At 41.8% G+C, this 72089-nt stretch overlaps 2 protein-coding genes and 1 pseudogene across 6 annotated transcripts in view; 1 reads left to right on the top strand and 2 right to left on the bottom strand.

Moving 5' to 3' along the window:
- The window catches only part of LOC118660983 (guanylate-binding protein 4-like), a 20048-nt gene extending 19021 nt beyond the window's left edge, over nt 1–1027 (bottom strand). Inside the window, 1 exon segment of the mRNA XM_036318529.1 lies at nt 895–1027. Within this exon segment, the coding sequence (XP_036174422.1) occupies nt 895–975 (81 nt within the window). The 5' untranslated portion in view covers nt 976–1027.
- Nucleotides 1028–11953: 10926 nt separating this feature from the next.
- On the top strand, nt 11954–13094 carry LOC118660979 (annotated as a pseudogene).
- A 12815-nt stretch (nt 13095–25909) lies between these two features.
- LOC118660981 (guanylate-binding protein 7-like) lies at nt 25910–65585 on the bottom strand. 5 transcript variants are annotated; one of them, XM_036318527.1, is made up of 13 exons: nt 59044–59126; nt 54779–54978; nt 49796–49923; nt 44351–44460; nt 43946–44142; nt 41750–41995; nt 40586–40866; nt 38644–38856; nt 30667–30769; nt 30144–30340; nt 29242–29296; nt 27769–27947; nt 25910–26689 (listed from the first exon to the last, which is right to left on the bottom strand). In XM_036318527.1, the coding sequence occupies exons 2-13, from the start codon at nt 54966–54968 to the stop codon at nt 26600–26602; spliced, it is 1989 nt and encodes a 662-aa protein (XP_036174420.1). In that variant the 5' UTR covers nt 54969–54978; nt 59044–59126; the 3' UTR covers nt 25910–26599. The 5 variants fall into 5 exon arrangements, with proteins under 5 accessions (XP_036174420.1, XP_036174419.1, XP_036174418.1 ...); XM_036318526.1 differs by lacking the exons at nt 25910–26689; nt 59044–59126 and adding an exon at nt 65493–65585 and having other exon boundaries at nt 26777–27947; nt 54779–54974; XM_036318525.1 differs by lacking the exon at nt 25910–26689 and having other exon boundaries at nt 26777–27947; nt 54779–54974; nt 59041–59133.
- Between the last annotated feature and the right edge of the window lie 6504 nt (nt 65586–72089).

The raw sequence follows: 72089 nt of genomic DNA, 5'->3' as shown, positions 1-72089 counted from the left end.
TTTTAAATGCAAGTAAACTGGAATACCCAATCAAAAAGCTGGTAAGTTCAAATAAAGAAGTAAAATGAAATAGGTCTCCTGTGTGGCATTAGTTGGTTTCCAAAGTTTATTCCTCAGGAGAGTCAGTCACCTGAGTGATGGTGAAATCTACCCCAAGCCTTGACTTCTCAGCAAGTGTGACAGGATATTCTGAGATGGTTATTGTGTGGACCACATGTTAGAAACAGTGCCTGGTAAACAAGCACTATTAGATCTTATAGGTATTTCTAACAGTTGATCAGTGAGCATGACATTGAATTAGTCTATATAACAGAGCTTTGTGCTACCTTTGGGATATTAAGTATTGCTAATACAAAAAGAATCTGTGTCAATCTCTTAAGATTTAAATTGTCTGTAAATTAAGGACCACCATTTCTCTCAGTTTCTCCAATACCTGGAGGTGGGGAATGAGCGGAGGAGGGGGGAGGGGGTCAGGGACAGTCTGAGCAGCGACAGGGAGATGGATGGAGAGAGACTCCACTAGGAGCCTCTGCAAGTGGACGTGATTTACTCCATCCATCCCAGGAAGGATTCAACCCCTTTTCACATTTGAGGGAGGATGCTTTCCTGCCCCTCTTTTTCCCCCATGGATGACTGTTTGTGTAGCTCTGGGAGGGTGCCAGTGGGGCAGCTCACCCTGGAGACAAGGTGGATGGGGGCTGGTCTCTTCACAGAGAGGCCTCTGATCCAAACAGAGACCCTGAGGTGCTGGTAGCCAGGCCCAGTACTAGCTTCCCACTGTCCCCTGCCCTTCAGTGCCAAGCCCGGGATGCCTGTGTGGGGTGTGCATCTAGGCACCTGTTGTTGATATTAAGGAATATAGGCCTGGAAGAGCAAGTCTAGGGGTGAACTTACTTGTCTCCGTGACTCCTGTGCAGCAGACAGGGGACAAGTTCTCAGCTGTCCTAGCTCTTTCCTTGCGTGTTCCTCCTGCATCTGGCTCCTCCAGATACTGACTGTTCTCTTTAAAAGCTGAAAGTCATGCCAGATACTACAGCCAAGAAGCTATGGGTTGGGTTGACAAGAACCCAAATCTAAAGGCCATGTGCTTCTTTGAGAACTGAATCATTGGGTCTCCCCCGGCCCTCCCTGCCCTCACCCTCTTTTTTTTTTTTTTTTCTTTTTTTTTTTAAACTGAGGCAGGAGAGCAGGTGACCTGAGAAGAAAGTTGAAGTTCCTCCACACCTGTCCTCAGAATTCCAGGTTGGTCTCACCTCAGGTGGCTTGTGTTTCCTGAACCCACAAGCAATACAGAACAGCAGGCTGAATGTGAGCCATGGGACAGCAGGGGTAGTTTTGTGAGGAAAGAGGCTTGTTTTTTAATCTCTTTTTCTTAAAATATTTCACTTGTTCAATTATTTTTGTTCAACATAATTTTGTTTCATTAGCAAGACAACAACAACAACAAGCAAAAACATAAAAAACACTGTGTACAAAATTCTTGATTTTATAACCCAGTCGAGCTCACTATTCTTCTGTTACATATAGTTGGTTTCTTGCTTATACAAGGGTGGATCCAGATTTGGTGGGGGAGGGAGTGAGGACAGTATAATTTGAGAGTCTGTTTCAAATAAAGCAACAGAAAAACACAAATGAAAAGGAAATATTCAGTCTGGCCAGCAACCCAGTGTTTGGACCCAAGCACCTAGAAGTCACTTGTTAGATTCCAGGTCAGGGCACATACTTGGATTGCCCGTCAGTATGGGGCATGCAGGAGGCAGCCAATAATGTTTTTCTCTCATTCATGTTTCTCTCGCTCCCTTCGTCTCTCTCTAAAAAACAATAAAAACATATTTAAAAAACAACAACAAAATCCAAAAAACGACCAGAAGGATGTATTAATATTTTTATAAAGCTGACAAATGTTACAAACATTTAGTCTCATCAGGTTGTTCCTTTCGGTTAAGGTACTCTTGTCATATTTGAAATTCTGTGTGAGCTAGAATGCTGGCTTATATATTTTAGTTGTATATCAGGGAAATTTTCATTTACCTTTTAAAAAAAAGCATTCCATTGTACTGAACTATAGAACAAAAATTGTATCAATTCTTTGAGTGTCAATTTCATTTTAGCCAATATGTTTCTATGAAATGGTCTCTTTGATAAAAACAGTGATAAATAAAAAAAAAAACAGATTATGGAGACTTAATTTTTACAACACTAACAAAAATAGATTTATATTATGTTGCATAAAGAAGATTGTTAAATAAAATAACATCAGAGAGAGAGGAGAAGATGGCAGCGATATAGGCAGACGCATCCCAGGTCGTGTCCCGGAACAAATGGAGTGAGCAGCCGAAACTAATAACACCCACCCCGAATTGGCGAAATGCTCAGCTGGTGAGACAGTTTGCAGCCGGGAAGGGCAGAACTCCCCTGGAAAGGTAAAAAAAACAACAACCAGGGATTTGGGCAGGAAAGTTTGCCAGACCTCTGAGCCCAGAGGGTCAGGGGGAGACCGTGTGTCAGACAGCCGAGTCCCTTGGGACAGGCATAGCCCCTGACTGGGGAAAGGAGATCTGCGGGATTCCTGGCACCGCTGGGGGGATTTGAGAGCTGGGTTCTGTGATCACGGAGGACTGAGCCTAAAGGGGGCAGCCTGAAGAGCTGACCAGACCATGCAGTGCCGGTAAGAGAAGAGCTTACAGGAACCAAGCCTTCCCCGTCTCCGTGGCCGGCGTTTGTTTGTTTGTTCTCACTGAATCCTGTTCATGGGTCATTTTGGATATAGACATTCACCTGTGCTGAAGAGAGGGAGAGGGTGCGGAGGAGTGGAATCTGGGGAGAGACTGAGGAGAGAAGGGTGGCCAGAAGAGGTGGCAGCGAATTGAGTGCTGAGACACCCCTGAGCCCAGGACTGGGGCAGCCATTCTCTCCAGAGAGTGAGACTCCTGCCCCCAGCCCCCAAGCAAGGAGCACAGCCACACCCAGATTCCACCCTGAACAAGATCAAGGATTAAAATAATCTGATCAGTCCCTGGGAGATAACAGGATCTGGCCTATAGAGGGATTTTCAATCCCAGCAACAACACAGAGCAGGTAACTATTAAGGAACCAGCTCTGCATAGTTGACCTCTCCAAATCACTTTTAAGTGCGATAAAGATGCCGTATAGCCTCAGAGGCCAACCCCAGAACACTGCCACCCAGAGGCTAAGCCACAAACTGACTCTTTGCTAAACACACGATAAGGCAGTCTGGGAAACAAATACGGCCTGCTTTAAAATAAGGACTGTGGTTTACAACACAGAGGAACAGTGTATCGCAGGGAAACTCAACACTCTCCTGAATACCTGGCAGGAATAAAGGCGAGCCAGACTGAAGAATAGAAGAACCGAAGGACCTTCACTACTGCAATTTTTTTTTTCTGTTTTCACCTTTTAACTAAGAAACCAATTTTTTTTCTTCTTTTTTTTTCTTTTTTCTTTTTTTTTCTTTCTTTCTTCTTCTTTTTCCATCAACTGATTTTACCCTTTTAATTACTACCTTCTTATTTTTAACCAGTATTATTACTGCTACCATTTTACCATTTTTTAAAGTGCCATTTTATTTTCTCTTTATATTATTTTGGGATTAGTGTTCTCCATTCTATTTTCATCGTTATATTATTGGTTGTTTCTAGTTTGCATTCATCTCCAGAGAGCTGTTGCTGGAATTTGTTGGGATTAGTGGCTGTTCTATAGGAGTATTCTCCTCATATAAAAAGTCTCTTCCCCTCTTCCACTTCATTCCTCTTTTCACTCTTTTTTTTCTTTTCTTTTCTCGCTTTTATTTTCCCCCCTCCTGTTTCCCAATTTCATTTTTGCACTCCTCTTTTTGGTCCCGACTTTTCTTTTCTTTTTTCTCTTTTATCTTCCTTCTTCCTTATCCCCTAATTGTCTTAATTTGGGCGGTCACCTTTATTTGGGGTTATTAATTTCGTGAATATATTTGTGTTTAGTGCCTGGTACGTGGTGCCTTGTTGTGTTGTATTTTGTGCCTTTAAATCAACGCAGCAGATCCAAGCAACAGCAACCTCCTGAGCACCACACCCTCTGCTGAGGAACAGCAGCTGTACATGAAACCTCCTCCCACCAGCCAGAAGAGCCACTGCAGCTGTGAACAGCACCCACCAGAGGAGCTGCTGCCAACTGAAGAGCAGCTGCTACCGCAACCGTCCGAAGAGCAACCACAGACCAAGGAGTCACTGCCACCCAGGGAGCAGCCACTGAACGACTCTAGATATGTCAGTGAGATCAAAGATGGGTAGACAAAGAAACCCCCAAAGGAAAGAGAAAAAGGACTCTCCAGAAAAGCAGCTAAGTAATACAGAGGCATGCAACATGACAGAAAAAGAATTCAGAATAAGGGTCCTAGATTGTATAAACTGGATGGAGGAAAAAATCGACAACCTCTTCAAGAAGCAAGAAGAAACATGAAAAAATCAATAACATATGGAAGAAGCTAGAAGAAACAGATTAAAAAATCAACAACTTAAGTAAGACCCAAGAAGAAATGAAGAGTGATATAGCTGCAATGAAAAACACCATTGAAAGTATCAACAGTAGACTAGAAGAGGCGGAGGACCGAATTAGTGAATTAGAAGACAAGGAAGCAAAACACACCCAAAATGTACTGCAATTGGAGAAAAAAATTAAAAGACAGGAGGAGAGCCTAAGGGAGCTTTGGGACAACATGAAACGAAACAACATACGAATAATAGGGGTACCAGAACAACAGAAAGATGAACAAGGATTAGAAAACCTATTTGAAGAAATAATATCAGAAAACTTCTCTGAGGTGGGGAAGAAAAAAGTCACACAAGCCCAGAGAGTCCCAAACAAGGTGAACCCGAAAAGACCCACACCAAGACACATCATAATTACCATGGCAAATGTTCAGGACAAAGAGAGAATCTTACAGGCTGCAAGAGAGAGACAGAAAGTTACATACAAGGGATCTCCCATTATATTATCAAATGATTTCTCAACAGAAACACATCAGGCCAGAAAAGAATGGACGGAAATTTACAAAGTGATGCAAAGCAAAGGACTGAATCCAAGAATACTCTATCCAGCAAGGCTATCATTCAAGCTTGAAGGGGAAATAAGAAGCTTCACAGACAAAAAAAGGCTAAGGGAGTTTATCACCACCAAGCCAGCAATGCAAGGAATGCTAAAGGGTCTGGTATAAAAAGAAGAAATAAAAAGCTCAGAAAGAAAACAGCCACACAAAAAAAGAAATGGCTACAAACAAGTACCTTTCAATAATAACTTTAAACGTAAACGGACTAAATGCTCCAACCAAAAGACATCGAGTGGCTGAATGGATAAAAAGACATGACCCATACATCTGCTGTCTACAAGAGACCCACCGCATTAGAAGGGACTCACACAGACTGAAAGTGAAAGGATGGAAAAATATCTTTCAGGCAAATAGAAAGGAAAAGAAAGCTGGGGTAGCAATACTTATATTGGACAAAATAGACCTCAAAGTGAAGGCCATAACAAGAGATAAGGGAGGCAACTTCATAATACTAAAGGGATCAATACAACAAGAAGATATAACCCTGGTAAACATATATGCACCCAATGCAGGAGCACCCAAATTCATATAAAAACTCCTGGAAGATATCAAAGGAGAGATCGACAACAATAAAATCATAGTAGGGGACTTTAATACACCACTGACAGCACTGGATAAGCCCTCTTGACAAGCAATCAGCAAAGATACAGCAATCCTAAATGACTCACTAGATCAGATGGACTTAATAGACATCTTCAGAACACTTCACCCCAAAGCCAGGGAATATACATTCTACTCAAGTGCTCATAAGACATATTCAAAAATAGACCATATATTGGGTCACAAGCAAAGTATCCCCAAATTCAAGATGATTGAAATTATAAAAAGCATCTTCTCAGACCACGATGGCATAATATTAGAAATAAAATACAATAAAAACAACCCAAAATACTCAAACACCTGGAAGCTGAATAGCATGCTATTAAATATTGATTGGGTTACCAATGAGATCAAAGAAGAAATTAAAAACATCCTGGAAACTAATGACAATGAAAACACAACAATCCAAAACCTATGGGACACACTGAAAGCAGTCCTGAGAGGGAAGTTTATAGCTCTACAGGCCTATCTCAAAAAACAAGAAAAAATGGTAGTAAATCATCTAACTCTACAACTCAAAGAATTAGAAAGAGAGCAACAAGAAACCCCAGAGTGAACAGAAGGAAGGAGACAATAAAGATTAGAGCAGAAATAAATGACATAGAGACCAAAAAAACAACACAGAAAATCAATGAAACCAAGAGCTGGTTCTTTGAAAGGATAAACAAGATTGACAAACCTCTAGCCAGACTCACCAAGAATCAAAGAGAGAGGACCCAAATAAACAAAATCAGAAACGATAGAGGCGAAATAACAACAGACCCCACAGAAATACAAATGACTGTTAAAAAATACTATGGACAGCTCTACTCCAACAAACTAGACAACCTGGAGGAAATGGACAAATTCCTAGAAAAATACAACATTCCAAAACTCAATCAGGAAGAATCTAAAAATCTCAACAGGCCAATAACTATGGAAGAAATTGAAGCAGTCATCAAAAAGCTTCCATCAAACAAAAGCCCAGGACCAGACGGCTTTACAGGGGAGTTTTACCAAACATTCAAGGAAGAACTAAAACCTATCCTCCTCAGACTACTACAAAAAATTCAAGAGTAAGGAACACCTCCAAGCTCATTCTATGAAGCCAGCATCACCCTAATACCAAAACCAGATAAAGACAACACAATGAAAGAGAATTACAGGCCAATATCCCTCATGAGCATAGATGCCAAACTCCTCAACAAAATCTTAGCAAATCGAATCCAGCAGTACATCAGAAAGATCATACACCATGACCAAGTAGGATTTATCCCAGGGATGCAAGGATGGTACAATATCCGCAAATCAATAAACGTTATACATCACATAAACAAATTGAAAGAAACAAACCACATGGTCATATCAATTGATGCAGAAAAAGCATTTGACAAAATTCAACACCCATTTTTGATAAAAACTCTCAGTAAGGCGGGAGTAGAAGGATCATACCTCAACATAATAAAAGCCATATATTACAGGCCTACAGCCAGCATCATACTCAATGGACAAAAACTAACACCATTTCCCCTAAGAACAGGAACAAGACAGGGATGCCCCCTCTCACCACTCCTGTTCAACATAGTACTGGAAGTGTTAGCCATTGCAATTAGTCAAGAAGAAGAAATAAAAGGCATCCAAATTGGAAAAGAAGAAGTAAAACTGTCCTTATTTGCAGACGACATGATATTATACATACAAAACCCTAGAGACCCCATCAAAAAGCTACTAGACTTAATACATGAATTTGGCAATGTAGCAGGATACAAAATTAACCCCAAGAAATCTGAGGCATTTCTATACACCAATAGTGAACTTTCAGAAAGAGAGATTATAAAAACTATCCCGTTTACCATCGCACCAAAAAAATTAAGCTACCTAGGAATAAACTTAACTAAAGAGGTAAAAGACCTCTACTCAGAAAACTACAGGACGTTGAAAAAAGATGTAGAGGAAGACATAAACAGATAGAAGAATATACCGTGTTCATGGATTGTTAGAATCAACAACATTAAAATGTCCATACTACCCAAAGCAATCTAAAAATTCAATGCACTTCCCATTAAAATACCAATGGAATACTTCATAGATCTAGGACGAACTCTCCAAAAATTCATCTGGAATAAAAAAAGACCCCGAATACCTACAGCAATCTTGAAAAAGAACAAAGTAGGTAGGATCTCAATACCAGATATCAAGTTGTATTACAAAGCCACTGTTCTCAAAACTGCCTGGTACTGGCACAAGAATAGGCATATAGATCAATGGAATAGAATAGAGAGCCCAGAACTCGGCCCAAACCAATATGCTCAATTAATATTTGACAAAGGAGGCAAGAACATACAGTGGAGTCAAGATAGTCTCTTCAATAAATGGTGTTGGGAAAATTGGACAGATATATGCAAGAAAATGAAACTAGACCACCAACTTACACCATACACAAAAATAAACTCAAAATGGATAAAGGACCTAAATGTACGACAGGAAACCATAAAAATTCTCGAAGAATCCAAGGGCAACAAAATCTCAGACATATGCCGAAGCAATTTCTTCACTGATACAGCTCCTAGGGCACTTGAAACTAAAGAGAAAATGAACAAATGGGACTACTTCAAAATAAAAAGCTTCTGCACAGCAAAAGAAACCATCAACAAAACAATGAGAAAACCCACTGTTTGGGAAAATATATTTGCCAATGTCATATCTGATAAGGGCCTAATATCCAAAATTTATAGGGAACTCATACAACTTAACAAAAGGAAGATAAACAATCCAATCAAAAAATGGGCAAAGGACCTAAATAGACACCTTTCAAAAGAGGACATTCAGAAAGCCAAGAGACATATGAAAACATGCTCAAAGTCACTAATCCTCCGAGAGATGCAAATCAAAACAACAATGAGGTACCACCTCACAACTGTCAGACTGGCTATCATCAACAAATCAACAAACGACAAGTGCTGGAGAGGATGTGGAGAAAAAGGAACACTTTTGCACTGCTGGTGGGAATGCAGACTGGTGCAGCCACTATGGAAGACAGTATGGAGTTTCCTCAAAAAACTGAAAATGGAACTCCCATTTGACCCTGTGATCCCACTTCTAGGAATATATCCCAAGAAACCAGAAACACCAATCAGAGAGGATATATGCACCTCTATGTTCATAGCAGCACAATTCACCATAGCTAAGATCTGGAAACAGCCTAAGTGCCCATCAGTAGATGAATGGATTAGAAAAATGTGGTACATCTACACGATGGAATACTATGCTGCTCTAAAAAGGAAGGAACTCTTACCATTTGCAACAGCATGGATGGAACTGGAGAGCATTATGCTAAGTGAAATTAGCCAGTCAATGAAGGAAAAATACCACATGATCTCACTCATTCATGAATAATAGAGACCATTATAAACTTATGAACAATAATAGATACAGAGGCAGAGCTGCCTCAAACAGATTGTCAAACTGCAGCGGGAAGGCCGGGGAGGGTTGGGGGGCAGGACGTAGGGGGGTAAGAGATCAACCAAAGGACTTGTATGCATGCATATATGCATAACCAATGGACATAAGACACTGGGGGATAGGGGAGGCTAGGGGACTGTCTAGGGCGGGGAGGAAAACATGGACACATATGTAATACCCTTTGTAATACTTTAAGCAATAAAATTAAAAAAAAAGAGGCTTCTTTCCATATAGTGACATCAATCATTTGGGTTAGAGAAGGGCATGTTTGCCCAGTGCATAGATTTCTGCACCCTTGCTCCTACATATAGCATCTTAGCCTTGAACATTCTGATTAAGATTTCCATGCTCAGAGTGGCCTTGGACATCTGGTGTACTCTAAACAAGGCCTCTGTACTCTAACTGGCCTTGACCATCCGACATGCTCTAGACAGGGTCCCACACTATCTTAAGGTGGGACTGAGGATTCTCTTATGTGGGTCTGTGAAGAAGCCCCACATGGCCCATGTACATTGAAAGCAGCAGGTCAGGTACCGCTACAGACCTGTATGGCCCTCACATGGGTGTTTCTCTTTCTCATTTCTGGGATGTATTTGTGCTAGCGTGTGTGTGCATATGCTCTGTGTGTGTGCTTTTAGTCACATGAGGGTGCATCAATATTCCCTTGCAGAAATGTGTGCCCACCTGTGTGAGAGTATGCCCTCCTAGAGATCAAAGTTGAGTAATCCAGAGGTTGGTTTTCTGCCCTCTCTGAGTTCACAGGGTCAGTTGGTGTATCTTCTACGTGACTCTCCCTCTGTTTTCACTTCAAGTGCCCTCGGATCTAGAATCTGGGGCAGGGCTCCTTCTGAGGGCATGCTAACCCTCCCCATCTCTTGGATGATCTAGGGCCCTTTGGTACCTCTTCCCTCAGCAACTAGACAGCTGAGTCAGTTCCTTGCAGGTCCTCTGAGGGAAGGTGATTCAGGATGATGGGGTCAGGGAGCAGCTCTCCTGGGGGCAAAGGGCTGAACCTCTTGCCTGGACCATGGACATGGTTATTTGTCTGAGGGATACAGAACTGCAGGAATGGCCCTAATTTCACCTCTGTTTATCCTGTAAACTACAACCTGTAAATAGCAGTTAGCATTCCTATTGTAACAAAATTAACTTTTATGAAGTAAATTATGTTTCCTAGCCTAACAAAAACTCCACATTATAAAACAAACACACACACACACACACAAGCAATAGAAAGCACTCAATTTATTTGTTAAAGAAATTTTGTTTGATTTTAAAAGCAAAGTTGTCACAAAATAAATAAAATAGAATACTAGAGAAGAGAGAGGGTATCCAACAAGGTAGAAATAGGCTGGACTGGGTTACTGTGGAGTTAATGACTTGTGGTTCACCTCAAAGATGCACTAACAATGGTATCTTCTGCTTTCTATATCTTCAGTAAAATCTACTACACTCGCAAGTGCTTTTTGGATTGTCTTGCATTGGCACATGGGTGTTATAGGAGGTTTTATATCCAGCTCTATCTCAAATTGGATTGTCTTCACAAGTCATGGCTGGGAGGAATCAGTCAATGACCCAGCATGGTCTCAGCTAGCCCTTGAAAACCACTCAAATGTAACAGAAAAACCATGAGAATCATTCCTGCATTTCTGTTTGGGGAGAACAAGTAGTTTAGATGTCATGTTTCAGTTAGAGAAATGTTTTTCTTTGAATATGAGATTCCAGCAAAGTATATCCATCATGAACTAGCACATGAGAGAGAGAGAGTTGTGAATATTAATTACCAGTTAAGAGAATGGAAGCCTATGGCAATATATGTAGAAAATCCTAAAAACGCAACATAAAATTGTTAGAACTAATAAATGAATTCCATAATTTTTCAGGATACAAAATCAACTTACAAAAAACACAGTTGCATATCTGTACACTAACAACAAATTATGCAAAAGAGAAATTAAGCAAAGAATCCCATTTACAGTGGCATCATAAAGAATAAAATACTTAGAATTAAATTTAACCAAGGAGATATAAGATTTGTACAATAAAAACTAAAACACTGATGAAAGAAATTAAAGCAGACACAAATAAATGAAAGAACATTTTGTGTTTAAGAATGACAATTGTTGCCAAAACCGGTTTGGCTCAGTGGATAGAGCGTCGGCCTGCGGACTGAAAGGTCCCAGGTTCGATTCCGGTCAAGGGCATGTACCTGGGTTGCGGGCACATCCCCAGTGGGAGATGTGCAGGAGGCAGCTGATCGATGTTTCTCTCTCATCGATGTTTCTGACTCTCTATCTCTCTCCTTTCCTCTCTGTAAAAAATCAATAAAATATATTTAAAAAAAAAAAAAAAAAAAAAAGAATGACAATTGTTAAGTCATACTACACAAAGCAACCTAAAGATTTGCTGTAGTTCTTGTCAGAATCCTAATGATATTTTTTTACAGCCATAAAAAGAAATTCTACAATTCATATAGATCCACAAAAGACCCTAAATAGCCAATGATATTTCCAGCAAGCAGAACAAAGCTTGAGGCATCACACTTACTGATTTCAAAATATATTACAAAATGATGGTAATCAAAACAGTATGATGCTTGCATGAAAATTGACAACTAGACCAACGGAGCAGAATAGAGAGCCCAGAAATGCATCCATACATATATGGTCTACTGATCTTTGACTAGGGTGTCAAAAGTACACAATGGGGAAAAGTATACTCTTCAGCAAATAGTGTTAGGAAAACTGGATATCTGCATGTCACAGAATAAATTGGACCCTTATCTTGCACCATACCCGAAAGCTACTCAAAATGGAGAAGCGGCGCAAAAGGAGCGGCCAGGGGGCGGCGGCGGCGCTCGCGGCGCCGGACCTGGTGGCCTCGCTGGGCGGCAGCGGCGAGGGCGCCAGTGGCGCCCGCTGGCTTCCCTGGGAGCCGCACCAGCGGAGCCAGTGGCCCGAGCGCAGCGAGCACCGGAAGCAGCGACGTGGTCTAGGCCTCTGGGGTGTCGGGCTTGGCGCCGCAGGAAGCCAAATATCTGTTACCAACTTTGGAAAAAGAATTATTCTTGGCAGAGCACAGTGATCTTGAAGAAGGTGGTCTGGACCTGTGTCATTAAAACCAGTTAGTTTCTACATATCAAACAAAAAAGAAATGCTTCAGCAGTGCTTCTGTGTCATCGGAGAGAAGAAGTTACAGAAAATGCTGCCTGACTTGTTAAAGAACTGTTCAGTAGAAGAAATTAAAAAATTATGCCAAGAACAGTTAGAACTCCTATCTGAAAAAAAAATATTGAAGATTCTTGAGGGTGACAATGGTATGGACTCTGATTTGGAAGAGGAGGCAGATGGCTCGAAAAAGGGATCTGATTTAGTCAGTCAACAAGACATCTGTATAGATTCTTCTTCATCCCTGAAAGAGAACAAGCAACCTGAAGGTCTGGAATTAAAACAAGGCAAAGGGGAAGATAGTGATGTTCTCAGTATAAATGCAGGTGCTTATGACAGCGACATAGAAGGCCCATGCAATGAAGAGGCAGCTGCTCCTAAGGTCCCAGAAAATACAGTCCAGAGTGAAGCTGGTCAGATAGATGATCTGGAGAAAAGACATTGAGAAAAGTGTGAATGATATTCTGGGACTGACAGAGACTAGGAGCACAAAGCAGCTTCCCTAACTGTTCCTCCACCAGAAGATGTTCAGCCTTCTGCACAGCAGCTGGAGCTGCTAAAACTTGAGATGAGGACAAGAGCCATTAAAGCCCTGATGAAAGCTGGTGATATAAAAAAGCCAGCCTAGTTATTTAATTTGAACCTGAATTTTAGGTGTGTTTGAACAAAGCCACATGATATGACTTTGTATCTGAAATTTATTTGGGTCTTACATGATATTTCTCATGTAACCCTTGTTAGATAAACTCAATCTAGACCTAAAATACCTATGGCTATTTTTGTTGATGTTACTTTTTTTAAAAAATATATTTTATTGATTTTTTACAGAGAGGAAGGGAGAGGGATAGGGAGTTAGAAACATCGATGAGAGAAACATCGATTAGCTGCCTCCTGCACACTCCCCACTGGGGATGTGCCCGCAACCAAGGTACATGCCCTTGACTGGAATCGAACCCGGGACCCTTGAGTCCGCAGGCCGACGCTCTATCCACTGAGCCAAACTGGTCAGGGCAGATGTTACTTTTATATTATATATGTGTTATTGTTTTATGAGTGCATGACAAATATTGTTAGATAATTGGATACTTTGTTAGATAAGTATTTTAGCTTGTCTGCAGATTAATATCTGAAAAGCCATTAGCAGAGTCATGGTAATTTTTTTATTAATTTTTAAATATTTTGGTACCAAGCCTAAAAGCTTAAGAAAAATTGACTAAGCATGTTGCTCTTAAGACCACCTATATTTTGCAATGAAATATTAAATTAGTGTTCCTAGATTTGTTAACAATTTAAGAATTTTAGTTATGCTCATATGCACCTTGAAAATATGTATTATCTTGAAGATATATACCTTCTATGGTTGTGGATTTACTAGTAAAAACCGAGTAACATTTTTTATAGTAAGGCTTAGAGATCTGAAATGTCTGAGAAAAACTCATTTAATAAAGAAAAAAAGGACAATGTAACTCAGTTTTTAATAATGTAGAGTAGTTGCCCAGTTTTAGTTCCAATAGACAAGCCATTCTGACAGGTATTTGATTTTTATTGGACACTTTGTTGAAGTGTTTTTCTTCACTAAAAAGGGAACATGTTTTCATTTTCATTCCAAGCTATCTGGAAGAGGAGAATATTTTATCATAGAGATGTTCGTCTGTTGTTTTTGCTTGAAGATCTGATGTGCTATAATTGCATGAATTAAAAATAATAAAGACTGTCATTCTGAATTTGAAGACTTTTGATACTTTTCCAAAAGCAAAATTAATTTCAGGAAGCTTTGATAAGTCGATGTTATAATTAATCTAATTTTGTATAGTTTTTGTAAATAACTAATAGTTATGGATGCCCCATCACTAATTGTAGTTGTTTGATACCAAAATACATTTAGGTAGAGACGCTTAACTTAAAATAAATTTTTTTTCCTAAATAAAAATAAATAAATAAATATAAATAAATAAATACTGATAAAAAAAATGGTGGAGGTATAGACGGACATGTCCCGTGCCTTGTCCCAGGGCTGTTAGGGTGAGCAGCTGAAGTGGGTAACATACAGCCCGAATAAGCAGAGGATATTCAGCTGAGAGACAGTTTGCAACCGGGAAAGGTGGAGGAATCCTGGAGAAAGCGGATGGTTGGAGACTGTGGCTGATATCTCTCCCGGAGCACCAGCTCAGCTGCAGAGACTAGGCAATCTTGAGTGGCTGTTTTTTGGAAATGTATACTGTTCATCCAAAGACCCAGCACCCAGAGATCGGCTGCTAACCTGGAAACACCGGATCTGGGACAGTGCGACTATGTGGAGTCCTGCTTCTCACGGAAAGGTCAGGTCTCGCCTGAAGGTGCGGTTGGCAATTCAGGTTGGGGAGAGGAGTGTGCGTGGGGAGGTCTGCGCCCCACAAAGACCACAGCCTTTGGGGCCAGTGTGATCCCCGAATGTGGAAGAGCTCCCACAGGGCTGCTGGCAGAAGGGAAAGCTTAAAATTAGCCCATAGCTGGACTGCATGCAAAAAGGCAACCTCAGATTTTGCCAGTGTGCAGGCTACTTAATGTAAGGAGAGAGAGGGCGCGCGGAAGAGACTGCGTGTGCTGGAAGGTGCAGGGTTGCGAATTCGCGCAACTCCTCAGGCTCTTGTTTTTCTTTTTCTCTTCCCCTTAAATCTTTGCATTTGATTATTAAACCCAGTGCATGGGATTGCCCAGTTGGGGACACTCGCAAAGACTGCAGGGGAAAGTTGTTTTTGTGGAACCTGGGAAACAGAGCGGGGTAAAGATTAAAGAACCAGCTCTGGGCAGTGGACTTCCCCAAACCAGTTTTAAGTGCAATAGAGAAAATAAAGCCTTGCTACTGGATAGAGAGGCTGCATAGCCTCGGAGGTCAATCCAGAAACACTACCACCCAGAGGCTGAGCCACAAACTGACTCTTATGTAAATAAAATTAAGGCAGTCTGGGAAACAAATACAGCCTGCTTTAAAATCAGGACTGTGGTTTACAACACGGAGGAACAGTGTATCTCAGGGAAATTCAACACTCTCCTGAATACTTGGCAGGACTAAGGCATGCCATACTGAAGAGTAGAAGAACTGAAGGACCTTCAATACTGCAAATTTTTATTTATTTTTTTATTCTTTTTTCACCTTTTAACTAACACACAATTTTTTTTTCTTTTTTCATCACCTGATTTACCATTTTAATTACTACATTTTTTTAACTAGTATTATTACTGCTACCATTTTATCATTTTTTAAAGTGTCATTTTATTTTCTCTTTATTTTATTTTGGGATTAGTGTTCTACATTCTATTTTCATCATTCCTTTTTCTCTACCTCAATTTTACCTCTATGCTAAAAACCTCTTCCTCACTTTTCCCCTTTTGTTGTCCTGTTTCTCTTACCCTATTCCTGTTTTAGATTTTCCCTATTCCTTCTTTTTACCCCCTGTCAAAATTTCACCCTACTTATATATCCTATTTCCAATCCCCTGCTCTAAATCCTCATATACCTCTCCTTATCTTTCTTCACTATCCAAATTTTTTTTCTTTTCTCTCTCTGTTGTTTTGTTGTTGTTTGCTTGATTGTTGAGTATATTCGTTTTTTTTAGGATTGTTTGTGAGGTTGTTTTTCTTTTTCTTTTTATTTTTCTGTTGTTTTTTTTCTCCAAGTCATTTTTGTGCTCCTGTTTTCCCTTGCCTCGCTTGATATTATTGGTTGTTTGTAGTTTGCATTCATCTCCAGGGATCTGTTGCTGGAATTTGTTGGGATTAGTGGTGGTTCTATTGGAGTTTTCTCCTCATATAAATAGTCTCTTCCCCTCTTCTACTGCATTCTCTCTTTTCTCTCTTACTTTTTTTTCTTCCTATTTCCCAATTTCATTTTAGCACTCCTTTTTTTTTTCTTTTTTCTCTTTTCTCTTTTTCTCTTCTTTCTTCCTTATCCCCTAATTCTCTTAGCTTGGTTGGTCACCTTTATTTGGTGTTATTAAGATCATGAATACATTTGTGTTCAGTGCCTGGTACGTTATGCCTTGTTGTGTTGTATTTTGTGCCTTTAAATCAACACAGCAGATCGAAGCAACAGTAGCCTCCTGATCACCACACCTGTCTGAGGAACAGCAGCTGTGTATGAAGCCTCCCCCCACCAGCGAGAAGAGCCACCACAGCTGTGAATAGCACCCACCAGAGGAGCTGCTGCCAACTGAGGAGCAGCTGCCACCACAACTGCTCGAGGAGCAGCCACAGCCTGAGGAGCCACTGCATCCCAGGCAGCAGCCCCTGAACGACTCAACATCTAGATATGTCAGTGAGATCAAACATGGGTAGACAAAGAAACTCCGAAAGGAAGAAAGGGAGGACTTGCCAGAAAAGCAGCTAAGTGATACAGAGGGATGCAACATGACTGAAAAAGAACTCAGATTAAGGGTCCTAAAGTGCATAAATCGGATGTAGGAAAAAATCAACAACTTATGCAAGAAGCAAGAAGAAACAGATGAAAAAATTAATAACTTATGTAAGAATCAAAAAGAAATGGATGAAAAAATCAATAACTTAGGTAAGAACCAAGAGGAAATGAAGAGCAATATAGCTGCAATAAAAAACACCATTGAAAGTTTCTACAGTAGACTAGGAGAGGCAGAGGACCGAATTAGTGAAATAGAAGACAAGGAAGCAAAACAGATCCTACCCGAACTGCAATTGGAGAAAAAAATTAAAAGACAGGAGGAGAGCCTAAGGGAGCTTTGGGACAACATGAAACGAAACAACATATGAATAATAGGGGTACCAGAACAACAGAAAGAGGAACAAGGATTAGAAAACCTATTCGAAAAAAATAATATCAGAAAACTTCCCTGAGGTGGGAATGAAAAAAGTCACACAAGCACAGGGAGTCCCAAACAAGGTGAACTCAAAAAGACCCACACCAAGACACATCATAATTACCATGACAAATGTTCAGGACAAAGACAGAATCTTACAGGCTGCAAGATAGAGATGGAAAGTTACATACAAGGGATCTCCCATTAGATTATCAAATGATTTTTCAACAGAAATACATCAGGCCAGAAAAGAATGGACGGAAATTTACAAAGTGATGCAAAGCAAAGGACTGAATCCAAGAATACTCTATCCAGCAAGGCTATCATTCAAACTTGAAGGGGAAATAAGAAGCTTCACAGACAAAAAAAAAGGCTAAGGGAGTTTATCACCACCAAGGCAGCAATGGTAGAAATGTTAAAGGGACTGGTGTAAAAAGAAGAAATAAAAAGCTCAGAAAGAAAACAGCCACACAAAAAAAGAAATGGCTACAAACAAGTACCTTTCAACAATAACTTCAAACGTAAACGGACTAAATGCTCCAACCAAAAGATATCGAGTGGCTGAATGGAAAAAGAACATGACCCATACATTTTCTGTCTACAAGAGACCCACCTCATTAGAAGGGACTCACACAGACTGAAAGTGAAGAGATGGAAAAATATCTTTCAAGCAAATGGAAAGGAAAAGAAAGCTGGGGTAGCAATACTTATATCAGACAAAATAGACCTCAAAGTGAAGGCCATAACAAGAGATAAGGAAAGCCACTTCATAATACTAAAGGGATCAATACAACAAGAAGATATAACCCTGATAAACATATATGCACCCAATGCAGGAGCACGCAAATACATAAAATAACTCCTGGAAGATATCAAAGGAGAGATCGACAACAATACAATCATAGTAGGTGACTTTATTGCACAACTGACATCACTGGATAAATCCTCTAGACCAGCCGTGGGCAAACTACGGCCCGCGGGCCTGATCCGGCCCATTTGAAATGAATAAAACTAAAAAAAAAAAGACCGTACCCTTTTATGTAATGATGTTTACTTTGAATTTATATTAGTTCACATAAACACTCCATCCATGCTTTTGTTCCTGCCCTCCGGTCCATTTTAAGAACCCATTGTGGCCCTCGAATCAAAAAGTTTGCCCAACCCTGCTAGAGACAAACGATCAGCAAAGAAACAGCAATCCTGAATGACTCACTAGATCAGATGGACTTAATTGACATCTTCAGAAAACTTCACCCCAAAGCCACGGAATATACATTCTACTCAAGTGCTCATGGGACATATTCAAAATTAGACCACATTTTGGGTCACAAACAAAGTCTCCCCAATTTCAAGAAGATTGAAATCATAGCAACCATCTTCTCAGACCAGGAGGGCATAATATTAGAAATAAAATACAATAAAAACGACCCAAAATACTCAAACACTTGGAAGCTGAATAGCATGTTATTAAATATTGGTTGGGTTACCAATGAGATCAAAGAAGAAATTAAAAACATCCTGGAAAATAATGACAATGAAAACATAATTATCCAAAACATATGGGACACAATGAAAGCAGTCCTGAGGGGGAAGTTTATAGCTATACCAGCCTATCTCAAAAAACAAGCAAAAATGGTAGTAAGTCATCTGAATCTACATCTCAAAGAATTAGAAAGACAGCAAAAGAAAACCTCAGACTGAGCAGAAGGAAGGAGACAATAAGATTAGAGCAGAAATAAATGACATAGAGACCAGAAAACAATACAGAAAATGAATGAAACCAAGAGCTGGTTCTGTGAAAGGATAAACAAGATTGATGAACCTCTAGCCTGCATCACCAAGAAGCAAAGAGAGAGGACCCAAAAAAACAAAATCAGAAATGAAAGAGGCGAAATAACAACAGACCCCACAGAAATACAAATGATTGTTAAACAATACTATGGACAACTCTACTCCTACAAACTAGACAACCTGGAGGAAATGTACAAATTCCTAGAAAAATACAACATTCCAAAACTCAATCAGGAAGAATCTAAAAATCTCAATAGGCCAATAGCTATGGAAGAAATTGAAGCAGTCATCAAAAAGCTTCCATCAAACAAAAGCCCAGGACCAGACGGCTTCACGGGAGAGTTTTACCAAACATTCAAGGAAGAACTAAAGCCTATCCTCCTTAGATTATTCCAAAAAATTCAAGAGGAAGGAACACTTCCAAGCTCATTCTATGAAGCCAGCATCACCCTAATACCAAAACCAGGTAAAGACAACACAATGAAAGAGAATTACAGGCCAATATCCCTCATGAGCATAGATGCCAAACTCCTCAACAAAATCTTAGCAAATCGGATCCAGCAGTACATCAGAAAGATCATACACCATGACCAAGTAGGATTTATCCCAGGGATGCAAGGATGGTACAATATCCGCAAATCAATAAACATGATACATCACATAAACAAATTGAAAGAAACAAACCACATGGTCATATCAATTGATGCAGAAAAAGCATTTGACAAAATCCAACACCCATTTTTGATAAAAACTCTCAGCAAGGTGGGAATAGAAGGATCATAATTCAACATAATAAAAGCCATATATGACAAGCCCACAGCCAACATCATACTCAATGGACAAAAATAACACCATTTCCCCTAAAAACAGGAACAAGACAGGGATGCCCACTCTCACCACTCCTGTTCAACATAGTACTGGAAGTATTAGCCATTGCAATTAGACAAGAAGAAGAAATAAAAGGCATCCAAATTGGAAAAGAAGAAGTAAAACTGTCCTTATTTGCAGACGACATGATATTATACATACAAAACCCTAAAGACTCCATCAAAAAACTAGTTGACTCAATACATGAATTTGGCAATGTTGCAGGATACAAAATTAACCCCAAGAAATCTGAGGCATTTCTATACACCAATAGTGAACTTACAGAAAGAGAGACTAAAAAAACTATCCCATTTACCATTGCACCAAAAAAATTAAGCTACCTAGGAATAAACTTAACTAACGAAGTAAAAGACCTCTACTCAGAAAACTACAGGACGTTGAAAAAAGAGATAGAGGAAGACATAAATGGATGGAAGAACATACCGTGTTCATGGATTGGTAGAATCAACATCATCAAAATGTCCATACTACCCAAAGCAATCTATAAATTCAACGCACTTCCCATTAAAATACCAATGGCATATTTCACAGATCTAGGACGAACTCTCCAAAAATTCATCTGGAATAAAAAAAGACCCCGAATAGCTGCAGCAATCCTGAAAAAGAACAAAGTAGGTGGGATCTCAATACCAGATATCAAGCTGTATTACAAAGCCACTGTTCTCAAAACTGCCTGGTACTGGCACAAGAACAGACATATAGATCAATGGAATAGAATAGAAAGCCCAGAACTCGGCCCAAACCAATATGCTCAATTAATATTTGACAAAGGAGGCAAGAGCATACAGTGGAGTCAAGATAGTCTCTTCAATAAATGGTGTTGGGAAAATTGGACAGATATATGCAAGAAAATGAAACTAGACCACCAACTTACACCATACACAAAAATAAACTCAAAATGGATAAAGGACCTAAATGTACGACAGGAAACCATAAAAATTCTCGAAGAATCCAAGGGCAACAAAATCTCAGACATATGCCGAAGCAATTTCTTCACTGATGCAGCTCCTGGGGCACGTGAAACTAAAGAGAAAATGAACAAATGGGACTACATCAAAATAAAAAGCTTCTTCCCAGCAAAAGAAACCATTAACAAAACAACAAGAAAGCCTACTGCGTGGAAAAACATATTTGCCAATGTCATATCTGATAAGGGCCTAATATCCAAAATTTATAGGGAACTCATACAACTTAACAAAAGGAAGATAAACAGTCCAATCAAAAAATGGGCCAAGGACCTAAATAGACACCTTTCAAAAGAGGACATTCAGAAAGCCAAGCGACATATGAAAACATGCTCAAAGTCACTTATCATCTGAGAGATGCAAATCAAAACAAGAATGAGGTACCATCTCACACCTGTCAGACTGGCTATCATCAACAAATCAACAAACGACAAGTGCTGGAGAGGATGTGGAGAAAAAGGAACACTTGTGCACTGCTGGTGGGAATGCAGACTGGTGCAGCCACTATGGAAGACAGTATGGAGTTTCCTCAAAAAACTATAAATGGAACTCCCATTTGACCCTGTGATCCCACTTCTAGGAATATATCCCAAGAAACCAGAAACGCCAGTCAGAAAGGATATATGCACCCCTATGTTCATAGCAGCACAATTCACCATAGCTAAGATCTGGAAACAGCCTAAGTGCCCATCAGTAGATGAATGGATTAGAAAACAGTGGTACATCTACACTATGGAATACTATGCTGCTGTAAAAAAGAAGGAACTCTTACCATCTGCAATGGCATGGATGGAACTGGAGAGCATTATACTAAGTGAAATAAGCCAGTCAATGAAGGAAAATTACCACATGGTCTCACTCATTCATGAATAATAAAGACCATTATAAACTAATGAACAAAAATAGATACAGAGGCAAAGCTGCCTCGAACAGATTGTCAAACTGAAGCGGAAAGGCCGGGGAGCCGAATGGGGTCTGGGTAAGTGATCAACCGAAGGACTTATATGCATGCATATAAGCGTAACCAATGGACATAAGACACTTGAGGGTAGGGGAAGCCAGGGGATTTTCAAAGGCGGGGGAAAAAAGGAGACATATGTAATACCCTCTGTAATGTTTTAAGCAATAAAACAATTAAAAAAATAAATACTGCAATTTGTGGCAATATTCATGAACCTGGTTCATATTATGTTAAATAAAATATGCCAGACGCATATACTACATGATACCACTTTTATGAGGAATTAGAAACAATGAAAGTCAATGGAGCAGAGATTAGATTGGTGGTTTCCAGGGGCTGGTGGGTTGACTGAGGTATTATTTAAGGGCATAAAGTTTCAGTATGCGAGATAGATTTAAGGCAATGATTTTATTATTTATTTAAAAAATATTTTTATCGATTTAAGAGAGAAAGGGAGAAGGAGAAAGAGATAGAAAGAGAATCATTGATTGGCTGCTTCCTGCATGCCCACACTGAGAATTGAGCCCACAACCCTGGCATGTATCCTGACCTGGAATCAAACCATGTCCTCCTGGTCATTGGTCAATGCTCAACCCCTGAGTCATACCAGCGAGGCAAGGCAGTGGTTTTCATCTTTCTTTTCTCATGGCACACATAAACTAATTACTAAAAGAGCACTCTTAGTTATTAGTTTATGTATCTCTTTAGAAAATAAGGTTGAAAATTGTTGAATTAATGAATTATTTTTTAAAAATCATTTAAAAATATTTTTATTGATTTCAGAGAGGAAGGGAGTGTGAAAGAGAGATAGAAACATCAGTGATGAGAAAGAATCATTGATTGGCCACCTTCTGCACACCCGACACTGGGGATGGAGCCCGCAACCCAGGCATGTGCTCTGACCGGGAATCAAACCATGACTTCCTGGTTCATATACCATCACTCAGCTGCTGAGCCATGATGGCCGGGAAATTTTGACTTACTTTACACATTTCTGCTAGTCTTTACCCCCTGCCTCTGGCAACCCACAATCTATTCTATTAATAAATTGGCTGGGGCCCTAACCGGTTTAGCTCAGTGGATAGAGCATTGACCTGTGGACTAAAGTGTCCCAGGTTAGATTCCGGTTAAGGGCATGTAGCTTGGTTGTGGGCACATACCCAGTAGGGAGTGTGCAGGAGGCAGCTGATCAATGTTTCCCTCTCGTGGATGTTTCTAACTCTCTATCCCTCTGCCTTCCTCTCTGTAAAAAATCAATAATATATGTTTTAAGAAAAAATGGCTGGGTTTTTTGAGTCCACATGTAAGTGAGATCATATGGTATTCATCTTTCTCTGTTCTGACTTATTTCACTTAGTATATGCTCTTAAGGTCCATCCATATTGCTGCAAATGGCAAGGTTTCCTTTTTTTGTTATGACTAAGTAATATTGTATTATATATGCATTAGTGGTCCGGTGCATGAAATTCATGCACATTAAAAGGAGATTAATTAGAGGAAATATGTTAATATTGCTGTTTTCCCTTTCTCTATAATAGAAGTGTCAGAGATGAAAGAAAATTAGTAAAATGTATATGAAAATCTTCCTCCCATCAGAGTCTGGGGCATGCTGCAGGATCCAGAGTCAAGTCCTCGCCCACCCATGGAGCCTCAAAATCTTGCGAGACCCAGACCCGGCCGGCCCCACCCTTGTTAAAACCCTCCGGGCAGGGGGCACAGCCTCAGGTTCTCTGTCAAGCTCTGCCAGGCAGAAGGCACAGCCTCATGTCTCCCAATGTACCCTCAGGTCCTCCGGCCCAGTGCTTGAGGTCCCTTGGCCTGGCACCAGGGCGGGCGGTGCACCTTGAGCTGCCCCGGCAAGCCCTGCCTGGCCGGGGGCTCAACCTGAGGTTTCCTTTCAAGCCCCACTGGGTGGGTGGGGGATAGCCTGAGGTCTCCCAGCCTGGGCAGGGACGGGGTTGCACTTTGAGTTCCCCCATCAAGCCCTTCCAGGTGGGGGATGCAGCCTGAGATCCCCCGTCAAGCACCGCTGGGTGGGGGATGTGACCTGAGACCCCCATCAAGCCTCACTGGGCAGGAGGCACAGCCTCAGGTCCCGCAGCCTGGTGCTAGGAGGTGGGGTTCAGCCTTGGGTCCCCCATCCTGGTGCCTGGAGGGTGGTGCAGCCTCAGGTCCCCTGTCAAGCCCTGCCAGGTGTGGGGGCACAGCCTCAGGGCCCCATCAAACCCCACCAGGTGGTGGGGGGGAACAGCCTCAGGTCTCCTGGCCTGGTGCCAGGTGGGGGGCACAGCCTCAGGTCCACCAATGCTGGGGTTGAGGGGGCAGCTTGAGGTGCCCCATCAAGCTCTGCTGGGTGAGGGGCACAGCCGGAGGTCCCTGTCAAGCCCCGCTGGGCCGTGGGCGTGGCCTGAGGTCCCCCTGTCAAGTCCCACTGGGTCGGGGCACAGCCTCAGGTCCCTGTTGATTGTTAAGGCTCATTATGGGAATCAGCCTCCACTGTGGGTACAGCCATCTTGTGTTACAGCAGGACGGTCAATTTGCATATTCGCTCTTTATTAGCTAGAGGATGCTACATTTTCGTTAAAAAAACACACACACACATATTTTTATTGATTTCAGAGAGTAAGGGAAAAGGAGAGATAGAAACATCAGTGATGATAGAGAATCATTGATTGGCTGCCTCCCGCAGCCCTGCACTGGGGACGGAGCCCAAAGCCCAGGTATGTGTCCAGACAGGGAATCAAACTGTGACCTTCTGGTTCACAGGTTAATTCCCAACAACTGAGCCACTCTGGTCAGGTCACATTTTCTTTATCCATTCAGTTGTTGATGAGCCCTTAGAGTGTTTTCATATCCTGGCTATTGGAAATAATGCTGCAATGAATACAAGAGTACATATATCTTTCTGAGTTAATGTTTTGTTTTATTTGGATAAATACCAAGAAGTGGAATTGCTTAATTATATGTTAGCATTATTTTTAATTTTTGAGGAATCTTCATGTTTTTCATAGTGGCGACATCAATTTTGGTCTCATCATCAGTGCACTAGGGTTCCCTTTTCATCAGCATTTGTTATCTCTTGTACTGTTGATTATAGCCATGGAATATTTTAAATCTGATGAAGATTAATTTAACAATTGTTTTTCTTATATGTAGAGTGCATTTTATATGGTGTTAAGAAACTTTTATCTCTCCAAGATGAAAAATTTCTTCTGTTCTTTTAGCTTTCTTTTAGATATTAACTTTAACATTTAAGACTATGATTCAGCCATAGCTGGTTTCGCTCAGTGGATAAAATGTCAGCCTGGGAACTGAAGGGTCCTGTGATTGGTTCCAGTCAAGGACACATGCCCAGGTTGTAGGCTCTCATCATTGATATTAATAATATTAATATCTCTCTCTGTCTCTCCCTTCCTATTTGAAATTAATAAAAATATATTTTTAAAAAGACTATGATTTATCTCAATTTTATTTTTGAATATGGTGTGAATTGATGATCAACATTCAATTTTCCTCTCAAAATATTGTTCAAACAAAAAATCAGAAAGGCAGAGAGAACAATAGTCTAGTTTCATTTTTACAGGATTATAGTTAAGGTTTTCAGAGGAATAAAAATAAATGTATCTCAAATTTGAGATAATACTTCCCTTTGTATGACTATAGAAGCTACTCTATGAACTGTGGGAGAAAAAAATAGACTAAGGAAGGAGAGTAGAAGAGAAAGAGATGAGTGGCCTGTGGACAGGACAGTAATTACCCAGAAAAATTTTGTAGACAGTGAGGGTGAAGCATCCACACATAAATCCATTTTGCACAGAGGCAAGTACTTCTTCTACCAGTATCACAGAGTCCCATCTGTGTCCAGAGACCATCAGCCACCAACGAATCAAGTACAGCCACCAAGAACTGTACTCTGTTTGCACCTTGCAATCAATTGTCCCAGGTCTCCCTTATTTGCAGCCAGCTCATGAGCCATAGACTTCTTGTCAGGAGTGATGATCAATGTGTCCCATGGCTTTGTTCACTTCCATTATCTTTGCCCTAAGTCAGTGATGGCGAATCTTTTGAGCTCGGCGTGTTAGCATTTTGAAAAACCCTAAATTAACTCTGCTGCCATGTCACATATAGAAATTTTTTGATATTTGCAACCATAGTAAAACAAAGACATATTTTTGATATTTATTTTATATATTTAAATGCCATTTAACAAAGAAAAAGCAACCAAAAAAATGAGTTCATAGGTTCGCCATCACTACCCTAACGAAGTTCACAATACCCCAACCCTATCCCCAAACCAAAGGAAACCCTTGAGCAATAGTATAGGACTGAGGATGTCTAGTGGGGTGAGGTATATGAGAGAGAGCAAGTCTATCCTGAACAGAACCCGCCTGCTATCTCCTCATTGTAAAAAGCATCCCATTATTAAATTTAATGTGTCTCTAGATTCAATATGCCTGATTTCAAATATTGGATCCAGTTAAGAATCATGCTAATCACTCTTACTATAATTAAGCATGAATTGAATCACTTTGTCAAAAAAAACCATTGTCTTCACAGTTTATTTCTTCTTTACAAACTTTATGGTTCAACAAAATTGTAAGCATCAGCCCTAGCCATTTCGGCTCAGTGGATAGAGCACTGGTTCACAGACACATTGATGTTTCTCTCTCTGCCTGTCCCTCTTCCTTCCGCTTTCTCTAAAAATCAATGGAAAAAATATCCTTGGGTGAGGATTAAGGAAACAAAACAAACAAAAAAATTACAAACATCATGCTTCCAATTTTAGTTCAGAGGCAACTGTTTGACATTCAGAGGTTGTTCCCTCTGGGGGGTGGGGAGTGGAGGGAGCTAGTTAGGAAATGATGATCCTGGGATTTTTACAATATGTTACACGATCCCTTGGACTGTAACTCATTTTCAAGTTTCTTGTTCTTCTCGAGAAGCCGCTCAATTTTCTGCTCAGATTCCTAAAAGAAAAAGTGGAGACTGAACTCACACAATTTAAAATGTTTCTCACATTTGCCAAATTATTTCCCCTGCCAATGCCTATGTTATGAGTTTTTCAAATTTATTTTTAATTATGTGCCTTTCTTAACTTCTACCATATCACTTTCTCCTATGCCAACCAATAATATTTCTGGGCTTTATTTAGCTACAGAAATGTTCTTTCTTATAGTTTCTAAAATATTAGTGACCCAGATCCTATTCTTGGTTTTCTTCACCCACATGCATCATAGTGTTCCTGGAAAATAAATCATTTTTTCCCTCAACTCTGATCTAGGTGGTGTGGATTCTCAAATATATATCTAAGAAGGTGAGACAGATGAGTGAATTCCATTGGGAAGTTTACTACATAATTCAGAATCATGGCAGATGATTGGTCAGGAAACTTAATACAACTCTCCAAAACTTGGTGGCAAGGTAACAGAAATAAGTTGAAGAGATCAGGGCCTGTGCCAGTCCATATTGTATTTTTGGATGGATATCTGGATTCAGTAGAGCCTGGAGAACAAGAAGATACAGGCAGCCTGGGTATGTAATTACATGGTTAATTCTGTAGCTGGTCACAGAGTCTTACTTCATTAGGGTGCCTACAGAGATACAGTTACACCAGGTACTGAGGAAACAAAAATACCTTGAACTCCACTCAGTCAGATAGACAGAATAGCTATTCTTCCACAAGGCAGGACTCAGAAACAATACTTATCTCTCATGATATTACAATTTCCTCATTTAAAAATAAGATTATAATAGCACTTAGAACATAATATAACAATTAGATGACAGAATGACCGTAAAGCCATTGAATAGTGCCTAGTAATGAACAATTATTGTTTATTAGTGATCTAATAATAAAGGATTCCATGAAATTTTATCCTGCAAGTATTATCCTTTAGTAACCAGAGATGGTAACAGGTAGAAGCAGTAAGAGAATGTAGAGTCTACAAGTGATTGGGCTAGAAAAGTGACATAATGCTCTACTTTCTAAGCAACGTTTTTGATTCTGTACAGTTGAAGTTAAAATGGCGATGACAGAATTGAATACCTGAAGTTTATGTTTTACATTCCTTGCTTCCTCTGCCCTTTCCTTCTCCATCTCCTCAAGTCTTTTCACATGTTCCTGATAATTCTTTTCTGTCTCTTCCCACTTCTGTTCAGTCTTTTTTTGTACTTCCTCCAATATTTTTCTTGTAGTTGCTTCAGATTCAGCCTTTATACGTTGCACTGACAAAGAAAAATAAGCAGAGAAACATGAGGGTGAAATTGTTATGGCTTATTTTGCCTTTCACCTCATCTTTTTTGTTTTATTCTTATTTCATAGAGAAAACCTCTTGTGATAGCTTTTGCACTGAGGGAGCAAAAGACAACTGTAAACAACAGTTAAAAATCTCCTTGAACTATGAACTATACTTGCTACAAACTATTATTTGCACTGCAATAATGATTTCCAGTGCATTAATGTTGTTGACAAAATTTCTAGGGTTTCCCATATATTTAAAATTTTATATTTTTTGAACAGCTTTATTGATGTATAATGGTAACACTATTTACTGCCAAATGCATTTTTATCTATCTACTATACTTGTACACACCTGACAAACCAAACCACAATCAAGTTAGGAACATACCTATGACTGAAACATCTCCTCATGCCCTTTGGCCCTCCTCCTGAACATAAAATCTCACCCCCATCACTAGGCAAAACCACCGGCCAGTTTCTGTCACTAGAGAATAGTTTACTTTTTCTGGAATTTTACATAAATGGAATCATACAGTATGTAGACTTTTTTGTCTGCCTTCTTTCACTCAGAATATTTATTTTTGTAACATTGTTTTATGTATCATTAGTTTATTCCATGTTATTGCTCAGTAGTATTTTCTTGTATTGATATGTTAAATTTTGTTGTCCATCTATTGATGGACACTTGGCTTGTTTCCAGTTATTGGCTATTACCAAGAAAGCAGCTATGAACATTTTCAAACAAGTTATTGTATGTACATAAACTTTCATCTTTACTGAGGATATATCTAGGAGTAAATGATTAGATGGCATGGTAGGTTTTTATGAAACTTTTTCAGAAACTGACAAACAGTTTTCCAGAGCAATTTACCATTTACATTCCCATAGCAGGGTATAAGGGTTCCACATCCCCACCAACACTTGAGATGTTTAGTCCTTTTAATTTTAGCCTTTCTAGAAATGCATAGTGGTATCTCATTGTGGCTTGAATTTCCACTTTTCTTATAAGTAATGATGTTACTAACTAAATTATATCATTTTCCTCTCATACTTAAGATGTTTGCTCTTCCAATAGTGACATATTTGTTGAGTTTTAAGAGTTTTTGAAATATTGTGGATACAGGTCCTTTATCTGTGTGATTTGAAAATAGTTACTTCCAAATTCAAATAGTTACTTTTCAAATTCAATGAAAAGTCTGCTTTTTCAAAAAGCAGAGTTCTTAATTTTGAAGTACAATTCATTATTTTTATATTCAGGGTGTTTTTAGCTGTTCTCACCTTCAATCTCATGTTGCGTCTCTTTTTCCTGGTATTTCCTCAGTGACTCTTCAAACTAGTGATGCAGTAGAAGTTAGAATTATGAAATAAAGATGATGAGTTTAAGCAAAACCCAGCAATAATGCATTAATTCAATTTAGTTTTACCACCCAAATAACAATCATTGTAGAATTCAAATAGCTCCTTGATGTTTTTTTCCAGTGTTTCCAAACCTTTAGATCTGGTAGTAGGAGCGTGTACCTATGTGCCCTTAGCAGGATCCCACTGGGAGTGGAGAGGGCTTGGGTCTGGGTCAGGCCTGACAAATATGCCAGGAATGTGTTTCAGTCCTAGAAATGTTCCTTGGGAGGGAATGGAGGTTTAGTTCTATTTCTCAGTTCCATTGAAGAAGGATGGCTACACCCATGTTATCCATATGGGAACTGCTGACTCTGGAGAACACTGGCAATCAAACTCCAGGTAGGGACAAAAAATGCATTTACTCTGGACATGTAGAAAGAAGCAGGCTGATGTGGAAACAAATGCAGCAAATTTTAGAATTATCAGCATCCCATATTTCCTATCATGTGTAATCTGAGACTTTGAGACCAGTTAGCACTATATCAGGTAATTTTGATGGGTGTACCAAACATCCTAAGAATTGAAGTCAGTCACTTGGGGGCAAAGGAAACTCTATAATCACCACAAACAGCAGTTCGGAAGCCTGGAGCATGTTAACTGACCTCCCAAAACTCTAGTACCACAGAAGGTGCTTAGTCTTAAAGACTTAGGGCTTTAGAATTATCCAATTAACTTGACATTTCAGGGAATCATTGTAACTTTAATTAAAACTTTTGCTCTTCTCTTCATGAGAAACCATGTTACTTACCTTTAGACTTTGTCCACCCCACGCCCAGACTTACACTCTGCATGTACTCCTCCATTTCTTCCCGTTTTTTTTTCTCTTCATTTTCTCTTTCTGTTTTCATCTTCTCCTTCAGTAGGGCTATGTTTTTCTTGAAGCTTCTCTCTTGAGCCTCCATTTTTTGCTGTGTTTCTCTCAGTGTCTGCATTAGAAGCTCCTGTTTCCTTTCCACTGCCTCCTTTTTGGCCTGTTCAGCTGTTTCACAGTGGTTTTACAGAGAGAAAATAACAGCTATACGTAGCTGTACTCGTCAAAGGTAAGATCCTAAAAGGTTTTATAATGTCAAGAGGAATCTCTGAATATTCTTACTAACAATACCAGCAAAACATGCTTCAGAATACAATGGAAAGGCACTGATTGCCTGAGGGAGCCATTAAAACTCACTGGTTATTTTTAGATTTAGCCAAGTTATTCTAATCCTTTTGTGGAAACATCTTGTTTCAAGAAGGATTTGCTCTCACACATTGAGGGGCACTGGAGGAACCACCCTTGCCCTCTGTGATCACTGCTCTGCCCTGTACCTGCTAGAGCCTTCTCCCCAGCAGTGAGGGCCTTGTCAGCCTGCAGGATGGATTCCTTTGTTGCAGCCTGTGACTGCTTGAAGTTCTGGAGGACTTCCATTGCCTGAGGAAACAAGGAGCACAGACTCTTCTTGCTGGGAATTCATTGTTCAACAAAACTGAAAAATTGACCCTGTAAATTGGTCATCTTTCTTAGGATCCCACAATGGTTCCCCTCATTCCATGGCCATAGTAAAAACTCCAATCACTTTAGTTAGAATAAAACGCTTTTTGCAACCTCTTTCCCAACTCGATAGTCCCTGTCCTAATGATGTTGAAAGAATAAAAGAATGTTACAAACTGCACAGGCCCAGCTGCCAGGCCTAGCTGCCCGTTTTATCTCAACTCCCTAGGCTTCCCCCACTAGAGATAGGAACAGAGAGAATGATGCCCTCCCTAAGGCTGTTTCAGGAGATAGCCCCAACAAAGGGCAGGCTGAGTAAACCGGGCTTCAATCAACCTTGAGATAAACAGGTTGTGAAAACACGAGGTAGGAATGCCCTATCAAGACACGAACCAGACCCCTTTGGAATCTCTTTGTTCTCCTCTCCCCCTCCTGCATGCCACCCCCCTCCCTGATGTGTGATTTTTGCATATAAATAGCTGAAAAACCGCTTGCTGGGCGCCCAACTCCTCTACTCCTGCGTGAGTGAGTACGGGTTGAGCCCCAGCGCGCGCTGGAATAAAGCCTCATGCCATTTGCATCAAGTGACGTCTCCTGTGGTTGAATGGGGTCGCCGTCGGTCGGTGGGACAGAGCGAGGGTCTCCCTGCGGGGTCCTCACATTTGGGGGCTCGTCCGGGATCAGATGGCCACCCCTCATCCGTGGAGCCGACCTTGGAGGTAAGGAGGGCCCCGAGTTGTTTGTCTTTGTCTTGTGTTTGTCAAGCGGTCTGGATTTGAGTGCGCGCTTTCGTTTTCGGTTTGGCAGCCGTTCGGCAACTCGTGAGAGTGGCCGAACAGTGGTCGGTAGACGTGCCTGGAGGACCACAGGTTGCAGCCCTGGGGGACGCCCCAAGGGTGGTGGAGAGCCAGGGACGCCTGGTAGTCTCCTTTAGTAAGGGCGCTGATCGGCTTCAGCTGTTGGATCAGAGATTGTCAGGATCACGCCCATCTGATTCCGCTAAGTGTTTGTGGCAGACGAGGAGGGGGAAGTGGGTCCTCGTGTCTGCAACTTCTGTGTTATTTGTGTTTTTGGTGGCATATGAACTGACTATGGGACAGACTCAGTTTTTCTTCCGCGGGGTCGGAAGGCTGTTCTTAGGTGTCTTTGTTTGTTTGTTTGGTGTCTGTGTTCTTTTGTTTGATTTTGTGGACTCACTGGACGGACGCTATGGGACAGACTCAAACTACTCCTTTAAGCATTATGGTCGTTTTAAAGTCAAGGGCTGGGTCAAACCTGCTTGCCAGCCTCAGGTGTGGTTTTCCAGAACTGCTGAGAACTTGGGACCTTGAAGCTTACTGAATTCAAATGATAAAAAAACTTATGTCTTGCATTTTTGAAGGTTATTCTTAAAAATGTTACTGATTGAGAAAAACTGTGTGTTGTGGTGGCTAAATGCCTTTGCTGAATGAATGTCTGGTGAAAGTGTGCGAGTGTGGAGGGAGGGGGCCTGCCCTCTCCTCTCCTTTGTGTGGCTCCACAACTTTGGTCAGGCGGGTACCTGAGTGAAAATCTGTGAAAACAGGTCACCCCTCCCTTGTCTGTCTCTCGTCACCGATCATCATGAGGTCGGGACAAAGTAAACCTGCTGTTCTTAATTACATGTTGAAAAATTTTTTTAAAGGAATACAATAGAGATTGTAAAATTAAAATGAATGCTAAAACACTGAGGAAGCATGAGTGAACAGCTGTTTGTTTGTGTGGAACTAGCCAATTTGCTACCAAAAGGGGGGACTGGATGCAGTCTTAACTCCTCCGGTAGGTTCTCACCAAAACGTTGGTCAAGAATTCTGTTCTGGGACATGGGTGCCAGGAGTGCCCCCACACCCGTCTGGGGAGTTGGGCATTGTTTTGTTTATCTGCTCAGCTTCAGTCTGGGCTAGTCTACTGAGAGCGTGAATACGAGTGCTTATCTATTTTGGCTGCTCATTACTAGTCTGTGTAAAGTGAAAGTTACTTTGATTTATTTTGCATTTCTGTTAATTCATCTGGCTGAACGTTTGGACTGGACCCGTGGTGGGCTGCAAGAATCTCTAGCAGTTCTCAGAGTCTTTTGCTCGCCACTACAGAAGGAATCCGCCCACTTAGTTAATATAAATTTCTGTCTATCAGTTGCTCTTTGCTCTTACCTGGGTTATAAATCGCTGTAATTCCAAGATTGCTTAGTTCTGAGATTGCTTATAAAAGAGTAAAAGAAAAAAAAAAAATCTGTGAAGAAAAGCAGCCTGGGCTGAGAGAAGTGGGGGGGTTGGCAGTTATGCTGCTGGCTGCAAACCTAACAGGTCTTATCAATGAACTTCAAGGTTACAAAAAGTAACTGTAAGCACAGTCTTTCTCTGCCCTGGTTTATTCTTTTAACCCCTCCAATGCTGAATCAGACTGATACCTGTTCTTAGTTTTATCACAAAAGGTCTAGATATATCTTAAGAGTAAAAGTACATTTAAAATATGTTCATAAATATTAATCTAAAATTGCCGAATGTTCACCTTTGGTAATCATTAAAGGATTAAGGTTTCTAAGAATAAAATAAAACAACAACTGAACTCCCGCTAGAAAAGCGGAGGAGGAACAAAGCTAGAATCCACAGCCCCCCTGGTGATTTAGAACTGTTTGCCAGGCAGACTCAGCCCCTGAGAGCCAGGTCAAAGAAAGGGGGGGCTGAATGCCTGAGCTGCCCGCAAGGCCCGGAAGCCCCTGGTGGAGAAGAGGCATGTGCGCAGTCAAGGAGAGCCTACAGGAGCTGCAGCAGCTGCTGGCGGGCACCTGCGGGGCAGAGCTTGTGGGCGCGAGCAGCTGCAGGCAGAAGCCAGTGAGCGCTTCGCTGCCGGCTACTTCCAGTGAACCCCTGCTTGAGTCCATACCACTGCAAAAGGGCAGCGGCTTTCCGGGATTTGCTGGGGGACGCTCTGGCTGGGCCCCTGGGAGACCCTAGGCTGGAAGAGGAGGGGTTAATATCTCCTTCCAGTGCGCTCCCTTGAAAGAGGCCTGGTTGCTGCTCTGCCACAAAGGGAACTGGTAAAAAGGCAAAAAGCAGGGCCCTAAGGGTTAACAAAAAAAGGCACTCTCCCTGGACCTGGGAGCTATCAGGACTTTGAAATTCTCCAAGAGAGGAGGAGGAGTCTGACTCAGACTGGCCGAAACCTCGTTGGGTTAGAAAAACCGGAGGCTGCATATTGAACTTATAGGCTGCAGGTTGCTGGGCAGATGTCCGAGCCCAGTTGTGTAGAGGTTAGCTGCCTCTGTGCAGCAAACAACCTTCTCCTGTGCCAGAATACATTTTAAGAAAATAGAATGCATAATAGACCAGTAAGCTGGGACAAGTAAAATAGGGAAACTGAGCAGAAACCACTTTTGCCCCAGATGACTCAGCACAGCCTTGCCTAGGTGAAGAGACCTCTCCAATGATCCTGTCCTTAGCAGTGCCTAGAGAGGAAGAATGGAGACTTTGTACCCCCCAGCCAAAGGCCCCCACATCTGTTCTTGTCAGGCCCCCATCAGGGGACTTGGGCAGTGTTCCTGTTATCTGCCAAAATTCCCAAGACTGTAAAAGTACTTGTTCACTGAAAAGGTGTAAATATGGATGTTTATTTGATGTTTATATGTCTACTTAGGTGTAATTATTTGTAGATAAATAAAACCCCTGGATAATTTTCTGGTGATTCTGGAGCAGCCTATTCAGTCTTGACAGAGCCAATGGGACCAGTAACATCTAAGAAGACACCAGTTCTAAGAGCCACTGGACAAACTGCCTTTTTCCTTGGACATCAAAGAGGACTGTGGACCTCAGAAAGAACACGGTAACTCATTCGTTTCTAGTCATGCCAGAATGCCTGTACCCCTTACTTGGATGTGATCTCTTACAGAAATTGCAAGCCATCCATAAGCTTGTTCGAGATGCCCTGCCAGTGCCACCTCGGACTCTGTACATCCTTTCCAGCCTGGGGACTCGGTATGGGTAAAGAAGTTCACGACCCCAGGACTCACCCCAACTTGAAAAGGACTATACCTGCAGAAAATTGCATAATAGACTCAGATGATGCCTGCATCTTCATAAACATGGCTTCAGAAAGACAAGGACAATTTTACCTTATATAGAAAGGTCAAAGTGTGGACTTCAGTCACCTCCCTAAAACGTTTGTATAGCCCTGCCATATCTCATGTTTAGTAGCAGAGGATTTGACTGCCTGAAGAGGCCATGATGCCAATATTATGTTATTATGTTTCATTGTATTAATGTGTGTTATTAACCTTCAATTCTCTTACAGGTTTAAATGCAGCTGTAACTGGCAAATATCCAGTCTCCCACATTGAGGAATATTGCTATAGCTATGTGTTAGCTGTCCTGGAAGGGGACTATGTGGGGTGAACTCCAAAAGTAAAGGGTGTCTAGCTGCCAAGAGGGCAGGTGCCTAACTGGGCAAAGGAGAATACCCATCAGGTTTTAGTCTCTATCGAGAGACAGTTGACAGTTGGCAGCCTGTATACTATCTTGTGGGCCTGTGTGACCATGCCCATGTCAGAGGTGACACAAAACCTCAACTGTAGAAAACTGGGAAAAGCCTGTTTGGAATAGAAGGCCTAAGGCATGGTTATGCATTTTTTAAGGACATAGAAAGAAGGTTTAAAGGCTAATTTGAAAGCATGAAATTTAAAAAAGGTTGTATATGTGATAAGAAGGAGAAGAGAAATGTTAAAAGAAAATTAATCAAATGATACAGGCCAGTAAGTCAGAAAGAGTAAATAATTTACATTCTGCCTCCCTAAACAGAGGGTAAATAGTTATGCCAAAGTACTTAGGGAAAATGATAAAAGAGCAATAACAAGAAAAATCAGAAGATCTTAGAGCAGATCAGTATGTTTTTCTCCTTATATAATTCCTCTGAAATTTGGCAATGCTTAATAAGTCATGGCAATACATTTCTTTGCATAAATTCAATAAGACCAGTTTCCAGTAGTGGTTTTATTTAATGAAAACTTTGACTGGAGTATCATGTTTTAAAGAGTTCTGTCTGAGCTCTGAAGACTTGAAGCCAATAAAAGTGCCACAGGAAAAGCCTGGTATCCTGCTTGGGAGCCCTGAAGATGGCTGGCGCTGAAGCGTCAGGCCCATGCCCTACCATCACTGGCGGTTGGTAAGAGTAGAAGGGGAGCAATAAGGATGCCTCTGCATCCCTGCGGAACCCCATACACTCTGGGCCGCAACGAGTAGGAGGGCTACTGAGATGGGCCTTAAAGCCTAGAGCGTGGGCTCAGGTGGAGTTGCTACAGGTGAGGGATTCACCTAACGCAGCAGATACAGCAGGCAGGCCTGATGGCAGCTGGATGGCTTGGCTTCCTGGCCCTATGGGGCACATTAAGATTCAATCATGAAATTCCAGCACAGGTAGTCAGTTACCATTCTTGTTGTGTTTATGCAAACATCAGGCCAAATTGGATACAGTAGATAAATTGGTCTTGATTTGGCTTTTTGATAGCCATAGAGGAGTTTTAAGAAGAAAAATCCCATTTCAACAGAGGTTATTAAAACTGAAATGTTTTCTTTTCCTCCCACCAGACCATTGTTACAGTTTGTCTCTGCCAGGTCACAAGCCCACCTCCTTCTGTGCCCAGGCCTCATCGTCCCTCTGACAGATAGCAAGGATCTCTTGGCTCTGAGAGAAACTTCTGTCCCTCCTCAGCACGAAGCAGCTACAGAAGAGAATTCAACGCCCATTTTCCCTGAAAGAATTCAGAGCCAGGATCCTTGAGGTAATATAGTAAGCAGTTAGACAGACATGAGCAGAGCAAGGACGATGGGCCAACTGGCACTGACTCCCCAGAAGCAGGAGGGAACTAGACTGCAGACAAAGCAGCCCAGGAGGCTGCCCTAAAACCAGTGGGGCCTTTACAGATTCTAGTGACTCTTCCAGACCCTGTACTACTCATCTCACCCGTTTACTCAAGTTCTTTCAGGCTTTACAGTCTACCCAGAAAGCAGACCAGAAGCACGTCCAAGATGATCTGCCTGTATCCAGTTCATCCCTTCCAACCTGGTGACACTGTTTGGGTAAAGAAATTTGCCACCCAAGGACTGAAAGGACCACCCCCACGGCAGTCAGGTCGACGGGATCCCGACGTGGCTTCATCACACCCGGCTTAAGACAGCCCAGGCAAAATAGAGAAGTCCAGGACTCAGTGGACCCTCATATCCACCCTTATGGGTCCTCTTATTATATTGCTTTTAATTCTTACTCTTGGGCCCTGTATCTTAAACCGACTGGTCACCTTTATCAGAGAAGGAATAAGTGCTGTGCAAGTACTAGTGCTCAGGCAGCAATACCAGTCTCTCCGCCAGAGAGATAGTTTCGAAAAGGAATGTCTAGAGACAGAAGTTCCATGATTAGAACTTACCAAAAAGCAAATGGGGGAATGAAAGAATAAAAGAATGTTACAAACTGCACAGGCCCAGCTGCCAGGCCTAGCTGCCCGTTTTATCTCAACTCCCTAGGCTTCCCCCACTAGAGATAGGAACAGAGAGAATGATGCCCTCCCTAAGGCTGTTTCAGGAGATAGCCCCAACAAAGGGCAGGCTGAGTAAACCGGGCTTCAATCAACCTTGAGATAAACAGGTTGTGAAAACACGAGGTAGGAATGCCCTATCAAGACACGAACCAGACCCCTTTGGAATCTCTTTGTTCTCCTCTCCCCCTCCTGCATGCCACCCCCCTCCCTGATGTGTGATTTTTGCATATAAATAGCTGAAAAAACCGCTTGCTGGGCGCCCAACTCCTCTACTCCTGCGTGAGTGAGTACGGGTTGAGCCCCAGCGCGCGCTGGAATAAAGCCTCATGCCATTTGCATCAAGTGACGTCTCCTGTGGTTGAATGGGGTCGCCGTCGGTCGGTGGGACAGAGCGAGGGTCTCCCTGCGGGGTCCTCACAATGTCAGCCACCACTCACCTCAGGTTATAGACAACCTGGTTTATGTGCCATTCTACAAACACTCCTCCTCAATTGTTCGCAGGATCTGCAGATTATTTTTCTTCTGACTGGATGCTCATCTACCCTTTCTTCACTCATATCATTTATTGATACTTCAACTTGTACCTTCTACCTCCTCTTCTAGGCAGCTTTGCTGAACTTCCTTCTGAGATTTGACTGGATGCCATGTGCATATACCTACCCTGCCACCTGTACCACTTACTGACTGTGTGTTCTTAGGTCACTTATTACCTTCTCAGTGAATATCATTTCTCAATTGTATGATGGGGATGACAGTAGAACCTAAAATCATACTATTCTAAAGATTGAATTGATAATCAAAACAGAGCACCTAAGAATATACTTGGTTTAGGAAATGTGTGCTCAATATATACTTGCCATCACCATCATTTTTATTACTATTTGTGTATACCTGTATGATAGCCATTATCCCCCCCATCAAATTGACTATTTATATTTCCTTTTTAGGCAAGATCATAAGCTTCTGGAGAATATTGTTTTTTAAATTATGTATCTGTTTGTTATACACAGTGCAAAACTATTACATTGTTTCCTAAATGAAAGGCATGTTCTCTTTTATCTACATTCCTGATAATAAATCTTATATATGGGAAAACGACTTCTTGTTTATTTGGGTATTTAACTAATTGTGGATATAGAAGATAAAGATGCACAGATATCACCATGCTTTGCTCTCTCTTCACAAATGGCCCTGTGATCTTAGATTTTCAAAAGGATACACAAAGACTCTGTGACCTCCTCTGCTGGTCTTCCCCCCCTTTTTTATTGCTCACCTTCACTCCTTTCCTGGGCACCAGGGTATAGGACTGTTCAAGCTTGTCTATTGCTTCTAAGTAGAGCTTGTATCCATCAGGCACAGAGAACATTCCTCTTGAAATACTTTCCATCAGGGATTCTGAAAGCTGCATAAGCTGAGCCTGGCAATATTTTCCAGATGCCTCTTCATTCTGCAGCAAGAAATCTTTCTTCTTTTTCTCTATGATGTCCTGCCAGGGAATATTGAGAAGTACAAAGGAAAGAGGCTCTTAGAAGGGAAGTCCCAACTGTGATCCTCTGGGAAGAAACAGGTGGTCTGGAGCATGGAATCATAGAGCAACATCAAGAAGCTAATTTAGTCTAAAACCAATTCTTTGGGTGACCTGTGGGAATTTCCTTAATTCTCTTGGGTTCATGCTGAACATTTGTGAAATGATGAGGAGGTTTGTAGACACAAACTCCATGGTTCCTTTATTTTTTAAATTGAGTTATAATTGAGATATTACATTATATTAATTTCAGATGTACAACATGATTTGATGTTTGTATACATTGCAAAATGATCACCCCAGTGTCTAGTTATTATCTGTCACCTTATGTAGTAACAAAAATTGTTTTTCTTTTCATGAGAAGTTTTAAGTTAGACTCTGTTAGCCAATTCCAAATATGCAATCCAGTATTATCAATGGTTCCTTTATCAGTCGTAGTATTAACAGAGGTCCATCCATTGACAATGAGGAATGGAAAGTTCAATATGACTGGAAGTAGACTTTCCTCTGCAAATTAGTATTACTATAAGTAAAAATATACACACATGAAATAAATTGTACACTAATGAAGTAAGTGGTCATTGAACAGAATTTTGAACTCCTCATGAATTATTTCAATGAGGGTTTAATTGTGTAAAATTATAAGATCTTTAATTTTTTTGTTATACTTGAAAAATTTCAATCCTGTTGGTTTTCTTCTTCTTCTTCTTCTTCTTCTTCTTCTTCTTCTTCTTCTTCTTCTTCTTCTTCTTCTTCTTCTTCTTCTTCTTCTTCTCCTCCTTCTCCTTCTTCTTCTATTAATCATCACCCAAGGATATTTTCCCATTGATTTTTTTTAAAGAGAGTGGAAGGAGGGGGAAGAGATAGAGAGAAACATCAATGTGAGAGAGATACATCAATTGGGATTCAAACCTGGGACCCTTCAGTCCATGGACCAATGCTCTATCCACTGAGCCAAACTGACTAGGGTGTGAAGTGAGAGTTTTGTAACTTATAGAATGGCCAATGACAAATTCAAAGACAAGATGAATGTGCTTATGTTAAATAGAATTATGTTGTTCTCAAGAGTTTTCTGTTCTAGTATCCATACACTACAGTCCCTAGGGCTGTGAATATGCTGAATATTGATCCATGATTAGATTATCATATGGCACAGGTTGACATTAAGAAATGGAGATTACTCAAGTGTGCACACCTAAGTACATCAGCTCTTTAAAATAAGTTTTCTCCAGTTGGTGTCAGACAGGTAGTAAAAGATATGAGAAACAAGATAGGGATATAATGCACCATTGCTGCCTTGAATATGTAAGAGCAGTTCCCATGAGCCTCCTTATGATATGTTAGTTTCAGGTGTACATTTCTATCTTGTTTTCAGCTATTGGTACACAGAGCAGAGTACCCATACATCTTGTGATAGGAACACAACTGAAGAATTGTGAACTAATAAATGTGTTTTTTGCAAACTGATAATAAGCACACATTAATTTGTTTTGCTATAATAGAAATAAGGATCCAATTATTCAGAAAAAGAATGAATAGTAGTCTATAGTCCACTATAGACTACAGTCAATCACATGAATTTAAGCTCTTTTAAAATGGAAAACACATGAACTATGGGTCAAAAAGATAATGTCTGGGCATCAATCGAGAAAAACAGGAATTAGGAAGGATATATGCTAAGACATATTACCATAAGCTTTTCCTGGAACCCCTGCTTTTCATCCATAATGGAGCACTCCATGAAGATCTCAAGGGCTTCCTTCTCACAAGCTGCATGCAGGTCCAGCAGCTCCTGCAGAGTGTCTGTGGGGAAGCTCACTCTCTGGGCCATCTGCTCACTGTAGTGGTCAGCTGCCTTCTGCATGGCTGCTGAGTTCTCTTGTTCAGCCAGAGTTGTCACTGCATTTTCCAAACAAGGCACTGCTCCACTGTTGATGGCATCCACATAGGCCTTTCCCAGAGTCCCCAGCCCTGAATGACACATGATATTCAGGAAATGGACAGGAAGTTCTCACTCATGCTTTACAAACTTTACAGGTCAGCATTCTAACAGTAACAAAAACTTTACTGAAATGAAAATTTCTGGGTTCTCTTTTTCTTTTCCTCCTTACCCTCATCCTTGTCTCCTCCTTTTTCTTCCACAAATCCACTTCTCTATAATAACATCACTATGTCTCTTATACACTTTCCCTTTTATGGTTCTCACATTTATCACATGATAATATAAACTTAAAGATCTCAGCCAATATGTTCAAGGGTCTTCTAGATACATTTCCCAATTGAAATAAAATTAAAGAGAGTTTATGTTACAGGTCAATAGATAGTTTGTGGGGAAAATTTTCCAATGAAAATTTATAAAAAAATTATTAATAATTCCAGGAATCTCAGCCACATATTTGGTTTAATATTTGTATGTCTGCTCAGGTAGTATATCTGTGAATCTAGCCCTGCACATAAGGCTATAGTGAACTTTTCTTCTCAAACTCTAATGAACATTCAGAGCCTTATATTCTGCTCTATATTTTTTCTAACTGGTGTAAATTCTCAAAATATCTTGTGTATCCTCAACAAGACATACTCATCTCATTGGTCTTATCATCATCATGCAGATTCCTCTCCTTAACAGCAGCTTGTGCTTATGTCATTAGTGTATTAGTTTCATGAGATACAGTGGGCTTCAACAATCCCTCATATTGGAAAACTTGTATGAATAAACATGCATTTTTATGTGTGGCATTTATCTACTATACCTTTTTCATATTACATAGAGAAGGAAACAAAACTGCTGAAAAACCTTGGGTACAATCACACACAATAAACTGCAGAGAAACATGCTGTAACAAAGGAGACTCACGCTTTCCATTGACAATGATTCCCTCTCTAAGAGTCTTGGTTTTTGCAACTGTGAAGATATAGTTACAGAAATTTTTGGATTGCTCCTGGAAACTGAATTCTAGTTGGTTTTCTGACACCCCATCCATACGGTGTAATAATTTTTTGTCAGTTGTAGGCCGGTCAAAGGTAAAGCACTTTCGCTTTGGAAAGAACTTCCTGATATATTCTCTAGGGATGTTGGCTTGCTGGATTTTGGGATCCTCCCCTGTAGAGAAGAAAAAAGAGCAGTGATTGGTGAGACAGTCTTCAGAAAAGGACGTTCATTTCCATGGTGCTTGCATAACTCCTATTTAATCATCAAATCAACATAATGATAATCTTCCCAAAACATAGATTTGTGAGTGTGTGTGTGTGTGTGTGTGTGTGTGTGTGTCCAGAACCAGTAGTAAAAGAAATACTTCTGAGGAAGAAGAGGAAGAAGTTATCCCATCTGAAGAAACTTTTGATTGTTTTTCTTAGCCTTTCCATGATTTTCAATGGCTTGACTATTTATTAGGTATTTTTGAATAATAGGTTAATCCCCAAAATTGTCAGAAATACTTTTGATATTATAGTCCACATGTCAGAAATATAATGTGGGTTCTAAAGTAAAGACAAATATTTCTTGGTAGATATATGAAAATATATGATATTGTTCGGAAAAATACCATGTGGAGGACAAGCAATCCATGAGTATTTAAACTCCAGCAAATCATTTTGGAGGCGAAGATTGCATATAGAACTTTATATTATAGTCCTATGGTCAGAAATATAATGTGAGTCAAATATTTCCTGGTAGACATATGGAAATTTATGATATTGCTTGGAAAAATATGATGAGGAGTACAGACAATAATAAGAACAACTTCTAAAAATTAGAGTAAAAAATACAAACAACTGGGGTGGGGCTTGGGTGGGGAAAGATTAACCAGGGAATATATATATAGCCCATGGGCACAGACAATAGAGTGGTGAAGGCAATAGAGGGGTGGGTGTGGAGTGGAGGGGGTCAATGGGAAAAACAAACAAACAAACAAACAAACAAACAAGCAAAAACAAACGGGACATCTGTAATACTTTCAACAATAAAGATTAGAAAAACCAAAGCAGGAATTCCTAACTTGGTATCAACAGATAAAATTATGTGCTCCATAAACTCCATGATGTGTGCATATGAGAGAGGGAGAGAGAGAGAGAGAGAGAGAGAGAGAGAAGCAAAATTTACTTGGGGAGAATTTATATGGTTTTCAAAGGAATCTTTGATCACATAAATGTTCAGAAAATCTGCAATAAATGAATTTGAATGGGGAAAATACAATATAAATATGTTCACAGACTTTTTAGCAGATAACATCAACAAATAAGGTTAACCTAATGTCACTTGGAGATGTCACCTGTTCTCTATATCAGACTATAGTGGACATGACAAGGTCACACAGAGTAATTCTGGGATTATATCAGCTGTTCAATAAATGATTTTAGAATGAATAAACAAATGATTAAATTAACAAAAATGGACATGCTTCTTGGCACCACTCATTTTCCTCTTGGCTAAATGTATTCTATATAATGAATGTTTCATATGAACATGATAATAGGCTATGGACTGAAGAGAGTGATGTTATAACAATGAGATAATGAAGGATTTGACAGTCTTACTGGAGGGATATGTTAAATTTTTGGGAAATATTTTATATATATACATATGATGTAACTATGCAGGCTATTAAAAGAGACTACATAAAATATATTTAAAAAATAAAGTCATTTGATAACTTTGTGATTCTGTGTTAACCATCATCCATAGTGATGGGAATTTTTCTATAAATAGAAGCAGAGGAGCACTAAACTTAATCAGAAACACAAGTATTTGAGCCTTAAGAAGTCTTAGCATTGGTTGTTATCCTCAAAATTTTTTCATGGTGTCAAATTTTCTAAAATCTTTGGTCTAATATTGGGTTCTCCTTCCTTAGCCAGCTTAAATCCTGGTCACTGGACTATTTTTAGTAATAATAACAATTGAAACCATACCCATCTGTCATACCCATAACACCATTAGCACGGGCCTCAGTGCAATATAAAATAAAGATTATATTGACCTAAAGTGCTAAATGACAGGGCTCAGTTAATCTCACCTCCTACTGAACCCTCTACCACCCAGACCATCCTCTGGTACCTGGAACCAACTTCAAGGCATTCTCCAGGTAATCATCTTCAGTGATAGTCCATCCATCTAACTCCAGCTCCAGCGTGAAATCCCGGACAACCCAAACAAAGTCTGGAAAGAAACTTGCAAACTCGGCGGAGTCACCTGCTTCACCAGAGATGGGAGACGACTTTGTCCTGATTAGCTTTGTTAGTTCAGTCACATAGCTGGGATCTTAGCTAAGGAATGAGAAGTCCTCTATACCAAAATTTCCAGATCTCACCCAGAAATCATTTTTATTAACATTCCCATTCACCCTGTGTCCCTTTTTGCTCAATCATGAATATTGACACAAGGAAAAGCAACAACAAAATAGTCTCAGTTACATTCCCATAGCCTCCATGACACATGGAGGTTTGGTTCCTAGAAGGATACTGCAGCTGCTCCAATGCCTGGTGGTTGATGGTGCTCATGCTGTTGTAGACAAACATGCTGCTCAGAAGCACGGCCAGGGCAAAGATCCACGAGTCATTTTTTGAGTCGCCCTAAAAAGTGCATTATAGTAGAGCATTGGGTATCTTCTCTTCAATCACCCATTCAGTTGTTCATGCACTATGTAGGCTCTACTATAACTAAACAGTAGGGTAAATAACAAACACTGTGGAGACAGTGATAAATTTAAACCTCATTTTTGGGTTTTGACATTGACTCTTCTCAAGGTCTGAGTTCTTTAGCAATTAAAAGAAGTGAATGACACTGTAAATGTGTGTCAAATGTTTAAAACAGTTCCAAGAACATAGAAGTATGCAACAATAAGTGGATAATAATTTTTTTTGTTAGTTTCTCTTGACCATGAGCTTATTGGTGACACAAATGCTAGTCAATTAAATTCACTAACTTCTCACTGTGCATCTAAAAAATGCCAGATACCACACTTACTGTTGTGGATATAAAATTTCATAGGGCAATCTCTGACGTCCAGAGATGACTTCCTGGAGGTGCAAATATACTTGGCAACATGTAAATGCATCCAAGGTGATCAACTCTGCCAGGAGTGCAACCCAATGTTACAACATAAAAGACAAAGGGGGAATGCAAAACCCAGAAAACTTACTCTGTGATTTCAGAGCAAGAAGGGATTATGTTTGAATGAGATACAATCCTATTAGGTTTAAAGTAGCTGGGCTTTAAAGAAGGTGCAGAATGTGGAACTGTGGAAAGAAAGAGACCATGTAGATGGAAGGATCTATAGAAGCCAATCAGAATAGTCAGAAAGTGTGTTCATACAAAGGTATAACATGTTATTTTATTTGATTGAAATAGTGGCTATGTATGTGGTAAGAATAGATGATGAGTCTGAACATAACATTCAAGGTAAATCATGAGTGATGTTTGGCTCCTTTACAAATGTAATTAGCTAAAAAGAAGAAGGTTTATGTAAACTATAATCTGTTAGCAATCTGTATATCATCTTGGGTTTACACTGAGGTGAATACCGAGTACTTTAAACTTGAATTATGCTAATAAGCCAATCAGAGAAAGATAAGTACCACGTGATTTCATTCATATGTGAAATCTAATGAACAAAATGAACTAACAATCAAAATAGAAACAGACTGCTTGGCAGGTGTTGCTCAGTGCTTGAGCATTGACCTAGGAACCAAGAGGTCACTGGTTTGATTTTTGGTCAGGACATATGCCCAGGTTGTGGGCTCAATCCCCCAGTAGGAGTCATGCAGGAGGCAGCCAGTCTATAAAGTTTCTCTCTCATCCATGTTTCTTTCTCTCTATCCCTCTCCTTTCCAATCTCTCTCTCTCAAATCCATAAAAAAACATATAAAAATAGAGACAGACACATAAATAGAGAGGAGGCTGACAGGTATGTGTGCGTGTGTGGGGGGGGGGGTATTGAGCAAAATGAGAGTATTGAGCAAAAAGTAAGAAAAAGAGAAATAACTCATGGACAGGGCAACAGTGTTGTGATTGTCAGTGGAATGGGATGAGAGAAGTTGGAGGAGGGTATATGGGGAATAAATGGTGATGGACAGATGCTTGACTTGAAGTGGTAAACTCACAATATAGTATACAGATAATGTGCTGTAGAATTGTGCACCTGAAACCTGTATAATTTTGATTATAGAGTGTCACCCCAATAAATTCAATAAAAAATATTAAAATTCAGAATATTTAATTCCTGCCCCTACTCTTTTTTCAGTAATGGAAGCCAAAGACCACTGTGCTACTATCACTTTAGAATTTGGCTAATACAAATAAGGACACAAGATTGACTGCAAATAGCACAGCAATGAAAAAATACATAAAAATATAACATCTACACTAATAAAAGACAAACATGCAAATTGACCATACCTTTGCTATGCCTTAAGCCATGCCCGCCAGCCAATCAGATGACTATATGCAAATTAACCCAACCAAGATGGCGGCCGGCAGCCACGGAGCTGGAGCAAGCAGGAGGCTTGGGTTGCCCCTGGCGATGGAGGAAGCCAAGCTTCTTGCCCACCCTGGCCAGCTCTAAGCTCCACTCAAGGCTTCAAAGTTTCGAGGAGAACCAAGATGGCGGCATAGGTTAACGCCAGAGTTTGCTGCCTTGAACAACTACTTCAAAAGTGAAACTAAAAAACGGAACAGACATCACCCAGAACCACAGGAATGCTGGCTGAGTGGAAGTCCTACAACTAGGAGGAAAGAGAAACGCATACGGACACTCAGAGGAAGCGCAGTGCTGAAGTCAAATTCTGAGGTGTGGAGTGCGGGGAGTGGGCTGGCGGCGGAGGGCGCGGTTGGCGTTTTCAATCGGGAGGGAGTCGCAGACTCTGAGCTCCAGATACAGGCGAGTCTTTAGGGACCCAGACTCAAACGGGAGAAGCGGGACTGTCTGGCTTCGGTCGGAGCGAGTGCAGCTTTCTCTCTGAGCTTTGCAGCGGGTGCTGGGACTCAGAGAGGCAGAGCCCCTGAGGACAGGACTGAAAGCTGCCATAACTGCTCTCTCCGGCCCACCCTGTTGATCCTGTGCGACCCGCCCCGCCCAAGCCCTGCACACAGGCATTTGCCGGATAGCCTCAGGCAAACGCCAGATTAGCACCTCCCTAGAGGACAGAAGTTCTCTCACTGCAGACACAGCTGATTCTCATAGCCACTTGGCCTGGAGGTCAAACCTTCCCTGGTATTAGCTACAACAATCAAGGTTTAACTATAAGACTGCGCACAAAGACCAGTAGGGGGTGCACCAAGGAAGCATAACAAAATGCGGAGACAAAGAAACAGGACAAAATTGTCAATGGAAGATATAGAGTTCAGAACCACACTTTTAAGGTCTCTCAAGAACTGTTTAGAAGCCGCCGATAAACTTAATGAGATCTACAAGAAAACTAATGAGACCCTCGATGTTATATTGGGGAACCAACTAGAAATTAAGCATACACAGATTGAAATAATGAATATTATACAGACTCCCGACAGCAGACCAGAGGAGCGCAATAATCAAGTCAATGATTTGAAATGCGAGGAAGCAAAAAACACCCAACCGGAAAAGCAAAATGAAAAAAGAATCCAAAAATGTGAGGATAGTGCAAGGAGCCTCTGGGACAGCTTCAAGCGTACCAACATCAGAATTATAGGGGTGCCAGAATATGAGAGAGAGCAATATATTGAAAACCTATTTGAAGAAATAATGACAGAAAACTTCCCCCACCTGGTGAAAGAAATGGACTTACAGGTCCAAGAAGCGCGGAGAACCCCAACCAAAAGGAATCAAAAGAGGACCACACCAAGACACATCATAATTAAAATGCCAAGAGCAAAAGATAAAGAGAGAATCTTAAAAACAGCAAGAGAAAGAAACTCAGTTACCTACAAGGGAATACCCATACGACTGTCAGCTGATTTCTCAACAGAAACTTTGCAGGCCAGAAGGGAGTGGCAAGAAATATTCAAAGTGATGAATACCAAGAACCTACAACCAAGATTACTTTATCCAGCAAAGCTATCATTCAGAATTGAAGGTCAGATAAAGAGCTTCACAGATAAGGAAAAGCTAAAGGAGTTCATCACCACCAAACCAGGATTATATGAAATGCAGAAAGGTATCCTTTAAGAAGAGGAAGAGGAAGAAAAAGGTAAAGATACAAATTATGAACAACAAATATGCATCTATCAACAAGTGAATCTAAGAATCAAGTGAATAAATAATCTGATGATCAGAATGAACTGGTGATTATAATAGAATCAGGGACATAGAAAGGGAATGGACTGTCTATTCTTGGGGGGGAAAGGGGTGTGGGAGATGCGGGAAGAGACTGGACAAAAATCGTGCACCTATGGATGAGGACAGTGGGTGAGGAGTGAGGGCGGAGGGTGGGGCAGGAACTGGGAGGAGGGGAGTTATGGGGGGGAAAAAAGAGGAACAAATGTAATAATCTGAACAATAAAGATTTAATTAAAAAAAAAAAAGGCTTCAAAGTTTCAATTATAGAAGGTAAATAAGTCCCAGATTAAAAAAAAAGAAAAGGAGAGGCTGGGAGCTTCCATCACCAGGGGGTTTGACCAGCCTGAAAACAGCCATCAGTCCCTCACCCAGGCTGGCCAGGCACCCCAGTGGGGACCCCCACTCTGAAGGGGGTGTGACCAGCCTACAAACACCCATCAGCCCCTCACCTAGGCTGGCCAGGCACCCCAGCAAGACCTCCCACCCTGATCCAGGACACCCTTCAGGGCAAACCAGCTGGCTCCCATCCATGCACCAGGCCTCTATCCTATATAATAAAAGGGCAATATGCAAATTGACCTTAACAGCAGAATGACTGGGAATGGCTGGTCACTATGACACACGGACCACCAGGGGGCAGATGCTCAATGCAGGAGCTGTCCCCTGATGGTCAGTGCACTCCCACATGGAGGAGCTCTGCTCAGCCACAAGCCAGTGGCTGCCAGCACAGCGGTGGTTGTGGGAGCCTCTCCTGCCTCCTCAGCAGTGCTAAGGATCTCCGACTGCAGCTTAGGTTTGCTCCCCACTGGCAAGTGGACATCCCTCGAGGGTTGCCGGGCTGCCAGAGGGATGTCTGATTGCCAGCTTGGGCCCAATCCCCCGAGGAGCAGGCCTAAGCCAGCAGGTGGTCATCCCCTGAGGGGTCTCAGACTGTGAGAGGGCACAGGCCGGGCTGAGGGCCCCCCCCATCCCCCGCCAAGTGCACAAATTTTTGTGCACTGGACCTCTAGCTTATGTATATTTTTGGTGGGTCTAGCTCATGAATTTATAGAAGTCAGGGAGGAATTCATGTCTAAAACCCAGAGACTTGGACTAAAACCTTAATTAATGTGTCTGGAGTAGCTGAATGTTTTTGAATATTATTTAAATATGTTATTCTACTGAAATATCATTTTCATGTTTCCTGCCTTTCAGCCCATCAGTCACACACACCTTAACTGGTAGAGTACATTGATCCCATAATTATAGCTTCCTCCTGGATATTTTTTGTATCCTGAAGACTGGTTAAATATGTCACTCCTTGTATGCAGGTTACCCAGTAATGTTAACACCGCATATTTCTTATCTCCTAATGAGGCTCTGGGCCTTTTCCTTAATCATGCATATCTATAGTGGTTAACACAAAACCCTAGAATTTAGATGCCCAATAAGTGTTTGTTATCTTGTACCTTTTGACCAACTACAAAAATCAGAACATCTATACCTAATAAGGAAAGTACTGAGTTTCCAAGAAAGAAAATTCAAGAAAACAAAATTTAACCTCATTATTCTTAATAAGATCTGTAGTTTACAGAAATATTTCATAAAAAATGAATTGTGGTTGCCAATTAAAATGTATGTGAATTATCAAGAACAAATAAGACTCTTTGCCTTACCTTTTCCACATCACCCAGGCCCTCAGTGTCCAGAAGAACCAGAGTGTGGTTGGGCTTCGAGGGGTGGGGTACACACCACATCCAGATGCCCTTGGTTTCAGACCGCACTGTGGAGCCCAGACAGAATCCTGCGAAGTTAGAGGAGAAAGCTCTTGTATAGAACAAGAGCAGATAGTCCAGGCTTCCCATAGATTACATTGGTTAAAGTTATCAGAATGTGAGTGCCAGGCTGGGAGAAAGGTTGCTTAAGTTTCAGCAAGGACAGCCTATCCAACCTTTATGCATGTGAAGGACCTTCTCAAGAAACACTCTCTGTTCCCTATTCACTTCATACTATCAATGGTTCAAGCTATGTCACATTTCAGAATTACTATAACCTCTACTGACCTTTATATTTTTTTCTGACATTGACGAGTTCCCTTGTCCTTCAGGTTCTGGTGGAGTTCCACCAGTGGGAGGTGCCAGCATGAGACTAGAGGTCAGAAATATGGTCCTCTCACTTCCCCTTGGGGAGTTTTGGTGTCCCAGTGCCTCTGTTCCTCTCAGTGGGTCACAGCCCTTTCATTTCACTCCATCCAAAAGTGCTGGTCTTTGCCACATTTTGGTGTCACATTTTGCTTGTCCGTTCAGGCTATAGGAGTGACTATAGTTGCCTGGCCATTGCTTTTGCCACCCTCTGGGTGCTTCCTCATCTCAAGTTAGTTCTCTGTGACCTGCTTATGACCTTGTATGAGTCCCTCTATTAAACATTCTTTAGTTACCCCTTGAGAGGTTCTTGTGTTTCCTGCCAGGAACTAGATCGATAATTAGCTTTGTTGGATTTTCCTTCCCTTTTATTCCTGTATTTTTCTCATTTTAAAGGAAATGATGAGTTTTGTTTTGTTTTTTATCCCTGACTCAAGTGGGGATATGATGAAAGTGAAGGCAGAAAATACCTGTGAAAGGTGCTAGCTCCTCTTTCAAAAGGCTTAAACCAACAGGTAGGGAGCGTGTGAAGGATATGCCCAAGAACCTATGTGTGAAATACCTTGTCCAACAGTTCAACATTATTAACATCCACCATAGGGCAATGTTTCCTTCAATGGGGTCTAGAAACGGACATGATGGAATGTGTAAGGACAGTTGCTTCAGCTTGGCTCAGGCCATTCTATTTCCACATCCAGCAAGTTCTTCATAGAGAGGTGTAAAGCCTGAGATGGTCTGCATTCTTCTACACTGGGATAGTATTTGATTGTTTAGTAATACAGTGTAATCTGAACTCCCAGTTCTCCCAGTGAGAAAAGTTAGGTATAATTGAAGATTGTCATTCTCAGTTATGAGAGGTAAAAACTCATAAAGAAAGTTATCAACAAGGGGAGAAAGTAGTGACCTAGTTTTGCTCCTAAACCTTGACTGGGCACAAATAATTTTGTTTTCTTTTTTTTTTCTGTTCTAAGAATGGGTGGTAGAGTCACAATTTAGATGTTGTTGTTTTTCCATTTAAAGTTTACTTTCAACATTATATTGTATTAGATTTAATTGTACAGCATAGTGGTTAGAGTTAGACAATCATATACTTTGCATAGTGTTCCCACTGATATTACAAGGACCCATTTGGCATTATACATAATTATTACAATATTATTGTCTATACCTAGGTGTGTTAAATTTTTTGGTGGTTGGGACTGCTTCAGCAATGAAATAGCACCTTGTTATTACCTGAGGTTATCTTGAGTAGAATTAAAAGGATGGTGTTGAAACTCCTTAACTGACCTCTCTCCCTTAGTGTTCTCAAAACTTTAATCCTAAAAAAATACCTATTAATATTTTAAGACAAAAAAAAAGTGTTCTTCCCTGATGATTGGTCTAGAATTTCTCTACAGGAAAGACCAAGACAAAATGTTTTGTTAGAAACAAATGGAGGGAAAAAAAGAAACATATGGGAAAGATTATAAAGCAAAAAGGAGAGAGGAAGGAAAAAAGGAAAGGGAGAGGAGTGAGACAGAAAGAAAGAGACACAGTGAGAGAAAGACAATGAGAGATATTTCTAGGAATCATTGGAGTTCAGTGTATTGAGGTTTAACCCATAATGGTGCTGATCTTATGAGACACAGAGGAAGACATTTGAAAATAAAAATGGTGTGTGGCCCTAGCTGGTTTGCCTTAGTCACGCAGTGGTCGGCAAACTCATTAGTCAACAGAGCCAAATATCAACAGTACAACGATTGAAATTTCTTTTGAGAGCCAAATTTTTTAAACTTAAATTATATAGGTAGGTACATTGTTATTAACTTAATTAGGGTACTCCTAAGGCTTAGGAAGAGCCACACTCAAGGGGCCAAAAAGTCGCATGTGGCTCAGGAGCCGCAGTTTGCCAATCATGGGCTTAGCATTCACCTTGGGGCTGAAGAGTCTCGGGTTCGATTCCAGTCAAGGGCAATGCCTACATTGTGGGCTTGATCCCCAGTAGGAGGCGTGCAGGAGGCAGCCAATCAATGAATCTCTCTCATCATTGATGTTTCTATCTCTCTCTCTCCCCTCTCTCCCTTCCTCTCTGAAATCAATAAAAATATATTTTTTAAAAATAATGTGTGGTCTTCATAGAGAGAAATGAAGTACAGAACTGAGTTATAGGCAGATTACTCTAAAAATCACTATGAACCCAAAGGGGCAACCTAATAGGAAAGAAAAATGACTTCAAGAAATAGGAAATTCAGCCGAAATCGGTTTGGCTCAGTGGATAGAGCGTCGGCCTGCGGACTGAAGGGTCCCGGGTTCGATTCCGGTCAAGGGCATGTACCTGGGTTGCGGGCACATCCCCAGTAGGAGATGTGCTGGAGGCGGCTGATCGATGTTTCTCTCTCATCGATGTTTCTAACTCTCTATCTCTCTCCCTTCCTCTCTGTAAAGAATCAATAAAATATATTTAAAAAAAATAGGAAATTCAAAGAGTAAATTAATATGTGAAAAGATGCTCAAAGTTTTTTATAATAAGGAAAATATTATGCACTTATATAAGTCACCAGATCATCAAATTTTAAACATCTTCTACCAAATTTTATGAGGTTGTGGAAAATTCTCAATTACTGCTTATAAACATATACATTGCATATAAAGTTTGAAAAACTGTTTGAGAGTATCTAGAAAGGCTGACAACATATATTGCTGGGGTCCAACCCCAGCAGGTCCAGGGGTTCCCAAAGGTGTAGACGGAGTCGGCGAAGAAGGAATGACACAGAGACAGCGTTCAGTTGATCAGCAGCCTAGCCAGGATCTCTAGCCAGGATCTCCAGCCAAGTTCTGGTCTGGATCTCCAGGGAAGTCCTGGTGTTTATTGTCTTGTTACATCCGTATTTATCCCAGTTGATTTTAATCCTGTCAATTTCTATTGCAAAGGTTAGGGCGTTTCTTATCTCCATTCCAGGGAGTAAAGATTATGTAGCTTAAGCGTGATTGTTTGTAGTTAAAGTGATTAACTACCCACCTGGCACTTAGTTAAGGAGTTTTATCCCCTCCCTGACTTCAAGGAAAAATCCCTACCTGGGAAAAAAACCTTTCTCGGAGAGGTGACCTTGGTTAAAACACACAGCGCTAAGGGGAGCAAACATATTAAGAACAGTATGCTATATACGCCAGGTCCCTTGAAACATATGCTGTGCAGATGTTTCTTTCCTGCAGCGACTGTGTCAAGCAGCAAGGATGGACCGGCTTCTGGCAATATATACTCCATGACCCAGCAAATTTATTTCTGTGTCTGTCACACAAGGTAAGTTTGTGTATTTGTGCACCAGGATATACAATTGAGGAGGTTTATATCAGCATCATTCATAAAAGTAAAAACCTAGAAACAAAACCAATGTTTATTAACAAAAAATGGATAAATAAATTATGGTTATCTTCTCACAATAGCATACTATAAAATAGTGAAAATAAATAAATTACAGATACATATCACAAACTTGATAAAACATAAATTTTTTGTTGAGCAAAAGAAGCAGTATTCCAAAGAATACCTGAATGGACTTCTCTTTATATAATATTTAAGCTATTTTTATAAATGCATACACAGCTTGTAAAACCTCTCTTCAAAAGGAAGAGTGAAAGCATGCACCATGAAAATCAAAATATTGGTGAGCTCTAGTGAGGTGTCAGAGGGTATATCTAGGGAAGTGATGGAGAACCTTTTGAGCTTGGCGTGCCAGCATTTTGAAAAACCCTAACTTAACTCTGGTGCCGTGTCACATATAGAAATTTTTTGATATTTGCAACCATAGTAAAACAAAGACTTATATTTTTGATATTTATTTGATATATTTAAATGCCATTTAACAAAAAAAAGTCAACCAAAAAAATGAGTTCGGGTGTCACCTCTGACACACGTGTTATAGGCTTGCCATCACTGATCTAGGGCTTTTGGGTGCTAGTGATGTTTTATTTCATGATATGGACAGTGATTACACAGAGCATCACTTTATGTTTATTAACTTTCTTTATGTGTATGTGTTGTGCACTCTTCTGTGGTATAGCTCACATATTGGAAAATACTTGATACAGAAAAGAGGGTATAATTTAGCAAAGTCTTGCTTAGCAATAAAAAAAACTGGACTTTAGAACAAGGGAGAGAGGGCATATATAGAATATACTGTTGTCTGTTGTTCCTACCATCCCTTTTTGAAAACAGGACATGTTGAAGAATATTTGTGTCCTAGTTGAAAAGACTGAAGTTTAGGACAAAAGTGATGGGAGAGAAAGGAAGGGAATAATTGCTGGAGCTGAGCTCTTCAGCAGAAAGAGTGGATGGGATCTGGGAACCCCTTCTTACTGGCTCAAAGAGTGAGATTTTGTGGAACAATGGGGTTTAAGATATTTATTTGGTGGTGATGGTTAAAACTTTTCTGCAGTGGAAGAAGTTAGGCTTTTTAAAAATGACCATGAGAGAGGCATGATCAGCCTCTGTTATTACTATCTCTAAGCAAATGGCTGCTGCCCCAGAACAACACTCACCATGGTTCTGTCCTGCTAGGCGGTTCATCAGGTAGGATTTTCCTGTCCGATACACACCTGCGATGGCCACCACCACCACAGGCTGAGAGATCTTGCCTAGAATCTCCAGTGCTGTTGGGTTTACTGTCAGCTGATTATTCTGATTTTCCACCAGACAGATGGGGTCCATCATGGTGTAGCCAGAGGCCATGGTGAGCTGTAACCCAAAAGAATAACTCAGTACAACACAAGATCGAGAAGTCATATCTAATGGTTATACAAGTGACATGCTTGTCAGCTTTCTATGTGTGGAACATATAAGTCAGATTTCTACATTTAGTATGTTTCTAAAAGATAAGTATTTAGCCTAATGTATCAAGGCCTGGCAAAGATTCCTTATGTACATTATCATATTGATCTTTATATAAACCCTAATACAACCTTGCCCATGTGATGCATAGAAGGAATAGAATGAGCAAAACACAACATTGATAATCGATCCATGAGAACATTAACATATTGGGGGTAAGCAGAGGCAGAATGGGAGATGCAGGAGATGAGGAGTGACCAGAGAAGAAATCTGGAGTTCCAGAGTGATTTGGTTTCTTATTAGCCTCATACATTCTCCAAGCACCTACCATGTGCTGGGCACTGGTCTATGTGCTCAAGATCAAGCGGTGAACAAAATAGATACAAATTCCTGCCTCATGGAGTTCTATTCTAGGGAGAGGATGCAAACAATACAGAAAGCAAATAAGCAGCATGCATAATATACGTATATTAGATGATGGCAAGTGCTCAGGAGAAAACAAGCAGGAACTAAGATAGGGAGCATGGGGGCTGAATTTACATAGAGGATGGTCAGAATAAGCCTCTCAGAAAAAGATAAATAAATGTGCTTTGTGACCTTGAGGAGAACAAATGTAGTGAATCCTGAGAGCTGGAGGGCAAAGGGACAGTGGGAGGCTAATAGTGGGCCTGGCTACCAGCAGTTGGAGGAGTGGAGACTTTGAGAGGAAGAAGAAGACAAAGAATGAAACTCCCTCACGAAACACCACGATACAGATCTTTATAGGACCCAGGGACAGTTGCGAATGCAGGAGTTCATTTATTTAAACTGGATTAAAAGGACATTTTTGTTTCTGGGCTAGCAGGGAAGAGAGGCTGTAGCCAGGGTGTTTTAGGGTGTGCCCAGAGCTGCCAGAGTCCCACAGCTGGGAGAGGTCCTACTTTACTGTTTCCATCACAGTGGGTGTTTCATGCAATCAAAGGACAGAAAGCAGTCAAAGTGCTTTGACTGTGCCTTCACTTTCTCAAGGACAATCCTACACAACATTCATGTGCTCCATGCTCTCCTAGCTGTGTACACTGGAAAGAGTAATTTCTCTGTCTTAGTTTGTTCTTCCATAAAATGGCAACACTGAAAAAATAAAATAAAATAAAAACCACACACAATGTATTGGTCATTAAGGTCATTAGGAAGATTAAGTAAATGATAAAATTTATAATGCTCTTAAAATCATGTGTTGCATTCTGAATCCTATGTTAGTATTGATTAAAAATTGAGTATCTAAGAGGGCAGGGAGGTTAAGTTCTAAATGAAGGTGAAGAATCTCTTTATCCAGTTGTGAGCATGTGGAGGACACATCCCATGAGTAGGACTCCGGCAGGACAGGAGCAGCACTACCAGCTGAGAGGGAGGACACTTGTGGGGGTGGAGGAGTTCTGTGGGAGAACCCAGAGCAGTCCTGGGATGTCAGAGCACAGATTCTGGATTCGCTACCAGGCTTCAAATCACTTATGTCAATGAGACTTCGGAAAAGGAACTCACCTCTGTGAGCCTGCATTTCCTTAGTGAGATAGATAAAGCAAGAATTCCTGTCTGACTCATTCCTGTAGGTTCTGGTACACACAGGGGCTCAGTAATTAATGATTACTATAGAGGTAGGCATTGTGTTGAAATGTGTATATATGTTCAGTAAGCTGCAAATTGCCAACAAATAATAAGGTGTCTAAAATCTTTTTCTCAGAAAATAACAAGAAATATTTTATTTATTTATTTTTTATTTTATTTATTTATTTATTTTTGGTGCCCTTGACCGCAATCGAACCCAGGACCCCTCAGTCCGCAGGCCAACTCTCTATCCACTGAGCCAAACCGGTCAGGGCATAACAAAAATTTTTAACACACTTCCTCTGTACCATTTCACTTTTTTGTCTAAAGGTGATTGAGAGCAAAGTTGGGGAGTAAAACATTAATCTTCTAGCTCTTTGATACAACCAGGAGGAATTACAGGGTTTATTTCTTGGACTGAATATTTAAAATTTTGGGTAGGAATAGATAAGTTAACAAAATTTTTAAAAAATGTAAGTAAACTGAAATACCCAATCCAAAAGCTGTTAAATTCAAATGAACAAGTAAAATGAAATAGTTCTCCTGTGTGGAGTTAGTTGGTTTCCAAAGTTCCTCCTCAGGAGAGTCAGTCATCTGAAGTGATGGTGGAAACTACCCCAAGCCTTGACTTCTCAGCGAGTATGACAGGACATTCTGAGATGGTTCTTGTAATGCCTGGTAAACAAACACTCTTAGATCTTAGAGTTAGTTCTAACAGTTGGTGATGAATTGAATTATTCTATATCACACAGCTTTGTGCTCTCTTTGGAATATTAAGTATTGTTAAGTACAAAAATAATCAGAGTCAACCTTTCAGGATTTAAATTGTCTGTAAGTTAAGGACCACATTTTCTCTCAGTTTCTCCAGTGCCTGGAGGTGAGGTGGAGATGGTGTTTGTGGTGCAGGGACAATCTGAAGAGGGACAGGGAGATGGAGGGAGAGACTCCACCAGGAGCCTCTGCAAGTGGATGGGGTTTACTCCATCCATCCCAGGATGGGTTTAGCCCCTTTTGGCATTTGAGAAACATTGCGTTCCTTCTCTCCCCATGGAGGGCTGTTTGTGTAGCCCTGGGAGGGTGCCAGAGGGGCAGCTCACCTTGGAGACAAGTTTGATGAGCACTGGTTGCTTCACAGAGAGGCCTCTGAGCCAAACAGAGACTCTGAGCTGCTGGTAGCCAGGCCCAGTACTAGTATCCAGTTGTCCCATGCCCTCCAGTGCCAAGCATGCACTTCCAGTGTGAGGCTTGTGCTCGGGCACGTGTTGTTGTTGTTTTTGTTAATGAACGTGTGCCTGGAAGACCTAGTTTAGTGGGAACCTACATGTCTTGGGTGCTGCAGACAGGGGACAGGTTCTTAGTTATCCTAGCTCATCCCTCCTTCACTCCTCCTGCATCTGGCTCCTCCCCATACTGACTGTTCTCTTTGGAATCTAAAAATAATGAAGATATACAGCCAAGTAGTTAAGGGTTGGGGTGATTAAAACCCAAATCAAAATGGAAAGGACACCACCTTTTTTGCTGTTAGAGAAGTAGGTGAGGTGTGAAATTCATGTCAAGCCAATGAGTTCAGAAGCAGTTTCCAGAAAGCAAGTACAAAACTGCTTGAGAGCCCTGACTGGTTTGGCTCAGTGGATAGAGCTTCAGCCTGCGGACTGAAAGGTCCCAAGTTTGTTCCCATTCAAGGGCATGTATCTTGATTGCGGGCACATACCCAGTGTGGGTTGTGCAAGAGGAAACAGATTGATGTTTCTCTCTCATCAATGTTTCTAACTCTCTATCCCTCTCCCATCCTCTCTGTAAAAAAATTCAATAAAATATATATATATTTAAAAAAACTGCTTGAGAGCACAGAGGAGTCAGATAAACAAAATATTGGCTTTAGTGAATTCACTGCACCACAGTGGGTTCTTTAAAGATAAATTTTTTACTAACATATGGGGACCAAATTCTACTTGTAAGGCATAAGAAAGCAGCTGGCACTAATAAAGTGGATCTAGTGGACCTGGGATATGTTTTATTTTATTTTTAAGAGTTTATTTTTAATTACAGTTGGCATTCAATATTGTATGAATCTCAGCATACTACATAGTGGTTAGAGATTTCTATAACTTAAGAAGTGAAACCCCCAATAGGTCTAGTACCCACCTGGCAGCCTGCATAATCATCACAATATTATTGAGCACATTTCTTAGGCTGTACTTTACATCCCTGTGACAGTTTTGTAACTGCCAATTTGTGTCCTTAATCCCTTCCCCATTTTCACCCAGCCTCATCCTTCCTCCCACCTGGCAACCAGAACCTGGGTTACTTCTAAACCAAGAAATACTCTCTGAAACAAAGCTTACATCTTTGACTAAAGTGTATGGGATTTTCAAAATAAAGTTCTTACCTGTTTTTTCTCCTCAGTGTAGGTTGGAGTGGTATCTGCCACTTCTCTATCTTTCACCTGATGGTTGGGTTTTTATTCACCTGTCTGATGTCATGTGACTTTCCAGAATTCCTGAAGACCCATTAATTAGAAGTGAAGGACTTAGAGTAATGTGAAACTGAAAGCACTGAGTACAAAGCACTGATTCAACAACCATAATAGGAATTTCTGAAAGCTGTAAAAACGGAATGGTACCTGGATTTCACAGAATTTCTTACCTAGTTCAGTTTAACAAAAGCTCTGCTCCTGGTGGGTGTGGTCAACAAGATGTGGCTTCCTTTTCCCTTTTTCATGCAGGATAAGGTGTGTCACTGGGAGAGGCAGGTTACCAGTATTTCTCATGGCCTCCAGCACTGAGTTGCAGAGACTAAATTCCTGGAGGCTGGGGCTCCCAACCTGCACCCAGCCCCACTCATAGAGTGAAGGCTCTAGCTGATGCACAGCAGGCTGAGATTGCCTGGCCTGATCACCCTCCCTCTGGCTCACTTGTAGGAAGGAATTTCCAACCTGGTAGAGGCAAGTAGAGAAGACCACAGGCTACCACCCCTGTACAGGGAGAAGCAGTGGTTCGGAGATATTTTCCCAGGGAGAGAGGCAGTCCCTAATCACAGAGATCTCTGAATTTCTTCCCCAAAGAACTGGTTTTATTTGAAACAGAATATGGGTACTTGAAGAAACTTTATAGCAAATTGACTTTAGAAAAAAACACAAAAGGAGGGTTGTCAGGCAGGAAGCAAGTGAGCCCAGATGGTAATACAAATCCATATAGAAAAACAAAGAACAGCAGTAAGGGAATTGTGTAATGATAAAAGACAGTGTACATGCATATTTCCTCTCCTTTCTCTTCTTAACTAGTTTAAGAAGCAATTGTATATGACAATATGTATATAATTGTATTGCAGAGCCTATTTCATACTTAAAAGTAATATATTTGGTAATAGCAGAATAAAGGAGCTAAGTGGTTGCACAGCTTATTGAAATAAGGAGATGACATGTGATGTTAACGTGAACTCATAGGAATACAGAGAAACAGAGATTGTGAGAAAGAAAGTTATTATAACACTAGAGGCCCGGTGCACAAAAATTTGTGCACTCAGGGTGGAGCGGGGGTCCCTCAGCCCGGCCTGTTCCCTCTCAAAGTCTGGGACCCGTTGGGAGATAACGACCTGCTAGCATAGGCCTTCTCCCGGGTGGCAGAAGGCAGGCCCAATCCCTAGGTGCAGCCCCTGATCCGGCTCAGAGCAGGGCCGATTGGGGAGTTGGGGCGCCACCCCCTGTCATGCACAGAGCAGGGTGGATTGGGAGGTTGCAATGCCACCCTCAGTCATGCTCAGCGTAGGGCCGATTAGGGGGTTGTGGCGCCACCCCCTGTCATGCACAGAGTAGGGCCAATCAGGGGGTTGGGGCACCGCCACTCTCACACTCAGGGCAGGGCCGATGGTGAGGTTATGGCTCTACCCCGTCACACACAGAACAGGGCCCGTGGTGGGAGAGGGTTGGGGCGCCGCACCCTGTCACACACAGAGCAGGGCCAATCAGGGGGTTGGGGAGTTCCCCCCTATCAGGCACAGAGCAGGGCTGATCAGGGGGTTGGGGAGCCTTCCACTGTCCCGAACAGAGCAGGGCCGATAGGGAGGTTGTGGCCCCGCCCCCTGTCACACACAGAGCTGCAGGGCGATCAGGGAGTTTGGGTGCTGCCCCCTGTCACACTGATCCTGGTGCCGGAAGGCCTCTCAGCTCTGCTGATCCTGGTGCTGGGAGGCCTCGCGGCTCCTCTGATCCTGGTGCTGGGAGGCATATTACCCTTTTACTATATAGGATAGAGGCCTGGTGCACGGGTGGGGGCCGGCTGGTTTGCCCTGAAGGGTGTCCTGGATCAGGGTGGGGGTCCCCACTGGGGTGCCTGGCCAGTCTGGGTGAGGGGCTGAGGGCTGTTTTCAGGCTGGCGGGTGACTGAAGCTCCCAACGGCTCCTTTTTTTCTTTTTTCTTTTTTTATTCTGGGCCAGCTTTAGCTCTGGCTCCAGCTCTGAGGCCTCCGCTTCTGAAAGCAGGTATCTGGTTTGTTTGGGTTCTATAATCGAAACTCTGTATCAACTCCAGCTCTGAGATCCCAGCGGGCTGAAAGCAGGTTTCTGGGGTTTTGTTTAGCTTCTATATTTGTAACAATGTTTCACACTGCAGGCTCTGAGGCCGGCAAGGCAGGCGGGGAACATTGGTTTCCTCCGTCACTGAAGCAAGCAAGCCTCACATTAGTTTCAAGCTGCCTGGCTTCTGGCCGCCATCTTGGCTGGCAGTTAATTTGCATATCTCACTGATTAGCCAATGGGAAGGGTAGTGGATGTATGCTAATTACCATGTTTCTCTTTTATTAGATAGGAAGTCCTATACATTTATTCTTCTTCCTTCAGCCTTTTTAAAAACAGAAAATCACACAAATTGGTAACTATCAAAACGAATTGTTGGGGTTGTTACATATACCTATATATAAAGGGCTAAGTGACCAGCCGACTGGCCAATCGGACAGTAGGTATGATGTGCACTGACCACCATGGGGCAGATGCTCAACACAGGAGCTGTGGAGTGATAGCAACTTTGCAGTGTGCCTACTCCCCCTCTGGGGCCCCTCGGGGGATATCAGAGAGCCGGTTTTGGCTTAATCCTCACAGGCCAGGCTGAGGGACTCCACCTGCCAGAGAAACCCCACTCACTTTGCAGATGCCCTTTGAGCCCCAGCACCTGCCCAGGTGTGGCGGCTGGGGAGGGACCTTGGGAGGTTGGCTCCAGGGCATGTCCAGCCTGTCTCACCCAGTCCCACACAGACGACCACCTTCTAATTCATTTCCTTTCAATGTGCACGAATCTGTGCACTGGGCCACTAGCCCTATATAATAAAAATTTAATATGCAAATTGTCCTCTCAACTGGGAGTTCAACTGGTCCCTATGACATGTGCTGACCACCAGGGGGTGGAACATGGTGGGTGTCGGTGATGCAGCACTGCCAGCGGGGCAGCAATGGAGGCTCTGCCAACCCTGATGGGCCACTATGAGAGTGGGACTGCGGCAGGATGGTGGAGCAGGTGAGTGGGCAGCACCATGCAAGGCGGGTGTGAGTGGGGGCCCGATCACTCTGCCGATTGCCCTGCAGATGGCCACCAGCAGAAGCAATGGCTGCCCGGCACCCAGTCGCTGAGGGAGACAGGCACAGGGCCTGGATCTGACCCATCACCCCGCAGACAGTGACCAGCGGCTGGCATGCCCTTACCACCCGATTGAGGCCAGGCTTTGGGTTAAGATGGGGAACTGGGGTTGGGTAGCAGTGATCATTCTCCTGTGGCACCCGGGCAAGGGGCTGTGACCTCTTGCAGGCTACCTGGGTGCGGGGGTAATGGGGACAGAGGTGCTGTGAGAATGTGCAGTGTCTGCCAAGCTCGCTCTTGCTCCCGTTGCTACCCTCCCCGGGGGTGCCAGTGCTCGCATGCCAGGGAAGCCCCTGTCCTCAGGTGCTGGGCGCCTGCTAGAAACCTGCCCAGCACTCACACGGCCTATTCCAGGGGAGTCAGACTGCAGAAGCCAGGACCTTAGGGGCTGATTGGGCCTTCTGTAGGTTCACGCAAGAGGTGGTCTGCGAGGCCAGCTGGGAGAGAGCGCAGAGGCCCACATTGTACTCTGGCCCATGGCATCCAGCTGCACTCACTGCATTTCTGTGTGGGGACTCGGGCGCCTTGACTCAGGTGGAGACGGGTGTGTGGGGGCCCGGGGGTCCAGATGCTGCCCAGGTGCTGCCCAGGGCCCAGAGGTCAGCTGGGACCTACCCTTCAATGCCAGAAGCTCATGCTTTGATCACCAGCCAGGCCTAGGGACTGGACCCGTGCATGACCTTTGTGCACCAGGCCTCTAGTATACACTAATAAAAGAGAAAGATGCAAATTAACCATCACTCCATTACTCTGCTACATCCACAAGCCATGCCTACCAGCCAATCAGGAGCGAGTATGCAAATTAACCCAACTAAGATTGCAGTGGCCATGGAGCTGGAGCGAGCAGGAGGCTTGGGTTGTCCCTAGCGATGGAGGAAGCCAAGCTTCCCACCTGCCCTGACCGGCCCTCAGCTCTGCTCAACATTACAAAGTTTCAATTATAGAATATAAATAAATCCCAGATACCTGCATCCAGCCAGTCATGGCTACTCAAGGAAGGACTGACAGCCTGGGATGTCAGGGGCAACCCAGGCTTCCAAGTGGGACTGGTCTCCCCTCAAGGCTACAAAGTTTCAATTATGGAAGATAAATAAATCTCAGATATCTGCTTCCAGCCCGCTCTGGCCTCTGCTCAAGGAGGCGCTGGAAAAAAAAGAGAGAGGCTGGGTGCTTGGATTGTTGAGGAGCTTGGCCAGCCTGAAAACGGCCATCAGCCCTTCACCCAGGCTGAACGGCACCACAACAGAGAACTCCACACTGAAGGGGGTGTGGCCAGCCTGAAAAGAGCCCTCAGTCTCTCACCCAGGCTGGCCACACCCCCATGGGGTGAGGGTCCCTGCTGGGACACTTGGCCAGCCTGAAAACAGCCACCAGCCCCTCACACAAGCTGGCCAGGCACCCCAGCAGGACCCCCACCCGAATCTGGGACACACTTCAGGGAAAACCAGCCGGCCCCCACCCATGCACCAGGGCTCTATCCTATATAATAAAAGGGTAATATGCAAATTGACCCTAACAGCAGAATGACTGGTCACTATGACACACACTGACCACCACGGGGCAGACACTCAATGCAGGAGTTGCCCCCTGGTGGTCAGTGCACTCCTACATGGGGAGCTCTGCTCAACCAGAAGCCAAGCTGACAGCTGCCAGTACAGCGGTGATGGCGGGAGCTTCTCCCGCCTCCTCAGCAGTGCTAAGGATCTCTGACTGCAGCTTAGGCCTGCTTTCCACTGGCAAGTGGACATTCCGCAAGGGGTCTCAGGCTGCCAGAGGGATGTCTGACTGCCAGCTTAGGCCCGATCCCCCAGGGAGTGGGCCTAAGCCAGCAGGTGGATATCCCCCAAGGGGTCCCAGAATGAGAGAGGGCAAAGGATGGGCAAATTTTTGTGCACCGGTCCTCTAGTATAGATATAATGTGTAATATTTATGTAAAATTAATAGCACTAAATGGAGGTAAGAAGGAATAGAGTTATAGAAGTAACTATTCTGTATTCCATTGGAAAAAAACATAGCATACATTTGAGGTCTATTATTTTTCTTTTTAATTTATTAAATTTATTTGAGTGACATTGGTTAATAAAATTATATTGGTTTCAAGTACACAGTTATATAATAGATCATTTGTATATTGTATTGTATGTTCACCACCCAAAGTCAAGTCTTTCATCACCATTTATCCTTTTCTCTCTTCTACCTTTCTACCCACCTTTGCCTCTGGTAATCAACATACTGTTGTCTGTATATATGAATTTTTGTGTTTTTTGCATTAATCTCTTCACCTCTTGCACCAAATCTCTCAATCCTCCTCCCCTCTGAGGTCCTGGAGAGTATTATGCTAAGTGAACTAAGCCTCTCAGGGGAAGACAAATACCATATAATAAACTTATATGTGGAAACTAATGAACAAAATAAACTAACAAACAAAATAGAAACAGAATCATAGATACAGAGAACAGACTCAAATATGTTCTGATAAATTTATATATATACATGTGTGTGTATATATATATATATATATATATATATATATATATACACTCTGTGTCACCACTAAGCAAACAACAAATCTCAAATTAAAATCCTTTCATTTTAGGACACTGTAACATAAAAGCAAACTAAATCCAAAGTGGGCAGAAAGAAAAAATAGAGACTTATGTGTGTGAATGTTATGATATTAGTGCACTAAATAATGTGTGTGTGTGTGGGGGGGGGGATCAGTGAAAGCAAAAGCTGCATCTTTGAAAAGATCAGCAATTTTGACAAACTTTTAGCTAAACTGGCCAAGAAGAAAAGAAAGGAGACTCAAATTACTAAAATCAGAAATGAAAGAGGGGACATTGCTGAAATAAAAATGATTATAAGGCAATACTATGAACAACTGTATGGCAACAAAATAGATATAAAAATGGACAAATTCCTAGAAGGACACAAACTACTGAAAGTTTCTCAAGAAGAAATAGCCCATCTGAATAGACTTGTACCAAGTAAAGAGGTTGGAAACTGCCACCAAGAAAAGCTCAGGCCCAAATGGCTTCACTGGTGATTCCTACCAAACTTTCAAAGAATTCATACCCATTCCTCACAGACTTGGTCAAAGATACAAAATTCCCTTAATGTTATTTTACCACATACTTTCTTTCTGTGTCTGAACTGTTTGAGAGTTAGTTACAGAATCCACAATAATCTACTGGGTATTTCCTTACAAATTTACCTGGAAGAGAGACTACAGCTTCTCCATCTTCTGCTGCTAATTACATAGTCCATTTCCGTCTATATTGGCCACCTGCTGATGTCCATGCAGACAGCTGACTGGTTGTGTGAAGCATGTGTCTGTGAAGGACAAGTTGTTTGTCTCACAGAACTTCCTGAGCTGTTTTCCTGCTTTGTTTCTGACCCTCAGTCCAAAATTTCCAATGACATTTGATTCTACTTTATTTCCTACTTGTGCATTCTAGTCACCGATTGTTATCAGCATGTCTTCTTTTGATGCATCATCAATTTCTTTTTGAACACTTGCACAAATGAATTCAATTTAATTTTATTCAGCTCAGTAAAATGAATAAGGAAGAGAAGGACAAAAATAATAGTAAAATGCAGCAATGGTTTAGCTGCTAAATGGTTTAGCACTTCCTTTGGCTGAGCAGTGTGTTGGTCCAAACCCCATGTGTGCTGGCTCCTTGGTGTCACAATCACCAACTGCCTATCAAATGTAAGCACCACTATGGTTCTAAATTCTTTACAGGTGTTACTAATTAAACTTAATTTATTCCTAAGCACGTGTGTTATGTAGGTATCATTACTTGCCTCTTTCTTTCTTTCTTTCTTTCTTTCTTTCTTTCTTTCTTTCTTTCTTTCTTTCTTTCTTTCTTTCTTTCTTCTTTCTTTTTGATAGAGAGGATGTTTTATTAACACAGCCAACACCCACAATTACACGTAGCTCTTCAGATAACTTGATCTTTGGGACTAGACTTTGTGCAGAGCCAAGCAGCACATAGTGCACAAATGAGGGTTCCAGTGGGTTGTGTGCCGGAGCATGGAGGACAAAGATGAAACACTCTGGAGCCTCTCCTGATCCTTCAGGAAACCCCGGAGGTCCAGTCCTCTTCGCTGCATCCCAATAGTGATAAGACCAGATGTCTTTAAATCCAGCGGCAGTAAACACAGCATCGTTATTCTCCCAGGTTGGTGAAGATACCTAGACAGGTGTGTCCTTGTTTGTCCCATTGTACCATCGCGCTAAAAACGGGGCTCTGATTCAAAGTGCACCCGCTCCCCCCAAACACTGCACACCTCCTACCCGCTTCTACAGGATTGCTGTGTTGTCCTCCCCAAGGGCAAGGCAGGAAGCATGGGTTCAGAACTCCCGGAGGCCCAGGGTCTGCAGAAACTCTGGTGGTTTAGGTTACTGTCCTTAGCAATCTTCTGCTCCACCTTCCTCACTACAGGCAAAACCCAGGGCTGATAGTCATCCTTGCCATAAGCTCCCTCCCCCAGGTTGACCTTGAGGGGTCCACATCCTCCCGGAAGTCTGCAGTGAGCTTACAGACAAGGACAAGCAAGGCCTGCGGAACTTGTAGCCAACACTGAAGGAGGTGCCACAGAGAGAAGCTGGAGTCTGCCTGGCGCTGATACCGGGAGCCTGGAGCCGCTTGGTTGGTCCGGTTGTCGTGAGAACTGGAGGTGACTCTCACCTTCCTATTGCTTGCATTTTACACAGCACTAAGTACAGTTTAAAATATTTAATGTATTTTTTAAAAATATATATTTTTTTATTTGTTTCAGAGAAGAAGGGAGAGGGAGAGAGAAAAACATCAATGATGAAAGAAATCATTGATTGGCTACCTCCCCTATGACCCCTACCTGTAGGGGCATGTGCCCTGACCAGAATCAAACCATTACCTCCCAGTTCAAAGGCTGAAGCTCAATCACTGAGCCATACCCACCGGGCTGTTTAATGGTTTGTTCATAGCAGTTCATTGGGTCACAAGGCCCTGGTGAATGATTTGAGATTTCTTCAAATGCTGAGCCAGTGTGTTAAGAGGAAGGTCAAATTAGGTTCATCCATGGCTCTGTGTTTGCAAATGTGGACTGAAGTACTGGTGCTGTGAGTCTCCCTTTATCCTCACTGCCTAGGACAGTCTGATCAGCCCTTTTATGAATTACAAATCGCTGGCTCTTGTTTTTCTCACAAGTGAGGGTTATCTTGTGTCAATTAAGGACAAATGGAAAGTATTTGTATTGAACACACGTCCTTTGTAAGTGGAAGCAGGAACAAGCTCATAGTTTCTCAGAAATAGACTAGATGTCAAGAAAACAGCTCCTTTCTGTTTAGAATATGAATTCTGTGCAGTTTTCCTGCTTTCTTTTTTTTTTTTTTTTTTTTTTTTTTTGCGTGTGAGGCTGTTTGAAAACCATTTAGGGACTTTTTCTTGTAAATGCTGGGAAGAGAAAGGTATATTTCCTCTCTTTCCAGTGTACTTGGAGTGCAGTCTCTAGAATACTTGTATTATTCCAAAAGATAGTCACAGATCCAATTAATTTGCATGTTGTATTATTACATTAAAATTCATGTGTGTTTATGTGCTTAGGGTGTCAAAGGCTGTTCGGACAGACTCTGAATTTCAGGTGTCGGGTGTTTTCACACTCAGCTGCTTTTCACATGACGCCCTCCATGCAGGATGATCTAGGGCACTCAGCAGCAGGAAGTCATTGCTTCACCTGGGGTCCCTGAGTCTCATAGACAATGGAGGCAGGACCAATAATCAGCAGCACGTGCGTATAGAGAGTGTATGTGCTGTGTGCACAGCGCTGTGCTAGGTGCTCAGGGGTGGATGAAGATTAATTACACATAGTCATTGTCCTAAAAATGATTTAATCTGGTGGGTGACACTGACTTGCACCCAAATAATAAAAGCAAATGAATGAATGAGAGAGGGAAGGAGGAGCCCTCGTTACTGAAGTAGCAAGTCTCCAAATCTCAAATGGTAACATTTAAAATTTTATCCTTGTGATATTTATTTTGAGGTCAATGAGAGCAAATAGATTGAAGTTTATTTTAAGAGGAAAAAATGGCCTGACAGTTGTTCTTATTCATATTTAAATTTCTTAACCACCTATTCTGTTCTGTTGTCTATTCTAGTAAACTCAGTACAGCACTTTAAATGACTATTATTTATAATTTGTTTTAATAGTAGAGTACATTATTTCCCAGTGCATCGTTTTGGCTCCTCTTACCAACCAGTCTTCTCAGTGAAAATTAGGGGCACTTCATGTCATTCCTCCAGAATTGGGATTATATTGGATATGATAAGCAAATATAAACTGATTTATAGATACTATCTTAAGCTAATTTCTTTCATTTGGTGTATGGTTCATTGCTCTACTTATTTAAAACCCTTTTCAGGGTTTTATTTGTTAAGTTTATTATTGCATTATTATTTACCCTTTTTTTTCTGTTTAATTATAGTTAAAAGACAACATAACATCTACCATCTTAACTATTTTTTATGTATACAGATTAAATATACCTACAGGTTAGTTCTATAGACTAAGTCCCTTCCCCAGACCCTGCCATGCCAGGTGGCTAGTGGGAGGGGTCCATAGTGAGGTGCTGAGCCCCCTACACTTTGTGTTTGAGGCTCCAGAACATGTGGCCAACACGCCCTGCCCCTGCCACCCCCATGGAAGTGCGGCCATTTGGAACCCATTTGCAGACACATGGATTGTTTTTAAGTTGATGCTTTTTAATTCACTCTGTTTCCCACTTGTCGTTTGTTATTGAAAAGACAGATCCTGCGGGTGTGTGTTCCTTTGTGGGGGCAGCAGGGATATTCTCCACAGGCAGAGATCCGATGAGAGACAGAGACAAAAGGCCAAGTGAGACAGGGGAATGAGTAAACAGGACTAGAGAGCAAGGAACAGGGAGAGAGAAGCACAGGGTGAGACAGACACAGAGAACCCAGGAAGGCTAAGGGAGGGGCTGGGCCCTAAGGGCAGAGCTAGTGTACTGAGAAATCCTGCTTCAGGAAGGCGGATCCCTCCACCTCCAACTAAGGCCCCTGGGGCTGAGCTAGCTCTCCTCTGAGCTCTGGTTCCTTTCAGCATAGACATGGCTGAACTGGCCTCAGGGAAAGGGCTGGAAGGATGTGGCTGGCAATGGACTGAGTACGCAGGGCCAAGGTCACCGAGGGCTAAGGATCCTAAGGATCCGAGACCAGACAGAGAGAGGAGGACCTGGAGGCGTTCCCTCCCAGGTCCCTGCACACCTTCTGTTTTTGAGTGAAGCCTGAATCCCGAATCCCTTGCCTTGGCTCTGGAGAGTGGCGGCGCTGGCCTGCTGCGCTGCCTAGGGTGAGCGCCCTAACCTCTCTGAGCCCTGGCTATGCCACTTGTGATGGGGAGCATAAGACATTTTTGGGGCTAGCAATCTGAATTTGTTCCAGTGCCCTGCTTTCTACTGCACTCTCTTGCTAGCAGATAATTAACTCCATTTGTGAAAGAATGCAGGAGACTAGCAGTGGACTCTGTACCTAAGTAATCAATGTCCCTAATCCACATTCCTGAAGTCACTACCCCTTCCTTAATTATCTGGTCCCGAAGGAGCCACTTACCTAAATACTCCCAATTTACAAGGGCCTAAACCAAGGATGTAACAGCTTAACTAGAGGGAGGTCACTGGCACCATCCAGGATGGACATTAGATACAATCTAAAGTAACCATCTAACTGACTCTCCAGGGGGTGGGGGTTGGGAGAGTCCACCACAGAAGTTTGGTAGTTAGGTAACAAAGAAACTCAGAAATATATAAGGAGAAAATCTTGTTAATGTAAAAAAACCATTGAAACCTGTAAAGAATTTTTGTGAGTTTATTTGAGCCAAACTCTCGACCTATGCCGGGTAGCAGAACCTCAATGAATTGAGATAGTGCTCCCGAGAATGGCAGGGTTACATCCGTATTTATACATGAAATTCATTGTTGACAGATTTAAGGAGGTGGGATTAAGCGAAGTGGGGAAACCTCTGTGATAGGATAAAAAGTAAAATGATGGACACATACTTAGGTGGGTGCAGGAACAATTAACATGATAAATTAAAGAATCTGCTGCATCTGTCCTGGGCTCAGCACACCTGGTTGTGCCCCAAGGGCTCCATAAAAAGGGAAGTCACAAGTTACCCAGACATCCCAAGGACATGTTATCATAGATGTAAAAACACAGATAGGCTCAGTTACAGTAAAGGTTGACCTTATCTGTGAAGACGTCAACTGCCCACCATAACTGCTTTTAGTTAAGGTTTAATTTCAGACCATCCTTTGTGGTTACTTTAGGTCTGCAAAACTGCCATGCAGGCCTCTCCTGAGCTTGTCAGGTCAGCATGTGGCCCCTTTCGTCCACACATCCCCCTTTTGTTCATAAATCAATCCAAAGGATGCATTTGATGACCAACCTTTTGGTTGGATAATGGAGTCCCACTTTGCTAGGAAGGCTCATTCTTAGGATGTCTCAGTGTCAGCATGTCTTGCTGAACAGGTGGACCACTGGGGATGGGGCAAGACCATAACCTTAGATGGCATTTAAGGTCGAATTATTATTATTTTTTTAAAAAGGGCAGGTAAATGGGAGGCAGTCAAGTCCTATATGTCCTTGTTAAAAGGTTTTCTGGATCATTTCTAATTTTTGAGCCATCATGATCCGAGTCTCTTTGCTGTATGCCTTAAGTTTTGCTTTTCTGCATCTAGTATAACATTTACATATCATGAACACAAAAATCATAAAGGTATTGATTATATCCCAGGGTTTGGAATGAGGAACTTGGTTCGCAAAAGAACAGTTTACAGAAGCAGAACCAAGCATGTCAATTATAGTCTTGGGTCTCAGGGTCACTGAATTGACAGAAACACCTTATCTAGAGCCCTCGGGTCTTGAGACCACTGAGTTGCCAGGAACTCATTAAATTTAGAGTAATTGCACTGCCCTGGCCTTTGGACCACTGAGTCAACTGGAATACATTATCTGTGGTCACTAAAATGACCTAGGATAATTGCACTGTCCTGTTTCCCAGGTACAGAAGAATGTGCTTTCCAAAACCAGCAAGGTAACAATCAATGGGATGGTCATTCAATCGAATGGGATGATGTATACAATTCAGAAAATTAAAATAACTTTTCCACTGTTAAGCAAAGCAAATAGGTACCATACTTCATTCCCCACTGGTTTTATGTACATGAGTCAAATCATGGACTCATCTTTACTAGTTAGGGGATTGTATTACCCCCTAACTACAAGTAGTTTGACCGAATTAATTTTTCTAAATTGCCAGTTTGGCACATTTAATTTTCATTTACTCACAATGAAAGGGCGAGGACTACGCCCTCCATCTTGCCCCAGGGTAAGGGCTACGCCCTCCATCTTACGTTGGCCATGTGCTCCTCGACAAGGCTTCTTCCTGGAAGCCCAAGCCTCTGCTAGCCACACCCAGGACTTCTTTAAACTAACCAATGACAATCAAGGGAATTCGCCATAGATATGACCACATCCTGTGTAACAAGACACCGACTTGCACCTGGCCAATCGGCAGGGCCCACAGTCCTTTCTCCTCCCCTTACTCAACCCCCCTATAAAACCTCTCTCCACACAGAGTTTGACCTCTCTGCCACTTGGCTTGCCGTTGCGTCGGTGAGTGTGGTGGATGGGGAGCTCGAGCTAGCTCGAATAAAGACTCTTTGCTTTTGCATCAGACTTGGTGGGCTCTTGGGGATCTTGAAATCTGGGCATAACAACCCCACTTCTTTTAGGGGAATTCTCTATTC

The sequence above is a fragment of the Myotis myotis genome, unplaced genomic scaffold (genome assembly GCF_014108235.1).
Source record: "Myotis myotis isolate mMyoMyo1 unplaced genomic scaffold, mMyoMyo1.p scaffold_m19_p_74, whole genome shotgun sequence".
Lineage (NCBI taxonomy): Eukaryota > Metazoa > Chordata > Mammalia > Chiroptera > Vespertilionidae > Myotis > Myotis myotis.
The sequence above is the reverse complement of the archived record's forward strand: the minus strand, read 5'-3'. Positions and strand labels throughout refer to the sequence as shown.

Bases quoted from the DNA above. Each gene is read 5' to 3' on its own strand.
- LOC118660981 (XM_036318526.1), bottom strand. From the start codon at position 54,968: ATGGCCTCTGGCTACACCATGATGGACCCCATCTGTCTGGTGGAAAAT. The intron at 49,924-54,778 runs GTGAGTGTTGTT...CTAACTTCGCAG, and splicing joins CCTAGCAGGACAGAACCATG to GATTCTGTCTGGGCTCCACA. The intron at 30,770-38,643 runs GTGAGCAATAAA...TTGTTTCCTCAG, and splicing joins TGCCCAGGAAAGGAGTGAAG to GCAATGGAAGTCCTCCAGAA.